This window comes from Nothoprocta perdicaria, unplaced genomic scaffold, assembly GCF_003342845.1.
Source record: "Nothoprocta perdicaria isolate Ctin4 unplaced genomic scaffold, notPer1 scaffold_10, whole genome shotgun sequence".
Lineage (NCBI taxonomy): Eukaryota > Metazoa > Chordata > Aves > Tinamiformes > Tinamidae > Nothoprocta > Nothoprocta perdicaria.
In genome coordinates, this window is record NW_020454094.1 from 8,622,385 (window position 1) to 8,691,236 (window position 68,852).

General features: G+C 51.4%; 3 protein-coding genes across 6 annotated transcripts in view; 2 read left to right on the plus strand and 1 right to left on the minus strand.

Annotated features, from left to right (window-relative positions):
* Positions 1-6,249: 6,249 nt before the first annotated feature.
* Positions 6,250-52,805, plus strand: RUSC2 (RUN and SH3 domain containing 2). Of its 4 annotated transcripts, none has more exons than XM_026039814.1 (13): positions 6,250-6,387; positions 19,725-19,850; positions 36,624-38,702; positions 41,378-42,148; positions 42,634-42,834; positions 43,997-44,140; positions 44,826-44,902; positions 46,971-47,145; positions 47,613-47,718; positions 48,792-48,838; positions 50,339-51,305; positions 51,742-51,915; positions 52,258-52,805. In XM_026039814.1, the coding sequence occupies exons 3-13, from the start codon at positions 36,731-36,733 to the stop codon at positions 52,436-52,438; spliced, it is 4,815 nt and encodes a 1,604-aa protein (XP_025895599.1). In that variant the 5' UTR covers positions 6,250-6,387; positions 19,725-19,850; positions 36,624-36,730; the 3' UTR covers positions 52,439-52,805. The 4 variants fall into 4 exon arrangements, with proteins under 4 accessions (XP_025895599.1, XP_025895605.1, XP_025895613.1 ...); XM_026039828.1 differs by having other exon boundaries at positions 6,251-6,387; positions 36,624-38,600; XM_026039820.1 differs by lacking the exon at positions 19,725-19,850.
* A 1,874-nt stretch (positions 52,806-54,679) lies between these two features.
* On the minus strand, positions 54,680-58,231 carry FAM166B (family with sequence similarity 166 member B). The gene is made up of 6 exons (XM_026039157.1): positions 58,164-58,231; positions 56,846-57,075; positions 56,255-56,479; positions 55,836-55,949; positions 55,402-55,611; positions 54,680-54,768 (listed from the first exon to the last, which is right to left on the minus strand). The coding sequence occupies exons 1-6, from the start codon at positions 58,229-58,231 to the stop codon at positions 54,680-54,682; spliced, it is 936 nt and encodes a 311-aa protein (XP_025894942.1).
* Positions 58,232-62,759: 4,528 nt separating this feature from the next.
* LOC112947148 (receptor-type tyrosine-protein phosphatase epsilon-like) overlaps positions 62,760-68,852 on the plus strand; it is a 24,281-nt gene continuing 18,188 nt past the window's right edge. Inside the window, exon 1 of the mRNA XM_026039165.1 lies at positions 62,760-62,928. Coding sequence (XP_025894950.1) covers positions 62,826-62,928 — 103 coding nt within the window. The 5' untranslated portion in view covers positions 62,760-62,825. The remainder of the gene's footprint in view (positions 62,929-68,852) is intronic.

A 68,852-nucleotide genomic window follows, 5' to 3' on the forward strand; every position in this document is an offset into this window, starting at 1 on the left:
AGCCTGGTTTGAGGACAGCTCTGTGCCCCGGGGAGGGCCTTGCTGAGCTCCTGCTTGCACAGGGAGAGGTTTTCCCTAGGCTTGGATGCAGAGCCCTGGAGCCCTGTAGGCTCTACCCAGTGCCTGGCCCCACACACAGCACCACAAACAAGGCCCCGCTTGATCTGAGGGTTGTGTCTCAAGGGAAGGCTGATGTTTTCTTGCCACTGGCTGCATCCTGCTTCCACATCCATGTACGCACTTTATGGAAGAAGCCTGGCTTCTTGACAGAGCGACTGACCCCGTCTGCTCTCATTTCTTTGCAATTTATGGCATAGACCCTGGAGTCTTTTAAACCGTGTGTATTTCCACTCTGTGGAGGGGCAAGGAGGATCAGTGTGTGTGTATGGAGCTGGAGTGTGCAGGCCAAGATGACTCAGGGACTCAATAGCTGCTCTGAATGAAACTAATGTCTTCTGTGCCTTCCTGAGCAGGCACTCAGGCCGTTCATTCCACGTAGAGTACAGGTCTGTATTTAGAAAATTAATTTGTACCTTCATGTTTTAAAAATCATAGTCTGGAAGTCTCCTGGGCCCAGTGCTTCACTGGCGCTGGTAGGCCAGGTCACAGTGTGGTGTCCTGTCATTGACAGCCGTGGGTTGGGCATCCGTAGGGCTTAGATGGCAACACCTAGAGCTTGGGAGGCTTCCTTGCCTGCTGGCGATGAAGTCTCTCAAGAAACTTCAGGCTATGGATGGAGGAACGTGGACTGTTTGAAAGATGTTGACCTGCCTTCTGTTGCTCTGTCTTCTGCCTGCAGTTCTGCTGCTGCTTCAGTGCCTCTCGTGGCCACAGACACTGCCGGCCACTCTAGTCCTGGGAGAGAAGCCTGCCCTGAGCTTGCTCTGCTGCACCCGCTGGGCTCTGCTGCGTATTTTAGATGGTGCTGGAGGTGCAGCCTGGCTGGCCGGGCAGCGTGGGCAGTGTGACTGTGAGCTGCACTTTGTACTATCCCACACGGTTCATCGGGGTTGTGGTGTGCGAAAATGCCCTTTTTACCTCTCTGCTGTGACCGTAGGCATTTGGCATAGATGAGATGAGGAATGGGTGTAGTATCACCCCTGCAGCAAGCTGCTGTCTGGTAAGGGTAACTTTGAGCTCCTGGAAGAAATGAAATGGAGAAATTGTGGAGCTGTCTGTCACACTGTCCTGTGGTTAGCTCTGCTGAAGCTGGGCCAGATCCTCTTGCTTTGCCAGCTCAGCTTGGAGTGCTCCAGAGTAAATTTGGCTGGGAAGAGTTTTCCGGCTTGCTGTGTCCTTCCCAAACGTTCAGGGAAGCTGGTTCCCTCAAGTCTACGTGGCCTCACACAACCTGCCTTCTGCTGAATGCCTGATCCCTGGTTCTTCACCAAAGGCCGGGGTGCTCAACAGGGTCTTCTCAGGGCTTTGATGGGCCGAAGTCTCAGGCTCTGTTCCTCTGGTTCTGGAAAGTGCAGTCTCGTTGGGAGTTTTCCTGTTGGTAGCTGCTGCTCATTGCAACCCGTAGCTTCCTCCTCTTCCCATTCTCTTGTGTGCTTGCCTTGACTGGGAATATTGCTTTACACACCTTGTGTTGTGCTTGGGATTGGTGTTTGCTGGGCCTCTGCAGGCTGTACTTGCTCTCGGGTCCGGTGACGCTTGGGACAGGAGCGTGTCCCCTCCTCGGGACTGCTCGGTTGGTCTGTCTGAACTGCCTTCCCTAGCGAGCAGATCTCGGGCTGCTCTTCCAGTGCTCTGCTGGCCCTGGTATCTCAGAATCACAGAATGGTTGAGGTTGGAAGGGATCTCTAGAGATCATCTAGTCCAACCCCCCTGCTCCAGCAGGGACACCTAGAGACTCATGCAAGACATCAAGGCTGTTGTGGTTGTTGTCATCTTGGGCCACATTCCACTTGCCTGCTACCTCCGTTGCCTTGAGACTTGAGAGGTTCTGCAGAGCGTGAACCAGCGGCGAAGTGTCAGTGCTCAGCGCTGGCCGTGTGAGCACCCACCCACAGGTCCTTGTGTCAGGAAGCAATGGGATGTCCCGCAGACAGGGCTGCTCGGGCTCTTCAGCGCTACTGTCAGACAAACAACTTGACTGTCTTGAGCTGCATCTTGATGAGGAAGGGGACAGAGAGGCCAGGCTGCACGGGGTGTATGGAGGTGTTGGTGTAGAGGTCTGCTCAGGGAAGATCAGAAGCACCTTTCCTGTCTAGTGCAAGCTGCTGCATTCCACACTGTCCCCCTGTCAGGCCGTGCAGAAGGGAGCCAGCCCACCCTGCCCCACTGCAGGCTCAGTTCAGCACAAGGGCAGTGCCTGGCTGAGCCCCTTCCTCATGCTCTTCTGTCACCACTCCAAAGCCAAGGCAGGGGCAAGTGATGCAAGTGTGTGAGGAGAGTTTCCTCTCTGGGGTGGTAGAGGTGGGTCTAGGGCTTGTGGTTTGGGGGTGGCCGCAGCGCAGGCAGCCTTGGCCTGGGCCCCCGCCTGGGTGCTGCTTTCCTTGCAGTGCAGCTGCAGGGAGCTTGGAGAACAGGCTGTGGTGTTTGCACAGCTCTGCCAGGCTGGGCTGCCCGCCCCAGCTGGTGGTTCTCACAGGACGTGGCACAATGAGGTCTCAGCAGTGGGTGCTACCCTGCTGTGTCCCTGTCTCGGCTCCCTCTCCTCTTCCTGCTCCCAGGCAACTTCGTGCTCTTATCTCTGGCCGCCATAGCTCTGTATCCTCTGTCCTGCCCAGCCTGATACTTGGCTTATCCCCCCCTATCTCCTCCCGAGTGCTGGTGGCTCTCCGTGTCCCAGCCCTGTCTTGTTTTGTTGCTTTGCTGGTCATCCACCCTGGAAGTTAGCTGCATTCCCCTTCATACTTCCATCCCCTCACTGCTCCTGTTCTTTTGTTTCTAGTTAAGCCAGTCTTTGCTAAGCATCAAAGCTCTGGTGCCTGCAGTGCCCAAGACTCCCAGGGCTCTGCGTGGAACATCTTCAGCCCATTTATCTATGATTTGGAAGAAAGAGTGGAGACTGCAATGACTTCACTTCCTGATGATTCTAAACGAATTGGTATAGTCTAAATTAATATGTATAATCTGTTTGGAAACTGCGGTGGTACAGAAAGATCTTGCTAAGCTGCTAGCCTAATAAAATTCCATGCTGAGAAATGGAACAACTTTGTGCATATAAAGATAAATTGTGAATGATTTATGAGTGCCCACAGGAGGCACTGGGGATGCTTATCTGAACATCAGCTCAATGTTCAGTTGTAGCCACAAATCGTGATGTGTCTGCATCTTGGGTACCACGTGTGGTTCGGGTGGTATAGATCAGTACAGGACACAGAAGATGGCAAAGAGGATGATTAAAGGAACAGCTTCTGCAGAGGAGAGATTAAACAAGGACTTCACCTGGATAAAGAGATGGTGGTTTGGACTAGTAAAGGCCTATTAAAAAGGTGAGAGGGCAGATAAGGAACGAGCACTTGCTGTTTCTCCCAGCACATGCAACTAGATTATTTATTAAGTGGCAAGTGAAGGAATTCCTTTTACGAAACAGCTGAATTACAGAGCCTGTTGCTACAAGATGGTGCCAAGACCGAAAATGTACACAGATTCCAAAAGGAACTGGATACCTACATAGCAGATACATGTTTCAGTGGTTGCTAAAAATGGTGATAAGTTTGCAGCCTCCAGCTCTGGAGGTTCCTTGCCTGCTGATCGCTGCAAGCTGAATGAGCATGGCCTTGGGAAAGACCACTCTGTACTCTGCTATATTCTGTTTTTTAAAGCATGTACCAGTGCCAAAATGTCTGGAGTGTGATAGCAGATGAGCAGAACTTTTGGTGTGATCCCAGTATGGTGTTTCCTGTGATCAGAACATGCTGAAACAATGGGGAAAGAATAAATTGAATTGGTTTTCAGCACTTCTAATGGGATCTGTGGAAGTTATGCCCAGGATCATATCTTGGACCTCACACCACCTTTTTATTTTTATATATTTTTTGCATCCTTTATTAGCAAATCTGCAAGCACTTGCAGGAGAAACTGGTGCACACACAGCGCACTGATGTGTGCACACACAGCGCACTGGTGCACACACAGCGCACTGATCGACCTGGATGAAGGGCTGGAGTGCTCCCTCAGCAAGTTTGCCGATGATACCAAACTGGGTGGAGTAGCTGATAGCCCTGAGGGCTGTGCTGCCATCCAGAGGGACCTGGACAGACTGGAGGACTGGGCGGCGAGAAACCTCATGAGGTTCAACAAGGGCAAGTGCAAGGTCCTGCACTTGGGGAGGAATAACCCTGGACACCAGTACAGATTAGGGGTGGACCTGCTGGAGAGCAGCCCTGCAGAGAGGGACCTGGGTGTCATGGTGGACGACAAGTTGACCATGAGGCAGCAGTGTGCCCTGGTGGCCAAGAAGGCCAACGGGATCCTGGGGTGCATTAAGAAAAGCGTCTCCAGCAGGTCGAGGGAAGTGATCATCCCCCTCTACTCAGCCCTGGTGAGGCCACATCTGGAGTACTGCGTCCAGTTCTGGGCTCCCCAGTACAAGAGGGATGTGGAGCTGCTGGAGAGAGTCCAGCGCAGGGCTACCAGGATGATCAGGGGCCTGGAACATCTACCATATGAACAAAGGCTGAGAGAGCTGGGTCTGTTCAGCCTGGAGAAGAGGAGGCTGAGGGGGGACCTGATCAGCGTGTATAAATACCTCAAGGGAGGCAGTGAGGAGGAGGGGGGCGGCCTCTTTTCAGTGGTGAGCAGGGATAGGACTAGAGGAAATGGCTTCAAACTGAAGCATCGGAAGTTCCACAGGAACTTAAGGAAGCATTTCTTCACTGTGAGGGTGACAAAGCACTGGAACAGGCTGCCCAGAGAGGTTGTGGAGTCTCCTTCCTTGGAGATCTTTAAAACCCGCTTGGATGCAGCCCTGTGCCACGTGCTCTAGGTGACCCTGCGTGAGCAGGGGGGTTGGACTCGATGACCTCTGAGGTCCCTTCCAACCTTCRGCATTCTATGATTCTATGATTCTATGATCCAGTGCATCAGACACTGTTGTGGCTGTTGCAGGAATTAAATAGCTTCAACCGGTGCAGTGCAGCCTTGAAGGTGGGATGCTTGGGTCTAGTTGTCTGCTCCCATCATTGCTTCTCTGTGGCTCCTGATTAGGGCTTGATTTACGTCTTGATGGAATAAGATTTGGATTCTTAGAACGTCTTCTTGTAACTGTGGGTGTTCTTGTTATCTGTCCAAGTGCCTAGTTTATAGGACAGAGGGAAGAGTAGATTCCTATTATGAATTCTTCTGTCTCTTCCCAATTCTCTATTGTAATTTCCATTGTAATCTAAGCAGTAAATGTCTCATTCTCCCTCCACTGAGGATTGGGGAGGGCTGTAATTGCACTGTTTTGAAAAGTCATTTTGCTGATGGCAGAGTGCCTGGGATGCTGATTTTAGGAGCAAAAGCAAGATCCAGAGCAAGTTATTTGCTGCTAACCCCATTGTAAACTTAACCCAACCAGTGCTGGTGGTGGCTTTTTTTGCTTGTTTGTTTTTCTTGAAGCTGACTGAGGCTAAGGCAAAAGCAACCAGAGAATAGTGATCACTTGTGCCTGCCATTCAACCTGCTACTGGTGGATTCTTCACTGCTTAAATCCAAGTCTGGTGTTACGGCAAAACTGAGATTTTGGGGAGAACTGTACAGAGTACAGCTATAGCTTTACGTCTGGATTTGCTGTGAAGAGCTGAACTCAAATCGAGACACTCATGAGCTGTAATGTTTGCAGGCCAGCTAAAGAGTTTAAAGGCCCTGTCTTGCTCCTCGGTTCTCTTCTGTCTGCTAGAGGGGAAAAAAGAAAAAAAGCCTGGCAGCCTCGAGCTGTTTTTAAACTAGACAAATGCCTGGGGTGTCTGTCTGCCAGAGCCTCCAGCCTGTACATGGAGTCCCTTTTTAGCCCGCTGCTCCGTGCGTTTCTGCGTGGCTCCAATTCCTCACTCCGGGAACGTGACCTCATCGTTGTTTTGGTATTTCCAGTGATTCAGCCGGGGCTGGGGAAGGGAGGAGTCATTCCTGGAACATGCTGATGGGGTGTTTATGCATTGCTGGAATGCCAGAGCGCTGCAGCCCCAGCCCTCCCAGCGCGGTGACAGCTCGCGCTGCGGCCCCGCGGTGCCACTGCCCTGCCTTGCTGCTCGCCAGGGCTCTGCACACAGCTGGGAGAGCCACCGAAACCGGGGCGTTCGAGGCCAACGGGAATCCCTGTCTTTGCAGAGTGCCTGTGCCCATGAGGAAGAAGAAAGCTGAGTGCATCTCCAGGAAAGCCACAAGGAGTTAGGAGCTTTAGAGAGGGTCTGCGTCCCGCGGTGGACTTCTCCTCACAGCATCTGCAGAAACTTGGTAAGTGTTACGGTCCTATTTCACAAGGGGGAAACTGAGGCACGGAACAGGGAGCTGGGCTGCTTGAGAACAGGTGCCTGTTCTCCCCTACAACAGCTGAATTCCTCCAGGAAAGACGAGTGTGACTGGTGGGTCAGATGGGAATGGAGCAGCGCTTCATGGAAAGGACAGCTTCCCAAGTGAGATGGGGCCAGGCTGTAGAGACTTCTATACCACTTTTTCTGTGGACGTCACTGTCCTCCATCTCTCCAAGTGTGGCAGAGAACAGAGGAGAAAATGTGGGCTTTTCAGCCACAGTCGGTGCTCTTGCTTGCGGCAGGCTGTGGATGCAGCAGGGCTAGGACTTGCCCTTTGGCAGAGCTGCTGTTGCTGCAGATGCAATAAGCTTTACTGCAGCTTGGTCCAGACATCCTCAAGTGCCTTGTTTGAGTCTAGGCTACTGGGAGGGGATTTCAAACACTTTAGACTAGTGGTTGAGGCCAGTTTTGCTGCAGAAGTTTAGTTGAGGATGTGGATTTGGTGTTGTCCTGCTCAGCAGGGAACCAACCTGTCAATGTAGGGTAGCTTCACCCCAGGAGAGTCCTGTGCCAGTTTGTCACTGTGCAGGAATAAGTCGTGAAGGGTCATCATGTTTGAAGAAGCAGCCTCACACATGGAGCCCTCTTGCCCATCGTGATGGATATGTGCTCTGAGCCTGCAGCCTGGCAGCATCTGTCTCCCTCCAGCAGATGTGGGTGCCATGTGCCAGGCCTGGGAAGCTTTCCCTTGCTCTCGGGTAGCCAAGAGACAAGAAGGTATCTTATCAGCTGGGCTCAGCCACACTGTGCTGTGCTGGAGGATGTCTGCAACACAGAGGGGGAAAGCAGCCGGTACCGTCCTCCCTGCAGACACCAGCAGCCCAGGGGATGGATAGCATGTGTAGGGAGAGAGTGCCAGCTGCAATAACCTGCCCTTTCCAAGCTGTGTGAAGGGCAAGTGACTGTACCAGCAGGTTGCTGGAGGGAGGAGACAGCAGACAGTGCAGCCTGGCTGCTCTCCCTAGTAAGGAGCACATCAGGCTGGACTAATACCTGGCTTGCTTGACCCTTCTTACAGGTATCACCAGGACATACATCTGCTCCCCCTGCAGCTTACTCGGGCATCCTTGTGCCCTTCTCAGTCAAGGTCTTCCATGGCATACACTGATGTGACTGACCAAAAGGAACTGTTTTCAGCCTCCTTTTGAGGGTGTGCAGGGTTTCTGTTTGAAGGAGATGCTCCCGGCCCTTGGGAAGTGGGCAGCCCTTGCTGCAGAGCTGTACAGACCCCCTCTTTTTCGCTCTGGTTTCACTTGGAGGTGACTTTGGTGCAATGCTGGTCTGGCATTAGGGGCTGAGCGAGAACAGGCCATGCCCACTGTGGTGTGCACCGTGGCACAGCTCCTTCCCAGCCCCTTGGTGAGATCTTACAGTGCTAGTTTAAGTAGCTGGCGTTGAAACCTGCTAAACCCATCTAGTGTTGGTTCTAGCTACAGGCTCAGCAGTGAAAGCTCACCAATGCTATGGCACATTGCTGCGTTGCTGACCCAGGTTCTGTTTCCCCATCATCCTTGTTTGGTGTAAATCTAGGTCCAGAAAGGTTTGTAGATGATCTGAAAATGTAAAGAAAAGAGCCTTGGTAATAGGTGCCAAATGCAGTTAACTGGAAAGAGTGCGGTTAACTGGAAAGAGTTGCAGTGAGTGCAGTGCCCTGGGTGTGAGGAGGTGGCCTGGACAGGCAGGTGACTGTTGCACCGTGGGTCAGTCCTGCCCAGTGACAGATGCTCAGACCAGCCTTCCTCTCCACACGTGCTGGGCAGCTGTAGGACCTGCACCAGGGACATTGTGGGGCTGGGTCTATCTCCAGGTGGTGGGAAAGGGTCACAGCTTGTCTGGACTGAGATATGGGACTGAAAATTGCGTAGGTCTGCATTACTGCTAGCAGTTGCTGTGCACGGAGTGGTAGGAGTAGCTACAGCGTGGAGTTGGGCATCTTGCTAGCAGTCACCTCACCCCGTGGCCTCCTCTTGCCTCTCCGCACAGCCTCTCTGCACAGCCCCACCACACTCGCTTCTCCCTGAGCTTGCTCCAAATGCCTCTCTGAAACACGAGCTGCATTTCTGCCATAGTCCTCCCCAGGGCGCATCTGTACCGAGCCCGGCGCCTGCATTCGCTGCCCGGCCCGTGCTTTGCGGGCAGCCTTTGCCTTCCCCTCCCGCCCGCCAGCTCTGCGATGCCGCTGCTGCCCAGGCCAGGCAGGTGACGGGCAGCGAGAGCAGCCCGGGAGGCAGCTGTGGGAGAAGCGCCTTGTCGTGGCACCCAGCACCCTGCAGCAGCTGCCTGCAGCCTCCCTGCTCGCCCGGCCCTGGGCTGGCGCTGGCAAAGCTGGTTTGGGGGCATCGCTGGCTGCGCAGGCTGAGCTCAGGCTGCCCGGGCAGTTGCTGCTGGCCCTGATTCACAGCTGCACAGAGCCGAGCCCACCGCCTGGGGGGATTACACTTGGCAAGGTAAGAGCTGAATCCTTCTGTTTGTACTGCTAAAAGTAATGGGACTGGTCCTGCCACCACCTGAATGTGTCGGAATGAGTAGCATATATGTGTTCTTACTCAGTATTTTTCTGTAGCTCTGAGCAGCCAGTGTGCTGCTTGGACTGTGACTTAGGTGACGTGGAAGGGCAATGGGTACATCCCTTTTGTTGTTAGCAGGCCAATCTCTGCCTCTCTTTCTAGTCCAGTTTGGTGCTCTGATGCTCCACAGCTTCTCCGCTCTTGTTGTGCAGCTTTCTGTGCAGTTTGTGGCAATTTTGTTGCCTACTTTTCCAGGAGGTAGGGGCACTCTGCAGGTAGAGAACTGTCTGCGCGTGCTTCTGGAGAATAAATTTAAGGAAATCAAAAATCAAGGAAGCTTAGCAGGCACCAAAATCACTCAAGATGAAGTATTCTTATGTCAGAAAATTAGACAAGGAAGGAGCTTTGTTTCTCAGTATAATCTCAAAAAGATACATATATATATATATATTTTCTTACAGTCCTTTAGGACTAGCCATTTTCATACAGAAAGACCTACAGCTGTTATCCTCTCTGGGGGTAGAGGAGAGTCACTCTTGCCAAGCCAATGGCTTCCTTCTCAGCTAACCCCTCACTGGGCAGTGTTTAGTGCTTCACCTTCTGCTGGCTCCACATGCCCTAACTGGAGCTGAACAAAAGCAGGAGACGACGACCAAGGGCCACTAGTCCTGCCGTGTGTTCCTGCTGCAGCCAAGGCCAGATAAAATGAGAGGGCAGCTGCATTTTCTTCTGACACAGCTCGTGTTTAGACACAGCTTTTCCTTCCCCAGCAGTTGGGTATAGCTGCCTGTGCATATACATGGCCATTCATCTTCCTTGAGCTTGTTGTAACTGGGCTTTCCTCCCATGGGGAAGGGAAATCTGCTGGACAGGACAGACAAGGAGATCAGGCCCGCTGCAAGGGATGGTTTTGTTCTGAGGACTGACTTAGAAATCCACATCCTCCCTATATCCTTAATTCCTAAGTTCTGAGGAAGGGAAAGGTGCTCTAACTCTTCAGCATGCCCTGCTCTGCTGCCAGTGGGTGTATAAATAGTGCCCACAGGATACTATTTTGGTGACGAGCTCTTCCCAGGATTCATCTGAAGAGTTATGTGAGCGAGTGTTAAAAATAACGCTAAGCCCTACCCAAACGCTGGCGTCGTTTCAGCCCGAGTGTTGGGGCATCTTCCTCAGCGAGCACCCTCGGGTGGGGAAGCAGGACGGGGCCCAGGACAGCCCTGGTGTTTTCTGCTCCTTGTGCCCTGCTGACCACAGAGGCCGCTGACGTTGAGGTTCAGCAGATCTGCTCTTCACCGTGAGCATGTAAGACTTTCGCTTCCAATGAGGTTATTTGCGCCTGAGCTTTCCCTACAAGTTCAAAGTATTATCTTTAATGACAGGAAATGCTAAGAGGGGTTAACCTGAGCTTTATCCAGCCTGCCACTACGTGCCTGACAGCAGCCAGATCTACCTCTCCGCTTCTGCAGAACATCCTGGGCCCTCCAGCCCTGTTGCATGTAGAGATTTTGCCCCTACATGAGATTTATCCTTAGGACTGGTAGCTGAGGGCTGGTTTAATTGCTGAAAGAATATTAAAGTTATATGTTGAATTAATAGCTATAGCTCTGTACATTTTTGCTATCCACATAAACACAAAAGTAATTCCAAAATCCTACTCTCTTCCTGGCATGGTCAAGGCCTGGATCTGAAACCTGGCCTGCCCTGGGGTCCTGGCGAGGAGCCTTCCTTGGTGCTTGCAGCCCGTGCAGCTGGGGCTGTGTGTGTCAGGAGACCCCCCTGACCACTTGTGCTCAGAGAAGCACCTGAGGATGGAGATGCCTCTCCTTGCAGGCAGGAGCTGAGGCTTCACTCTTGCCTGGTCTAGCAGGGGATGTGGGAGAAGCCACCCCGTCCTAGTGCCCAGGGTGGCAGGGCAGACCATTGCTGTCACGTGAGGTCTTGCACACAGGAGGGGAGAGCTGAGAAACATATATATCCTTGTGGCTGTGAGCTCGTAGGCAGTGCTTGAGCTCACCTGTTTGTTTTGGATTGATGATAGCAGTGCTGGATACGGTGGAGACTGTGCTTCTGTTTGAAATATTGAGGTTCTGAACGGCAGCATTAATGCCTCTGTGTAGCTCCTTGGCCTTTGCATTTGGCATAAGTTTGTGCCAGTGTCTGGCTTTCTGGAGAAAGGGTGAGATGCGTCCGAGTACTTCACTTTCTGATGGACCAGACTTATCTTAAGCTGATACAGACACTAGCTGTGAAAGCAGCAGCCCTTGAAAATGCCAAAAAGGCCACAATTGCTGTCTAGTGCTCCATGCTTCACCCCCTTTAATATGGGGATACTAATTCTGGCAGAAGTCCTCAGGGATGGTGGGCAGATCCCATTAGAACATTGTGACTGAGAGTTTTCTCCAGCGATTGCCCTGGGAATTAGGGCGTAGCAGTTGTGCACGTTCAGTCTTTGGCTGTCTTGCTCAGCCCTGGGTAGCCTTCCTCCTTTTGAAGCTTCTCTTCCTTGCTGCTGAGGAAAGGCACTGGCTGGGTTTCTCCACAGGTTGGGGTGCTTTCTTGCAGGTCTGTTTGAAGTACAGATTTTTGGGATCATCCAAAGATGAAAATATATCACAGAAGTGAAAAGCATATTTCTTTAGGTGTTCTTTAAGGCAGTATAACTTGTTCTGGATGATTAGTTCCTCACTAGGGGCTTCTGCTCCTCTGTAAATATTCAGCCAGCATATGATGTGCCCTGAGCCGTCGTCGTTCCTGTTTGTTATTACCTCAGAGCCAAGGTTCTCTATCATGGCATGTTTTAAGGCTCCCGAGGGCTCTCTTGAGGCTCTTTCCACACTGGTATGCCCTTGTTCATGGAGCATACCTGGAATACTTAACCTTGTTCATCCTCTGTAAGGGCTTGGCTGGCATCATCCGCCTTCTGTGGTGTGGGACTCTGGCACCTCGTTCCCAGAGTTTCCCAAAGTACTAAGGTGGCTCCACAGGGAGCCCTGTAGAGCGGAGAGCATCATTTCTTTCACCTGCCTTACGTGAGGTTTGAGCCCTATTTCAGTCTCTTCAATGCAGTCCCATCCTGACATGTCAGGAGTCTCCCCTGAGCTGCTTTGCCTCCTCAGTGATGCCAGATCATGGACATTACTCATTGACTCAGACCCTGCTGTTCCTTGTGTTTCTTTGCTTCACCTGTCTCTGGAAACTTCCAGTGATGGTGTCATTAGCTGCTGCATCCCACCAGTGCCCCCTTCCATTGGTTTCTGCTGATGCTGTGGCACGTGGGGCTGGGCAAGGCATTTGATGGGCATTTCTTCGTGGTCCTAGGCTGTTTCCAATTTATAGCCCTGTGGATTTGTGTGAATTAATGAGAATGTTTGCCTCTGCTATGTGAAAGAGCTTCGGAGATGGAACCTGTTGCAGATTATACAAAACACTTAAACACGAGAACCCCATACACAGAACTCATCTCCTGACCACTGTGCTTTTTTACTGCAGCAATAAACTGTTCATTTTATCTGTCACACCTGGTGCCTGGACTAACCTTCCCTGGCTGTCCGTGAGGCAGCCTGTTCCTGTTATCAGGGGAGAACAGTCCATTCCCTTGCTCCGGCCTGTTTCTTTTTTTAATTGCTCTCTTTGGACTCTAAGCAGTTTGTCCAAGCCTTTGCAGGGCTGGTAGTAACTGAGGCCTTTCCCAGTGCTGCATAGAGCAGGATTGCTCCATGCCTTGCATATGCTAGGCTTATTCACACAGCCCTACATACCGTGTGCCTGCTTCCAAGCCAAATGCCACGATGAGTCACGTTTGCTCAGCCTGTGATCTAACCACAGCTCCCTTCCAAGGGAGCAGGTCCTGCACAGGGATTATGGGTGGGGATGTTCAACCTGTGCTGCTGGAGATGGCATGATAATGACTTGGATTTATGTCTGTTTACTGCCTATATGTTGGCCTTGTGTGTTTGGCTGACAGTATCAGTACTGGAGGTGGCACAGATGGAAGTAAGTGACTATCACGTCCTCTAAGAGCAGGTTAAAAGCATAAGAGGTGGATGGGACCACCAGGTTTTAGTTACATGCCTCTATTGCATAGGCTTTTTTTGGAAATTTTTCAACAATTCTTGGCAAATTAAGCTTCTTGCCCTGTTTGTAGTGTTTGTAAGGGCTTGCTCGGGTGCCCGTGGGGACAGGCAGTGCCCTTTGGTGGCCCTGTCTTGAGTGTGCCCATGCTGTGCCATGGGATTGCTGCTGGTGGATGGGTTTTGAGGGTATCCTCAGCAGCCCCTTTTCTCACAGAGGGCTTTGCAGAAGCGCACGCTAGCTGGGATTGCTTTATTTGCCACTAAAGTGACCACCCAGGAGGGGAGAGAGCGCACTGCAGAGCAGCAAGGCTGGCCAGTTTGGGTGGTCAGCGAGGAAACGGAGCAAAAGCAGGAGAAATAAGAGTATCCCTAAATCAGCTGGCACTTACATGCTCCCTGGGGTTTGCTGTGAAGTTGGGAGTGTGTTTGAAAGCTGGGAGGTCTTTTGGGAAAGCTCAGCCTTGAGCTGCCAGGTATCATTACTTCACTGCTGAGAGCAGGGACAGAAGTTATGGCAAAAAAGGCTTAGACATTTGCAGAGGAAGGTGAGAGCAGGTTTTCTACTACTACAAGTAGTTTCCTTACTTACTATTTCCTTGGAAAAAAATCGATGTTTATGACCCGAATGCTTTTGACAGGAGGGCAGGAAGCTTTCTCCGTTCTTGAACGTCTCCTCTCTCGTGTCCAACAGATAATTTTCTTCTTTGTTTTGCCCCTTTGCAGTTTGCACCCCCGTTATGGTCTGTGCTTGTTTGCAGTGCAGTTACGCTCTGCTGCCAGGAGATGCCTCTGCAGCAGGAGAGCCGTGTCCCTTGGGGCACCTCTTGGGCACCCTGAGCAGTCACCTTTCCTGAGCAGTGCTCTCTACCCACACCGTGATCTCTGCTTGTCTTTCATATGCGGACAGTGATGTGGCTCATGTTCCACTCAGCTCTGGAGCTTCTGCACCATCTCCTTGCAAATAAGCATAAAATAAAATTTTAAATAAAAGTTTGAAATAAAGCAGCTTTTTTTTTTTTTTTTTTTTTTTTAATTTCAGGTCAGAATACAAACCAGTCAGCAGAGACGTGGCTGCCAAATCATCAGATCTCTGTGATCTAATGTGGCAACTTGAGGCTTTCCCCGTGACAGTGGGGAACTAACTGTTAGCTCACAGCAGAAGTGCACTAATAGTTGAGGTAAATTTGTGCTGTAGCGGCAGCACTCATCACGTTTTTGAAAGCTAATGTTCATATAAGTGAAGCCAATAACCCCTTAATATCTGCTGTTACTGTGGTCTGCACAGAACCAGTCGCAGCAAAGTAGAAATCATGTCTTTCTGTAATAATACTCTTTCTGTGCTTTTTGCCAGTGCTCTGCTTGTTGAAAAAGGTGATACCAGCAATGTCTGAGTGAGTGCGTGAACAAACAGGGCTTCTGTTTCACAGGGCTCCTGCTTCAGCCTCTCTGAAATTATAGACTGCATCAGTTATGTCCAAACTTTGCTTTAATTCAAGGTTTTCTGTACGACTTTATGAGCTTTCTTTATCAGATGCAAGCTGAGACTTCAGACAGCGATTCAGAGGCTGTTCTATCTATCCTGATTTCCCTCTGTCTCAACAGCTAATGTATTTCTTGGTGCTCCTGCTTTAGCAAGTACAGAGTATCAGGGCTGAATTAAGGACCTTGGGGTCCTAGGATCTCCTAGGATCCTGCTTTTCCCCCAGGCTTCCAGTGTAGTAGCACATGATGCATATCTCCATATTGCCTTAGTCTGTTATGTATAAAATACAGATATCAGTGCTTTACTTGGAAAACAAGATGACCATACTAGGATCCTGGGCTGGAAGGGCCTAGCAAGGGGCAGCTGGGCGTAACTTTGGTTTGGTTTTCCCATAGATGTCTCCGTATTATGGAGGTATGTGGAGCTGAGCCCAGTTCTGTAGGGATCCATGCCAGAACTAGCCCTCTCTGGTAGCTGTGACTTTTTATGGAGCTTGTAAAAGGCTCTGGGCCCTGGGTGACAGCTGCTAGCAATGGGAAGGATCGGACCTTAATACAGGCACACAGAAACCACCCGTAGTGGTGGTGCTCATGTAATATTATTTTTCCAAAGGGGTTGCAAGTGGTCAGCGAGGGAAGAGGAGGAAAAAAGGCAAGATATGATACCTTAATATTCCATCAGCCTCTGACCACTTTCAGTCCAGAGGATTTCCTGAGTCTATTGTATTTTGATGGCTTAGTAACCTGAAGTGGGTCTCCCAAGCGTTTGTCCTGCCTTCTATTATAGAACAGGAGTGAAATTCTTCCCTCTACCCATGGTGAGAAGTAAGGAGCTGCAAGCTGACTAAAGGGAGATGAGAGGATGGTTGAAAGAGAAAATGCTGATTTTGAGAATAAGAAGGAAGTAGAAATTAGCCTTGGAATGTAACTTATTCAATACATGAAATCTCTGAGTGTTAAAAGTGAGAGTTCGCTAATAATGTTTCCTGAAGACAGAGACCTGCAGAGTGTCGTCAATTGAGGGGCAGATTAGGGATAGTGAAAAGGAAGAGCTTGGATAACTTCAGGAATAATACAAATAGGACCGGGGTAGTTCAAAATTGCATTGTCAAGTCCATTATGAATAAGCTAAAAGTTCAACTTCACCTGGCAGGTCCATGGGGAAAATGAAGGGAACAGGGGAAAATCCAAGCTCTATCAGTCAAGCACAAGATAACAAGATTCTGATATGATGCAGCCATGAAAAAGATAAATGTAATCAAAAATGGCATCTTAGACACAATTATTTTTAGCAGATATGTGGAAATTTTAGTGCTATTTTCTTAGTGTGATGAGCTCTCCCTTGAAAGATTGTCGCAGAAGGCTGGATTCACACTGGATCAAGCCCAGAGAAGGGTCATTGCTGTGATCAAAGAAGTGGAGAGGCTGCCTTCTGAAAAGCAATTGCAGAACTTGGATGATTTAACTAAGATAAGCGTTCGAGCTAATGGACATTTTTGGAACAGGAGTGAATAGGGGTGAGCTAGCTATGAATAAAGGTAAGCTGGAAAATGTTTAGGTGCTTAAACATCAGAGGAGTGAATTTATTATTTTATTTTTTATATTTTAATTTTCAGTGCTTCCTGCTTACCTGCAGTGTTTTGACCCCCATGCTGCAGATAAGCAGCACGGTGCAGATTCGTAGCCCTGGGCAGATGCCTTTTGCTGGTGATTTTGCTATACGGTTGTGGTGAGAGTGGGAAGGTCTCTTCCTTCTTGGCTGCAGGGATGTGCTGTCCTTTGTAGCTCATTTCCACACAGTATGTGAAAGCAGATGAATATTCCACTGTGGAGGCAGAAAAAACACTGAACTTTTCCCCCCCTAGATGATGAGGGGTTGCCTTGAAGTTCATGTCCTGGTGATAGTCTGCAGGAAAATAGAGCCTTCCACCTACATATGGCCTGTGCCCAGCCCACGTGCAGCACACAGGGCTGCTCCTGAAATGTCGAGCTGTGCTGCAACCCGGCACCGGGAACAGGATGCCTGTGCTTCCTTACTGGAACATGTGGGTTGGGGAACCTCTTGTGCCTCAGTTCTCCTGCCCTTGGAGCGAGAAGATGGCAAAACCCCTGTGCTGCATCTGAGAGGCCTGCGAGTGCTGAGACTAATGTTTGCTGGGCATTTCTCCCCGCCAGGCTGCACCCTGCAGTGCCGGGGATGTGTGGGAAGCTTTAGCCACGGAGCAGGGAGTGGAGGCGGGTTAGAGTTGGGATGGTGGGGTCTGGACCCTGCAACTCCCCGTCTCGCATCTCGAAGGAGCAGTTCCCCCTCTTCAATATTCCTGCTGCCCGAGTCCGTGGAGACAGCCATCCTCCCCTTCCCACTGACTCATCCTTGTGATCAAAGAGAAGACATCCAGAAGTCAGCCCCCAAAACGAGCTTTCCTATTCCTTCTGTATTGCCTGTAATCTCTTATTGCCTAAGGAGCTCTGAGAAATCAGTTTTTTCTTGCAGAGAGGGGCAGCAGATGGGAACTTGCAGTAGGGGTGCAAGGCAAGGGTGAGGGGGAAGGCACTAAACTTGAATAATTGTTTGGGTGAGGAGGACATGAGTGTCTGCAGTGGGAAGCACGTGTAAACAGCCAGTGTTTCTAAAGGAGCCCCTTATCTTGCTACGTTGCTCTGCCTTGGAGTGCTCGTGTGCTGCATGAAGGAGAGGTTATGGTCAGTGCATGGGTTAACCCCAGCGTCCCCCGGCAGGGCCAGGGGTGCAGGCAAACTTGCAGCCTGCCAGCACTTAAACCTCCCAGCGTCAGTGCTGGCAAAGCTCGCGGAGGGCTGGGGAGGGCACCGGAATAGTTTCCATTCTCCTCTCTGCTATGGGAACAAGTCTCCCGGGTAACAAATGCTCCTTGTTCTGCTCGGAGCGCCACAGTTGAGGCTCTGTCTCCTTTCTTGCTGCTGCTGTCCCAGCTGAACGGGCCCGAGATGTCTAGTTGAGCCTGCCTTAATTAACGGTGACAATACAATGACACTGGCCTTATTGGGGTCTGCAGGCTGCACTCCATGGGAATACGTAACTGAAAGAGCTGACAGTCTCATGTAGTGCAGTTTGGGTGGAATGGGGCTCTCTGGGACTAGTTTTCCACTTGCTGCAGTCCCCAGGTGTGGACGTGCATCCTCCTCCCTCACTGCAGTGTCCCTCAGCCTTGTCCCTGCCACTTGAGCGGGATCAAACGGGAGCGCAGGACCCAAGCGGAGATGAGCAGCGAGCTCAGGAGCATGGAGGGCTGCAGGTGAGTCACGTTCATCACCTGCGGGAAGGGCCTGCTGAGCCTGAGCTTGGGCACGGGCAGACAGGTTGCTCCTACTGTTCGGGAGGTGAGTGGCAGAGATGTCCCTGTGATGTTGGCTCCAACACGTTGTGAATGGACTGGCCAGCCCACGAAGGTCCACGGTCCTTCCTTGTGTCTTCCCACAAAGGTCTCTCTGTGCACTTATACCCACAGCACTGGGGAAGCCCCAAACCCCTGTCTTTGAAGCCCTTGGTAACCACTTGGTGGAAACAGCCCCTGTGGTTTGGGTCAGAAATCTGATTTGAACGTTAGTCAAAGAGGTGCTTTAAGGGTTGATAGTGATGTGGCATCCAGGATGATTAGCAACCACTTCTAATGATAAATCTAATTGCTGGTATAGCTTTTTCTGCAGAGGCAGAAGCCCCTACAAAGCATTGTGCGGTCTAGGCTGTTGTTTTGCATGGCCGTTGCTTTGGGTGTATCACAGCAGAGAGTATTAAGATATGTGTTGGTTCTTAATTTCTTTGAACAATTTGCCTGTGTGGCATTTCAGTCCTGTTTTCTGAATTGAAGAGAAGGTGATGGAGGGCAGATGCTTCATGGAGAGGAGATTTCATTCAGACTTGCAGGCCTCGACCATGTAGATGGACAGCAATGACAAGTTAGCCTCTGAGGTGGGTTAGGCAGCAAAACGAAAACATGTGAGTTGTCCATCTAGGATAGTTGTCTCAGGGGAGCTGGTTCTCTGCCAGACTCATCCCCGCTGGAGCGGCCTTTGGGGCCAGCACGTGGTTTCTGAGGGGTGCAGCTGTGCCCGGGCTGTGACGGGGTGACAGGCCGCCGCGTCAGGGCGGAGGCAGAGGGCTCAGTGCTCGGAAAAGAAATCCTAACATAGCAGCGCGTGTGCCTTGGCCAGGCTGCCTGTGCCCTTCCAGGAGCGGCACTGACTTGCCAGGGGAGCAGGCTGCAGCAGCCTCTGGTGAAAGTGGGATTTTTTGACCCAAAAAATCCTTACAGGTGGCCCAAGGATGATGAGAGAGCCTGGCTTTTTGCAGGTAGTCATCTCCATGCATCTTGTCTTAGGAAGGAGAGGCTGTTATGAATTGCCGTGCAGGGATGCCAGGATGTACCCTAGCCTATTGGCAGCACTTTAATCCTAAGCTTTAATTAGTAGCTGCTGTGATCTTGATGTAAGATTTCCTGCGATAGCTTGAACTTTGTGCATCCTGTTCCTGCGAGGTGTGTGACACTGCTCCAACTGCTTGTGCTTGCAGCACCCTTCAGGGCAGCAGCCTTTCTGGGATGCTCCGTGGATACTGTTGGTAAAGCTGTTTAGGAAAAGGCATTACAGAAATAGAAGCTTCAAGAAGCTTCTTACAGTATTCCTGATCTTTCAGTTTGAGTGCTGCCCATCCTCCTCCTGTGTGTTGCTTTGCAGGCAGGCGTTTTATCTCCGAGGGCTCTGGCTGCCATTGTGAGCAGTAGGAATGCAGCGCTCCAGCTCCCTTTGCTTTCCAAAGCCAGGAGAAGAGACCTGCCAGCCTGCAACCACACAGCATCTGAAGCTCAGCATGGGATGAGACGCTGCAGCTCCATCTCACAGCATTTTACAGGCTCTGCCTTTCCGTGCTTTCTCCTGCTCTCTTCCTGATTCCACAGTTACTGTAAGAATCAGCCATCCAACCTCCATCGCAGCCTGCTCCCTGCCCTCCCCTCCGCCCCTGCGCCCTCCGTCATTGCCCGCCTGCTCCGAGCTCCCGCAGGGCCGGGCTGTGCTGTGGGCGCCCTCGCTGCTCCCCGCGCAGCAACGTCACAGCAGCAGCAGCAGCAGCAGCACTGGAGATGTGATTGCGCAGACCCTCTGCAATGCCAGGGATGCAGCTGGGGGGGAAAAAACCATTGACTCTCTGTTTCCCACAGCATCCTGGGGAGGCAACGCGGAGCCCGCTGGAATCAGAGTGCCCAGCGCTAGCCGGTGCTGCTGGAGCAGAGGGTGCTAGAGGGTGCTCAGTGAAAGGAGCCGGGGAGCAGAGGATCCGTGGAAAGGTGAGATGGGGAAGTGATGGGGCGGATATTTTTCTTGGTGATATTTTTCCGGCCGTTGTCATGCATGCCGGTTTGTTCTTTGTAGCGATTGCCAGTTACCCGATGGGGCTAAAAGATTTGGAGGTTGCTTTGTCTCTTCGGAGGCTGCGTAACCTTGGAGCTGTTGTGATTGCAATAACTGCAGCTATTGCTGTGCCGAATGTGCTTGTTCATTGTAGCTGTGAAACAGCGGCCGTGCTCTCCAGGGCTGCCTGTGCAGAGGCGAGCCATGTTTCCCTCCACAATGCCCTTTTTGGGGCCCTTGCACAGCTCGCCATTGTGCGTGCCACGGCAGGCGAGCCCACTCGGGTGCTTTTGGGCTCGAGCCGCGCTGCTCGCTCTGCATCCGCGGCCGCTGGCGGGCAGCGCTGCCCTGGAGAGCCCCAGACAAAGGACGCGGGCAGAGACAAGGTGCCGTCTGGGTGGCCTTGGGCTCTTTGTGTTATTCTAATAGCAGTAAATCGGTTGCGTGAAAAGGTATTAGCAGAAAGGAGAGTGGCAAGGAAAATCCTGCTCTTCTGCGAGGAAATCGGTGCTGGTGGGAGTCCTTTGTGTTGCGTAGGGTGTGTCTGTGATGCTCGTGAATTGAATGCTTTCTCCTTGCCACTTTGCACAGATGAGAGGAGAAAGGTTATCTAAGATGGGAAGAATTATTATTTTTAATTACTGAGATGAGTGGTCCAGCCTGGGTACCAGTTACTAGAGCTTAATTACATGGTCTCGTTATAACCAAATCCCTCCTTTCCCTTCCTGCCTTTCTTCTTCCCTCCCCCACTGCCGCACAAATCCTTCCATCAAATTGCTGCCACAAATGCAAAAGGAGAAGCGCTCAAACAAAGAGATGGATGCATGTGGGAAAGGGATCTAGATGCCCAGGAGGCAATATTCAGGATGGCAGTCGGAAGAAAAAGGCAAAAATATAAGAGAAAAAGATTTTGGTATATATGGCAGAAGGATGTTGCTATAGAGGAAGGTAAACATGGGAATGTAGTAACATAAGGAAATGTGTAAATAGGAGATGCAGTCTTTTGTGGTTATGGAAAATGCTGAGCATATGGGGTTGCAGTTGCAGGTGTTTGGGGGCAACGTGTGGTTATGGGGTGACAGTAGCCCAGGCTCTTTGTGGACTGGATTGGTGGGTGTTGTAAGGGATGTATGGAGGAGGAAGAGTTCTGCTTTTTACCTCTGGACACAGGGAGCATCATATGCTGTTATTACTAATGAGCTCGTTTGGCAGCTCTAACCTATTCACAAACCCTTCTGCAATTTGCCATGCATGGCAGAGTGCCTGGGGATAGACAAGTATTGGAATGACCAGCAAATATTTCAGTTAAAGCATCTTTAAGCCTGTCAGGAGCCCTGGCATAGTAGGAATAATGTAGGTAGAATGCAAATTGTTTTGGCAGAGCAGTGGAGGAACCTTGGAGCCAAAAAGGCCATAGACAGCGAGAGGGACATTGCAGAGCTAGAAGAGTAGGTGCTTGTGGGCCAGAGATGAGTAGCAGAGGGCACGGGGGAGGAAATCCAGCGCTGTCATCGTTAGGGTTTGGCTGTATGTCACTCCTGCTGTCATTCTCCAGCCTCTCCTACTCTGTTCCCCAAGGTGGTCACTGTTGTGTGAAGACCAAACAGGTCTGTTGAAATGGGAGTGACTCTCAGGATATTCTTTTCTGCAGTTTTCTGAGGGAACCATTTTATGTCTGCAGGTTTTTGGGCAGTTGTTGCCTTTTCGTGACTGTAATATGATAGTGCTCTTTACTGTTTATGCTGTATGAAGGAGAAAGACTCCAAGGAGGGTAACAAACAGGGAATACGGAGACAAGCCCCTGCCAAGGGCAGAGCGAGTTCCACCTGCAGCTCTGTGACAACATAGTGGAAGCTCCTGAGAGCTTCCTGAGCTGTGGCCCCTTTTCATCCCAAACCTGAAACCTCTCCCTGGGGCCTAAGAACCCTCTTTGTGTCTCCAGGTCTCCATCCCACTCAGCCTAGTGGGCCTGGGTGGCAGGATGTGCTCCTGCAGGGATGGGAAGGGGGATTTGCACTGTGAGGGACTCGCTCCCCGGTGCATTTGTGCTGGCTACAGAGCAGGCTTCTGCAGGAGGCAGCTAGGGAGTAAGAGGAGCATGTATGTGCTGCTCTGATGGAAGCAAACTGAACTGATTGGCAGGAAGGGGATAAAATTGCTCTTCTGTGTTGTCTTTGCTGCCTTGATCCGAAATGCCGAGGGAAAGGATCCCTGGGATGGGCCTGGACCTGCTCTGCAGAAAGTGCAGGTGCCCAGGGGCGTATGGAGTGGGCTCACAGCTGGCCTGCACTTGGCTTGATTATTGCTCATCAGGGCACCTGAGGCTGTAGCAGGAACAAAGACAAAATACCCTGTGCCAAAGATCTTAATTTGCTTTAAGTTTGGTAGTCCTGGTGAGTCAGGATCTCACTCTGGAACCGGTCCTGGCAGCCAGGCAGTAACCCAACTTTGGCCAACCCATGTTGTGTGTTACCTCTTTTTTCATTTATTTCCCTGGCTCATTATTCTTATGTAGCCTTTCATAGTATTAAGGGCAGGCCAGTAAATCTATTCTAGCATGGGTCGCTGCCCTCTCTTTCAGTACAGGTACTGGCTTTACCCCTATTATTCACCACTCACATGCCTTTCCCCCTTCCTCCCATTTTCCTCATGGATATTTTTATCAAAAACCCTGATGCCAGCTGTGATCATGCAACAATTCCCTCATTGCTTCTTGGATCAAGAATGTCTTGTCCTTCCAACTTGAGTTCATCCGTGTTCTTGAATATTCTTACTTCCATTTCAAATAATCCTTTTCTGTATCCTTTTTTCCTTACATTGCCTGTCATTGTCCCAGCTTCCATATTTTTATTCTTGATGAAACATCATCAAAGAGCTTAGCTGTTTGCGTCATATCTAGATCTGTCTTTTTGTTCTACCTTTCCTCACTGAACAGTTGGCCCAATTCCTCCCTCCTTGTTTTCTTTTTGTTTATGTGGCGGGAGAACTTGTTTAGCAAAATTTAACAGTGCTTGACCTTTGCAGTCTTTTCTGTATCCCTTCCCATGATGTCATAAGGTGGAATTTTTTGGATGAAAAACTTCTTTTTCCAGTGTTTCTTAACTGCTCTACTTACCCCTATTATTCTTCCTGGTGTGGTCTTTCAGGTTATTCAGGATCCCTACTCTCCAAATTTTCTCACTTCCCTTGGCATATGGATTCCAGATTACTTATGGTGTTACATTCAAAACGTCTTCTGTATTTTTTTCTCAAGCTCTTCATTTTCTTTGGCTTTATCACTGTTTTCTTTATAACTGCTCTTTTAAAATAAAAAAAGGCTTCATTAGAGCTGCTCTCTTTCTTTTTTTTAATCCTTCTGTTTAATGTAAACTGGATTAGCTTGAGATCATTCAGTCCAAGTCACTTCTGCATCAGTGAAGCTGGCGGATATCTCTGTAGGCAAAGTTCTCATGGACCTGAGCGGTGACGTGACCTGACAAAAACAAATAAGAAGTGAGAGGTGCTGGGGGCTTGGAGACACTGAGGAGCTCAGATGGAGATGTGCCCCTGTCAGCTGTGGAACTGAATGGCAGTCCTGACTGAAAAGATTTGGGGGGATAAAGTGATTCTGGCAGATTGAGCAGAGACTCCCCATCCAGTCTGTAGGTCCAAAAGATCTAGAAGTTTAACCCAATTCCAAGTCTATGCAAGAGGCTGTGAGATAAGGCTTCAAGGAGCTGGGGACATATATGTGTCCGCTCCATGTTTTTTCTCTTCATGGAAATTATTTTAGTGTTTCTTTTCTGAAAGATGAGGGTCAAAGCAGGGCCATACCTCTAAAGATGAGAGTAAGGGCAGGTTTGTCCACAAACCTTTCCTCTCTCCAACAGGGCTGTGATTTAGCAATGGGAATTTGTAAGTAATGGAATTTTCTATCCATCAAATGCATGTGAATATTTCTAACTGGGCAAGCCTGCTGCTGGTTGTTCAGGTGCAATGTGCTGCTGGGAGTTTTGTGCATGATATATTAATATCATGATAGATTAATATCAAGCAGGAAAGGTCAAGGCTTTAGTCAGTGGTTCAGGTCCTACCCAGAGCAATGTAAGAAACAGCCTTGGCTCAAAACATTGTCTACATTGGAAATCTGAGAGGCAAAGCAGCTACTGAGGGGAGCTTAACGGAGCACAAAGAGGCAGAGGCCAAGTTTAAGTGACTGTTTAGACAGAGAAGGGAAAGACTGTGGTCATTTTAAGTCTAGTAAATGGGAGTGTTTGGCTCAGTGGCAAAGATTGGGGTTGATTGGATTATGTCACAGGTGAAGTGACACAGGATACTGCCAGCCAGGTGGCACTAACAGGAGGCAGAGCCACCCTGGTAATGTGATTGCACTCAGGCTCACACTCTGAGTTTGAGCCGCTGGGAGAGAGACCATGCATATATACATACATATACATTATACATGCTGCATAGATACAGCAGACCACCTGAAACTCCTCCTGGAACCAAGGTTACCTCCGACTTGACTGTCCTCTCCTGAGGAAGAGTGGGGGGCACTGGGGCAGCCTGCGTTCCCCTGGGTTCCCGAATGTGCAAAGGGCTGAACTCTGGGTCTGTGATCCTGTCCAGCAAGTCCACTCAATACTAGTGCCAGAAAAATGGGCATACAGCTGCAGGAAAATGAGTTCTGCGTGAGAATTCCAGTAATTCAGTGGTGTTTGGAATTAATGAGACTGATGCAGTCCACCCTGGGGAATATTTTGTGCTGCTGAGTGGTGGCTAACACAGGCTCTGCTCGTGCCAATTACAGCCTCTCCCTTGGCCCTCTCCAACCCTCAGGGATTGGGATCTTCAGGTGTTACCCTTGAAGGGAAAAGGGAGTCCTTGCTCTTGCAAACTTGGGCTCATCACATTAGTGAGGGCTCATCACATATTAGCTTGTTTTAAGTCCAGATCTGCGCTCGATTCTTTGTAAACTGGTGCCAGCTGCAATTGCTTCTGGAAAAGTGTGACCTAAATGCTCTCAGTGGGCAGGCTTTTCTGCTCTGCTCTGTCTGCATTGGTGCAGGAGTAACCACATGATTTCTTAACCTCGTTTTTTGCCTAGCAATTCCAATCCTGCCTAAATTGTTTAGAGGCCACCTTCTTTTCCCCCCTCCCTGGGTTTCCCCCGGCAAAGAGCATCACGCTGCCCTGCCAGTGTGTTCCGGGCAGCTCAGGCAGCAGCAGCAGTGCTCAGCATAGCTGTCCTTACAGATGTCCTTCTCCAAACAGGCGAGTGGCCTGTTTCGAGCGTGGTGCTGCTGCAAGTTGCTGTTCTTTGTAGTCAGGCGACTTCCAGTGCCTGCTTGCACTGCATTTGTGCATGTAGTGCAGCCCTCAGACCCTTCCCAGTAACTCAGGTGGTAAAATCCTAAGCCCAAACATGGAAAGATCCAATAGACATGGAAATAATTCATATTTGTGGTCCCAAGATATTACTAGCCCATGCAGAAGAAGTCTGGGTTTGCTTAGATACATCTGGTGATCCTTGCCTGGAACGACCCCATCTACCCTGGATTGTGGCTGTCCACTCCTTCAGCGCTTGTTAGCATGAGAATATTTGTAATCACTTTTAAGGGAGTTATAGGTTGAATGTGGCTTAATGTGAACAGTATTTCTCGCTTGGCTCTTTGGAAGAACAGCAAGTGGATTTCAGCACACATCTAAGCTTAACTCTTCTTTATTGCCAACAAACTATTCTCTTTCTTTCCCCTGGCGTCTAACTTGACCCACCAGGAGGGCTTGTGCTCCTGCTGCAGGTCACAGTGCTTGAAATGGCCGCTGAAGAGCTCATCCTCCTTACCCAGATCTCTTCTGCTCGCCTCATGCTCCATGCCCTGTGTCTCATTTTTATTTCTGCAGGCATTTTCTATTTATAATTATTATATTTATAAAGTGCTATGAAGGTGGTGAGTGCATCTTATTACAGTAAGCATCAGAGCATTTTTTTCCCGTGTGCTTTCCCTTCCTATTTTCTTTTACGTTAGCTGCCTGTCAGGGAGGGTTGGAGGCAAAGGAAACATAAGACTCTGCAGAGGGGCCTCAGATGTTTGTAAAGGTCTCTAGACCTTAGTGAGGTAGGACTACATCCTTGGTAAAAGGCATGCAGAGGAAGAACTGTCTGAGGAAGGTGTGAAGGGTGGTTGAAGTGCTATGGTGGCACCACAGTAATTGTGTGTCTTTCAGGTTAGGCCTTGATGTGCCTCATTGAGGAACCGATACTACTAGTCAGTGATTTATTGGGGTTTCTCTTTCACATGCTGCTGACTTGCATAAGCTTTAACCACATCAAAGAACACTTCCTTCCCCATAACGCTGACCTCTGCTAGGGTTTTTGCTGCTGATACTGATGGGGCATTACAGGATGGAGAAACACTCCTAACCGAAGCAGTGCATTTGTTTCGGTCCTGAAGATGCTGAGAAGTGACTTGTCTCTTTGCCACAAGGTATTGCACAGGCAGAGTTTAGACTCCTGGCATGTTGCATGCTCCCACCGAGGACAAGTTGAGGTTGAGAGGGGAGGAAAAAAAAAAAAAAAGAAAAACAAACCCACACACCAAAAAAAAAAAAAAAAAATTAAAAATTAAAAATTAAAAAAAAAAAAAAATCTATTGATCTTCTCAACTGAAAGAGAGGGGAAGCTTCTTTCTTTCCTTCCTTCTCTTGTGGAGTCAGGTCACCAGACCCCACTCATTTAATGAGGTAAGTTCGTATCTTTCAGCCCAGACCTTAGTCATTGACCTTCCTATCTTTTGGGTGGTCCACAAAGATATTGCCTGAGGACAGGGAAGCCTCTTCTCCTTTTCCTGCCTGAAGACTCAGTGCAAGCTGACAGGGCAAAACCCCCACAAGCCTCACACTGCACAAACAGTGAAAAGAAACTCTTCTCCCCAGAGGACAGATACATAAGAAAAATCATCTCGTTTCATTCCAGGCTAATCTTCTTGTAAAGACTGTGAGGCTTAGGAGCTTAATCTTACACTAAGAAAACAACTGACTAACGAAGTTAGGGAGGATATTCACACAAGGACACCTTGCTATCAGCTGCCATTAAGCTCCGAAGAATACCTGGATGTGTGTCTTGCCATCTCCATGAGGACTTTTCTTGGTGAATGTCTGAATTTGGGTGTTTGGCTACATAAGAAATTAAACGGAAAATGGTGTCACTGAGTCTTCTAATGTCAATACATAAAAGTGGGAACCTCCCACTTTTCATTGGGAGAGTGTGTGCCATTAGTTATCCCAGCTCAGAAGGATGGCTGCAGAGTGGGAGAAAATTAAGAAACTATCCAAGAAACTGCATGAGATCCTGGAAAACTCTTGTAAGAGGGAACACAGAAGAAAATGGAATTATTTGTGTTAAAGGGGAAACTTAGGAATCATAATGTGAAATAATGAATGTTCAAGAGAGAGGACAATGATTTATGCACTGCTTAGTTTATAACATGGAAATTTTCTAGGAAATTAAGGAGGATTATTTGAAACTCATATGGGAATAATTTTCACATACTGCAATTAATTGGTTCATGGATGTCGAAGTCCAGCCATATTTTCCAAAGTCTTGATTACAAGTCTATTGAATAGACAAGATTACAAGTCTATCTGATGTATTTATTGTACCTATTCAGAACAAAAATTGTAAAATTTTGAAATCTCATGGTTGAGTCGAAGGCAATCTCTGTGTAAGGGCTTGGGAAAGACAGTCTTCCTGCGCCTCTGTTGTACATCCTTGTTCTTTTCTCTTAAACATCCACTACAAAAAGGACACAGTGTGCCCTAATGTGGGTGTTTCCTTGTCAGGAGGGACTGGGAATCTCCATTCTTGAGGTACCTTCCTGAATCCTCACTAACATTCTTGAAGGGATTAGGAGCAGAGCAGTCATCTCTCTAGTAGTAGCAGCGTGTCTCCAGGGTCCCTGAACTGCTCCTGCAGTACAGAGCCAAGGGCCATCCCAGTTTGCCACTCTACTTTCTCCTGTAGATGAGGTCTGTGCCCACTCGGCAGCACAGCAAGACTTTCCACAGCAGAAGACCTTGGTTAATCCAGTGTTATCAGATTTAGTTAGTTAGACCCTTAATATTCAGTTGAGCCTGGTTATTCCAAGCCTAATTAGCACATAAGCCATCTTCTAGAGTGTATCCTAAAATAAAGGTCTCATCTGCAGCTGATCACTGTCCTTACTAAAGCTTTTACAGAAAGGCTTTGTTTGGGGTTGCCATCCCCAGTGAGGGCTGCTTCTACTCAGAAGTATGTGTAATCATTAGTTGTGTCTGCTTGGCTTTACAGGCCTTTTACTAGTTGTGTTACATGGAAAAATATTCTGTTATGTAAATTAATGCTGCAGATTTATGCAGGTCCTCTGAGTTCTGCTGAGTTGTCCACTTTCCACCTGCCACATGTGTCCATGTTGCACACACACAAGCAGATGCATGTTAAGAAGCTTGTCAGAGGTGGATGGCAGGACCAAGGACCAGGGGAAGCTCCAAACAGAACAGAATAAGAAGCCTGGGGCTGGTTAGTAGGGATGCAAATATAGTACAGAAAATAATATTTTCGCTGCCTTAACGCAAGGACAAACAACGACACCAAAAGTTGACGTGTTCAAAAGACCTGACAGAAAGCTGCCCCTTTGGCATGAGATTTGCTGTGAACTTACTGGCTTGGGAAGTTGCAAGACCCTAGAGCTGTGAGAATTCAGACAAAAAATGGACTCCGTAAGGGATGTCAAGAATATAGAACACTGGAATTTTCTAGGTACCAAGCTTCATATGGAAGGGTTATAAAATCTGCTTCTAGATGTAAACTGTCCTGCTGGGGAGGAAGGTGCTTGTGAGAGGGGAGAATGGAGCAGCCAGTCACTCATTTGCCCAGGTAGGCCCGTCTGATGCAGAACATCTGAGCTCTCTTCTGGCAAAGACGAAGGACTGGGCTTCATTGACCATCTGATCCAATCCAGACTTCTGTGCTTCTCTGTGGCTATCAAAACTTCACTATAGCTATTAATCCACAAAAGCTAAATATGCCCTTCTGGCCATGACTTCCTCCTTCTTCTGAACTAGTTGGGCAACAGTTGCCCAAGATTTTCTTTCTTGAAAACGCCTTTCTCAACAGATTTGTTTTGGCCAGAGAGATCACATCAAGTGTTGCCATGTAGTGCAAACAGCCATTTCTGCTCTTAGGCAGTCTCACCCTAAGGCTGGTCCCAGGATTTGTTCCCAAATCAGAAGCTTCTAGTCCCTTTATATTGGGAATCATTTTCCCTTTCTTTTTCCCATCCTGAACTCTTACTGAAATGCCAGACAGCATTTAGACGTGGTTGATGACACAAGGCCTGATTGTTCAAGTACTTGCTCCAGAATAGAGTCAAAATTAGCCCATCTCAACAATCAGACAAACTATTTCCCTCCTTGAACCTGAACGTTCCAGCCAACTGCTGGAAAGGCTCCAATGCAGCCTGTGAACCAAGAGCAGTTGGGTGTCAGCCACAAAAATATGTATTGTCCTGAAATTCTTCTCAGGATGGGCTGGATGTGATGCATCAGTCTCTGATGTTGCTCTTATTGGACTGTTACTTGGCCATCCTGATTGCCATCCTGTCATTGCAGCATCAGGGTTCTGCTTTCTTCCAGACCATTGAATTGTTTATTGCAAAATCCCTACTTTGCAGAGAGAAAAAAAAGTTCTTCCTGTGTATCCTGTTATTGCTTCTGATCTTGGCAGAGCTTCTTAGATATGGGAAAGGTCAAAGTTTTCTGCAGTCTTGGCAAAAAGATGTAGCTGCTGTTTGAAAAGCCATTTAGATGAGCATTGTAAAGAGGAACATCTAGTAAAACCAACCTATCTGCTGGGCATTTTTCCATTTGTGTTTGTTTTTGGGGCTCCTGATCTTGTTATGCCCAATATATATTAAATTTCATGTAGGATTGTGTCATTTAAAAATCAACATAGCTCTATGAATGCAGGTAATCTGGCTGTCTGGCAGAGCTGATGTTCATCCCTTCTAAGTTATGCCCCGTTTGTGTTGCTGCTCCCAGCAACACACTAGCTAGGACATGACTACCTAGTCCTGGTCTGAAAATTATCATACTCGGGTGTTTTTATGGCCATGGTTTGGCTGGGGAGAGGGTTGATTTGTTTCTTAAAATCCATTCCAATCCATGGATTCATCCATCTAAAGGTTCTGTGTGGTTATTTACAGTGTTATTGCGGGGTCGGATGGTTCCTTAATTATTTTAATAGTTTGGTCCTCCTAAGCTTTTCCTTTACTCTTAGCTGAAAGTAGCATTCACCTTTACTGCCTGTCCTATCCTTGTACACGTTGCTACATCAGGTGATGTATTTGTAACCTGCCTTCCCCGAAATGGCTCTTTTTCACTTGGTAATGAGTGAATATTTGAATATTGTGTATGTGAAGCTTTGGTCTGGAAAAGAAAAGAAAAAAGTAGGCGTGATTTTAAGATCTCCATATCCCAGTTATTTTAACACTGAGTTGTTTATTTCTAGAGCTTTCTTCAGTGATCCTCTGAACTTTTCCCCTTGCAGTGAGGCTTGAAGATGGTTTTGCAGCCATGGTTCTTGCAAGGCGTGGGCTGGATAGGGACGACTTGCCGGCTCTAATCTGGGTATAGAGCAAGCGGCAGTAAACACAGGCAGCAGGAAATAGAGGCAGCTCAGGAGTGGCTGAGGTTTCTGTGGGTGCGCTGGCCTGTGCTGGGGTATGATCTTGTTTACTTCAAAGACAGGCCTTGTTTGTTCCCTTTAGGGTTTAGCTCACGCTCTTCAAGTCGTGAAGGTGTCAGAGGATCTAAAACTATCTGAGATGAACCAGCTCATTTGTTCTGTTTCATGCAGGTGAAACCTGGTTCTGAAATTCTCCTCACCTAAGCCTCAGATGAGCAGGAGCTCTCTTTTGGCAGGGTCAGGGCAGCGCCAAGTTGGCTGGAGCTGGCTTGCAGGAAATGTTTTGGGGGAAGTCCTCATGGCCCCAGCAGGAGTCATCTGTGACCCTTCATTGAGAGATTTGGCCTGTATGTCCCCTGGTATTACGAAGTGTCACTGAAAAGGGGGCAGGGGAGTTAGGTGGCAGGGCCCTGTTCCCTTTAGGCTCCATGTTGCAGATAATGAAGTCCTGTGGTAAAGAGGAGTAAGACTTGGCATCTTAGCTGGATCCTGACCAGCTGTTTCATTTTCTTACTGGACTTTTCTTATCTACATGGGGTCCATAGGTGCTCTGGGAATCATAGAGCAGCTGGACTCCAGCATTAAGACAGGTCAGTGTTTCAGAAAAGAAGTGATTCCTGTTCCTATGAAATTTCTAGCTTGCTTTCAAAGCACTCAGACAGAAAGGTGCTATAGAAACGCAGTTCATCCTATAGCAGCTGCTGCTGCCGCTACTACTCAAGTGTCTGTGATAAGAAAGGATTCACTGAATTTGCAGTTTAGTTCAGCAGTAATCTAAGTGTGATATTAGCAGCTGGAAACATCAAAGTCCTTTTCTTCTCTTTGGATTTGCATATGGTCACTGGGAGCGTATAAGATGGGGGTTGGGACAGAGGCTTGATGGAGAGAAGGAGCAGAGCTCAAGCCCAGCCTATCTTGGCGGATGCCTGTGAGTCACAGCCTATAACCGGCTGCTGCCGAGTGCCACGTGCCAGGTGGTGAATCATGGAGCAGGAGAGCACAGAAACGGGAGAAGCTGCTCAGGCCACTGTCCAACCAGCAAGGTAGCTGGCATGGGTTTGCTCCTTGAGCACGTGCCTCCAATGTCTCTGTAAATCAAAACACTGAAGCAACTTGGGCTTCTGCACTTCAGATTGGGAGGCAGACCGGTGTTTTTGTCAGGAATCCACAGTCCAGCTTTTCTTTACTTGCTGCCCAGATCATTACTGTTGGCAAGGCTCTCACCCCTGGCCTGAGCAGCTCCTTGCTGCCATGTGCGCCGAGGCTGTGATGGATTGTCACGTACTGAAGTTTCCATTTTGAACGCTTTGTAATCCGATATAATTCTAGGATGTAATGATACATTTTGGCAGGGCTTCTTGTCAAGCTGCCCTGGAAACCTCTGGAAAATCATCTGGCTTAGGAAGCACGTAGCTATGGAAAGAAAAGGGAAATGATCTTTTCAGGAATTGTGGCGTGCTCAGGACCACCAGAGGGACAGAGCTGAGTTGAGGCAGAAATTTAGGAAATATTTAGCCTGCCTTGCAGCAGCTCCCTGTTAAAATTAGGTGCTTGCATGTTCTCTCTGGGAATCAGAAGACCAACCTCACTAGGCTTCATGTTCCCAGAGGCAGGGCTGGAAGCTTGGGAAGAAACAAATCACTAGTATTTCTTTTCAAACCTTTTCTTTCCCTAAATGTACTGGATGATTTAATGATGAATTTGTATGAACTTGGCAATGTTAGCTGGCTAGAAAGAAATAAATACCAAAGCAAATACCGCTGATTAATTCTACCCAGCAAAAGCATGGGCTTCCCAAATCCTCACATCGACCCTGTTTTTGTTGCTCAGATAGTTCAGTCGTGTGCCCGAGTCACTCATTCCATGCCCCTTTGCTGTTCATTTGGACTGTTCTCTGAATGCCCTCCAGCTCACTGGAATTATCCTGTTAATGGTTTTAAACCATTCAGTGCTTTCTGGCAGCCTTGGGATAGCAAAGCTGTAGCAGGGACTAACAGCATTACTGGAATCCTAAAAACTGGTGTCTGTGTCGGTGCGATCTGGGTCCTGCAATCCCCACAAACGGGTGTCCGGGGGAAGGCCTCAAGATTAGACTTTCAGTTTGGATTCTTCTCCCAAACTTCTAGCCTTGAGATAAACTAGAATGAGTAAACTAGATCTATTTCTCCTCATGGAGCAAAAAGATAAGCTTTTTTTTTTCCAGCCTTTCTGCTGGTCCCTGTACAGTAGGGCCGTGTTGGATTCTTTGGATATGTTGATGCAAATGCCTTCTAGGAGTGAGGGATTCCCATGGAACAACATTCAATAGAGTGTTCAGCTCCAATGCAAAAGAATTTTTGCCAGTTCATTGATGAGACTGAATCCTCATCCATTAGCAAGAACTGTCATGGTGAAAGGTTCAGGTTGGGCACTCAGTTTCACGGGTGAAGCGGCTGGGGTTTGCAGAAACTGCAGTCCGCTCAGAAAAGGCAGCCTCCAGAAAGGCAGTTTCTCCTCCAGTTGACATTCCTGATGGTCACACCCTGGCAGTGCATCCTCTATGCCATGTAGAGTATCCTTTTGCATTTAAATCATATTTATCTCTTAAATGGCTGCATGGCTATTGCATTATATCTTAGGAGGAACTTGCTTCACTGTCTCCTGAGCGTGGTCATATCATGCGTGCAGCTGACATAGTACTGAGCAGAGGGGGGTATTAAGCCATCGATGATGGAGATCCAAAAGTGTCATGAGGGCAGTAATGGATAGCAGGGTATGACAGGAGGTATGTGGCTGCTGCACCTAATGCATCAGCACTCACAGGCCTGCCTGATATTTGCACCAACCATGTCCTAATTGAAGCAGAGCCGTGCAGGCTGCTCTGGAGCCAGCTCGGAGAGCTCCTGCAGCTTCCCTGCAAAGCTGCAGGGGCAGGAGGTAAAGGATGATGCTGTTTGCAGTTGAAGAGGCTGCTGTGCTGAGGTGTTTGGAGTCGTGGTGCTCCCTGCCTGCCTGCAGCCATGTGCCAGCTCCTGCCCCGTGCTGCCGGGACACGCTTTCCTAAGCAGGGATCATCGCTGGCTTTACGCTTGCTCTTGTGTGTGGAGGACTGGGGAGGATGCAGCACTTACATTGCAAGGGGCTTGTGGTATCCAGGACTTCTCATATTACAAGGGATAACTGAGAAGACTGAAGTGATTTGGCAAAAATCAGACTGCCCGCTCCCATTCCTGAGCATCATTCCTCGCAAAGGGATGCGAGGGCTTTACAGAGGGCTCATCAAAGCCTGCAGAATCTGACACTGTTCTGCCTGGTGCATGTTAAGCCCCAGTGTCAATCCCAGCCTTCCAAACTATGAATAGGAGAGGGAGGATCTTTTTACAGTCATTCTGGTTGGGGAAAACCAAGGAAGGGTATGGCCAGAGATGTATGGAATGGAGGTTGGAGATCCCTTAGTAGTAATGTTAACTGCCTGCCTTCCCTGCAGTCACTGAGACAGCAGGAAGCCAGGAGAGGGATTCCAAAGGAGGAGCAGATAGGTTGGACACAAAAGGAGTCGTGCATGTCCCTAGGGCAGCTGTTAGAGTGACTCCCATCCGGAGCTGGCCGCGTGTTTCCTGCAGCATTGGCCCCCGGAGCCCTGTGCTGGGAGCAGCGCAGGCAGAGCGGGCATCCGAGTCAGAGCGCAGCCGGGGAGCCCGCGCTGCCACGGAACCGGGCAGAGCCGCGCGGTGCGGCCGGGGATCCGGAGACACAGCTGGGAAAGGGCTGCGTGTCAGCCCTGACATTTTGCTGCCAAATGTCAACGTGTGCCCGCGTGAGCCGTGTCCTCCCACAGCAACATCTGCCCCAGACAGAGCCGGCGTGGCTCAGCGAGGCTTGCCAGCGTTTCGGTGCTGCTGCTGCAGATCTGTTCCCAGCAATCGCGTGCAGAGAGACGTGGGCTGAACCTTACAACCAGCCATGAAGGGAGCTGCAAAAGCAGGTGCTGGGGGAGCACCTTCCCTTCCTGCTGGGGAGGAATAGGATAAATAGGGGCTGTGTGTGCTAGGTGCAGAGCCAGGAGCTGCTGGTGGTTCTTGAGCAGTGTGAGCCTGGGAATCCCACATGTAAAAGATCTCCTGGGAATCAGAGCAGGCAACTGGCTGGTTCCTTTCAGCTGTGGCAGCGGAGGATGCAGGAAGGTAGCCAGAGGCTTGTCAGAGGAGTCACTGAAGGGACTGAAGGGTTATATGGGCATTAAGGAATCTATAGTTGGTGGGAGCTTAGGATCACACGATAATCTAGCTGGACGTGCTCCAAGTGTCCTCTCCACCTCAGAGCCTTATTCCAAGTGAAACATCCCAGCAGGAGGAGGAGTGAGGATGTGGGACCCCCATGCGGCTCTCATGCTGATCTCTGGTAGAGTCTAGCCTGATCCACAGGCTTGTCTTCTTGCTAACACCAGTATTAGCATTAACTCTTTCATCAGTGAGTAAATGTAAACACCAGGCCCATTTCCACCTTTCAGTTTTTTTCCTGCCAACGCATCATATGTTTCTGAGATGCACTGTTATGCGTGGGAGGAAAGTGCTTTTGATCAACTTTATTTTAGCTTCTTTCAGTTGCTGTGAGCTGGAAGAGTTGAAGCTCCTGATCTTCCCGCTCTAGAGCTGTCACATTGTTTACACTGCTCTGACTTCCCTTATCCTACTTTTCTCGGTTTCTCTTGTGCGCTTTCATGTGCCCTTGTAGCTCTTCTCCAAATTCAATATCTTTCCATAGTCACAAATGCTGAGATAAGGTAGGTGAAGGCCTGGATATTCTGGATGGTACATCCCGAGGTCTGGAGGTTGGTAATGGCAGCAGATGCAGGGGACCTGGTGTCCAGAGCAGAATCACAGCATGGTGCTGTGAGCACTGAGGATGCTTAGGTGAGACATGGATTGTGGATTGCTGACGAGCAGAGCCAGAGTTTGGAGGAGAGCATGATCTTTAAGAGCTGTAGTCATTCTCAAATCCCTCAAGACCATCCTGGTTTAACACTGTCTTTTGTGGTTTCTCCCTCTTCTTTCTGCCTTAGCTGCTCTTCCTTGCACTCTTCTGCTCTGGCTTCTCTGAAGTGTGGAAGGAGATGCAAAAGGGAAAACACCTGGCAGGTTTTCTGGGGAGCACTTGCTCTTTGGCCTCCGGGGCAGCTGGGCAAGGAGGGGTGAACATGTTCCCTGCTTGCCAGTGTCAAATTCTGGTACACCACTTTCTCAGCTGTTTACTGACCGCTGATGGAGCTGAGCTCCTAGTGCCCTTTCTGCATGGCTGCTGGGACTGTGGACTTCTGCACTGATGCTTCTGTGAAGTACAGTAGATAAGTACTACATATAATCTGACAAAATGGCAGGAAACTGTGAGCCAGGCACCCTAAGACTGTCATCCACAAAGGGTTAGTAGGTGCTGTATGGGGTCTCTTTAACCTTCAGTAGCTCCTCAAGGGCTCGCTAAAGTTATCCGCTCCCCATAACATGAGAGGCACTTGCGTGCTAAGTTTCTCTGGGACTTCTGTATCTCTAATGCTGCAAGATCTTCCAACAGAGTCAAGTGTTTTATTCTTAAAGGAAAGTTCATGATGTTGAGAGGCAGGGAAAAATGCTGAATCCAGTGCAAGAAGATAGACTGCCCTTTTCAGAGGCAGGTATGTGTTGCCTGCTTGCTTTCCTGAGAGTTTTCAGCACCACCAGCGCTGCAGAGCAGTGTCCTGAACGGGACCTGTGCAGCACTTGGGTCACTTGACTGAAATCAGTTTATTGTCTTTGAAGAGGTTTGAGAGGGATTGGAAGCACAAGTGTTGTGCCAGGAGTCTGGAGATGGACGTGTTGGCCTTGCATTGCAATGCTTTCCCTGAAGACAGTGAGCTGAGGACCTTAGTAATTGTGCAGAGAGAACCTAGTCTGCTCATGACATGCAATCTTCAGTGAAACCAAGGATACTTTAAACTGTTACTGCCTTTCCTGAGAGGTGACTTCCTCTGTTTTTATTTTTTTCCTCTTTTTAGGTGTCCGAATTCCCTCATGAGAAGTGTCCTCGCAGCTTCCCATGCACAGCCTAACCTGTCCATGGGTCGTGCCAGCTTAACTGATGTCCTGAAGAGCTTTCCTCACCATGGATAGTCCACCCAAGCTGACTGGCGAGACGCTGATTGTCCATCACATTCCCCTGGTGCATTGCCAGGTCCCTGACAGACAGTGCTGCTCTGTGAACAAAAGGACCAACCCCTTCTGCCAGCCAGAGATAGGCATCACACGGACCTCTGTCCTTCCAGACAGAGACCTGTCACAGACTGACTCCTTGGTGTATAGCAGTTTTCTCCAGACCTCGGAAACCTCAGCAGAGGCCTCAGACAAGAAAGAAGGCAAAGCAAGGGACTTGATTGTGCCTGGTGTCAGTAAGAGGCACAACCCTTTCCTGCTAAATGAGGGTGAAGACCTCAGCATCTTTGGGGATGACTTGGGTCAAAAATCTTTCCACCTTCACAATTCCCTTGTGTCTGGCAAACCTCCCTTTCACCTGCACGAGTTGTCCTTGCCCCCTTTCCACCTCCACGACTCCAACCATATTGTGAAACAGTGGAACATGGCCAGTCGATCTGGTGTGGTGGATGGGCAAGAGGACAAAATGAGCAGTGATGATGTCCAGAAGAGGAACAACGTCAACCGGTGCCGCCAGGCCTCAGAACACATGGAGCTGGATGAATGCAGCTGCCGTCGTGGGAGCTCTTCCAGCTTCTCGCTTGATGGTGGTGACCAGGAATGGAACCAGAACGCAGGTGATGCGCTGAGGAATCAGGATGCTCTGCACGGCCGGACATGCAGCTGTTCCAACTCCGAGCTCCAGCACTGTCGCTGCTATAGTTCCTCGAGTCAGTCAGAAGTGGCTGACCAGCAGATGGGCTACATCAGTGACTCTTCCTGCAACAGCTCTGATGGAGTGCTGGTAAACTTCAGTGCTCTCTACAACAAAATGAATGACCATTCTCGGTCTAACTTGAATTCAGCCAACCTGTCCTGTGACTCCTCCTTCTGCAGCCACTCAGACACGGGAGCTTTTTACCTGGATTTGCATTCGTCACCCACAGAATCCAAGATGTCCTGTGAATCGCATCATCCAGAGAGTGCAGAGAAGGTGTGTGGATGTCACCACTCCTCCTCACCTGTCCTTGATGCTAACTGCAACTCCTACCACCTCCACTGTGAGCCTTGCACTTCAGAGAGCTCAGATCTCACTGCCTGCTTCCAGAGCCAAGCACGGCTCGTTGTGGCCACACAGAATTATTATAAATTAGTCACATGTGACCTGTCTTCCCAGTCATCCCCCAGCCCAGCAGGGTCTTCCATAACTAGCTGCTCAGAAGACCACACCAAAGGTAGCCCAGCTCAACCCAATGAATACTACCTGTTTAGAAGGCCTGACTTGAGACAAGAAGAAACCAATGCAGAATGCAGTGAAGTGGAGACAAAGGGAGAAACCACACAGAATATGATTGAGGGTCAGGTCTACGTGAACGTGTCGCCACCTAACCTCAACACAGGCCGGCAGCGCTCCAGGAGCTATGATCAGAACCTGGACAGGAGTCCCAGCAGCCGCCTGGGCTCTCTGGAGCGCATGGTGAGCTGCCCCGTTAAGTTGAGTGAGAGTCCAGCAATACCCATCCAGAGTTCTCCTCCAAGGCGAGTGACATCTTTTGCTGAGCTGGCTAAAGGCAGGAAAAAGAATGGGTCTTCTCCACCCCTCCGGCCCAGTGGCGATTCCTCCTTGGAGTTCTCTCCTATTCCTGAGACACAGCGGGATTGTCCAGCCTTCCTCGAAGAAAGAGCTCGCCGCAGCCAGAGTCTTCCACCCATGCCCTTCATCCATGGCCTGAACCAGAGCTGTGAGAGCTTCTGCTTGGATCCCACCTTTGGAGATGGCCAGGCTTTGTGTTCCACCAAAGACTTGGGCTCGAATGAGACCATCCCTGGTGGGCATGGGGCAGGTGAGCAAGCCTCTCTCTCCCTGCTCACGGAGGCCAGTGCTGGCTGCTCACGTAGCTCTGCCAGTGGCCGAGGACAAAGAGATACTAGAGTCCGAGCAGATGGTAAGGAGCCAAAATAGAGAGAATGGAGACTTTAGAAAAAAAAAAATTTAAAAAAGGTCCCTTTGGGACATGAGGGGAGCAACAAAGGAACCTGCGTGGCAATGGCAAACCATAGCCTATCCGTCTGTGGGGTAAAACCCTGTGCTTATTTCAGATGCAGATCAGTGCAAGTGTTTTGCCCTTGTATTTCTAGCGCCTTTTGAGATCCTTACAGTCCTCCTATCCCATGTAAGGGAGGACGTGGCATTAGCGCTTAGAATCTGTGCAGCTTCTTGGAGAACTGTCATATTCTGACTCTGTTTCCTGGAAATGATCTCCCGCCGTACCTAGGGGACTGCCTTTGGCTCCCAAGACAGGGACTTGAGGTGCTCAGCACAATCAGGTTCTTAGCAGAGGCAGGGAAAGGAATAATTAGTTATTATTTAGCTCTTCTTATTTGGAGCCATGTAAAGGGGAGGAGAAAGTGTAGCCTACATCTGCTTCTCAATGCAGGCTCCAGGAAGCTCACACAATATCTGTCATGGTTGACAATATGAGCCAGGATGTCCCATTAGCCTGGAATGTCCTGGCTGTATCCTCAACAGTGCATGGCATTACAACAAGGATTCCTATGGAGAAGTGCTTGCCCGTCACCAGAATAATTATTGCAGTTCCCTCTGCAGCAAAGCCCTTTACATGAAGTGCTTCCCACACTGGTGGAAATTGCTAGTAGGTGTCCTGGAGAGGGAGCTGTGAGCCAGCCCTAGAGGTGGCTCAGGAATGGCCCTTCCTCTAACATAGCAGGAGATCACCATCTGCCTCAGACGGTGCTTGTACCTGCACCACGGGAAAGAAATGAGCTGCTGAGCACACTCTGACCAGACTGCTATGTTAGACAGCCCCTGCTGTGCCTGAACCTGGACTATTTCCATTTAATGACATGAACATTTCCAGCAAGAGATGGAAAGAACAGTTCTTTCGCTGCTAGGGCAGTGTTTTGCACTACAAGCGTGGGAGAGATTTTAGCCTTTGGAGCAAGAGTTGCGTTTTGACCTCTTTGTTTACTGAGCCTTGAACCTGTGCTTGCTGCAGGACAGCTTGGAATGACTAGGTCTCTGCTGGGAGAAGGCAGCAGTGGGAGCAGCCCTGGGTTTGCAAAGGAATAAGGGACTGGAACATCTCTCCTATGAGGAGAGACTGAGTGAGTTGAGCCTGTTTAGCTTGGAGAAGAGAAGTCTTAGAGGGCATATGATTAACATGTATAAGTACCTGAAGGGGGAATATAGGGAGGAAGGAGCCAAGCTCTTCTCAGTGGTGCCCAATGGCAGGATAAGGGGTAATGGGTGTAAGTTGAAACACAGTTCCATCTCCATATGAGAAGGAACTTCTTTACTGTAAGGGTGACAGAGCCTGGAACAGGCTGCCCAGAGTCCTGCCCAAAGTCCCTGCCTGCAGCAGAGAGAGACAGAGCGGAGAGCAGCCTGAAGCCTGGAACATCTGAGAAGGGACTAGATGGACAGACCATGGAGCTGCCCTGCCAAGTGCTGGCTGTAGGGAAGGGGATCTGACACCCGCCATGTAGCCCTGCAGCTCTGTTGGAGCAGGTCCTGAAGGCCCTCAGCTCCTCTGTGTGCCCGGGTTTATGCTGTAGACCTGCCTTTGTTTTTAGGGCAGGTCCCTGCCCAAAAGCGGTTTTGGAGGAAGGGCAGAGGACGCAGGCCAGAGCCTGCTGTGCCACGCAGGGACACCATGTCCCAGCCAGTCCTGTGTGTGCATTCAGTGCTCTGTGTGTGCACTGTGCAGTGTGCCACGCTTCAGCGGTGTCCCCATGGCTGTAATGGCCCCACCAGGAGCTGCAGGCACGTGCTGGCAGGGGACAACCCAGCCCAGCCTCTCGGACATCTGTGTTTGTCATTTGCTAGAGCAGACTTGGCTTTTCCAGGGTTGAAAATTCCTCTGTTTCTGAGGGGAGTCTTGATTTTCCCTGGGGAATTCCCTTCCTGCCACCGCTGGTGCTTGGAACATCCTCCTTGGGTTCTCCTCCAGGCAGAGGGAGGAAGGAAACTGTGTGCTCGGAAAGGGAACTGTTAAAGAGGAAAGAGGAGTGAGGCAGAAGGGAAAGATCTGGCCGGGGAGCCACGGGCCTTTCCAGCAGCGCTGAGTGTGAGGTGGGTGCTGTTACTTGGGACACTTGTGCCGGGTTGGGTGAGTCCTCAGCATGTGTGGGAGGGAATAGTCCTTTGGGATATTAAATACACTGTGCTGAGTGCTGGACCACGGTGTGTTGACCCTGTACGGAGGCAGGGCAAGGATGGGTGCGTGGGGCTGTGGCTTCTGGGCGCAGAGCTGCACTGAGGTTTTGTTGCCTGCGCTCTCATGGGGAATTGGGTAGAGACGAGCAAGGAGGAGCACAGTGTGTGGAGCTGGTGACTCTGCAAGGAGAGAAGTCCCAGTGCAGCCACCTGCTCTCCCAGGCAGCTGGGCACGCCACGTGTGGGTCCCCTGTCTCTGCCTTGCTAGTTCATGGTGTATGTGGCTGGTTCCAAAATGAACCACTCTGCTTACTCTTCTGGTCCATCCTCTTCCTCCCACAGCTGAGAGCACATTCCATGCTTGTCCAGGCTCCATCTGCCTGGCTCGTGGTGATTGTTCCTCTGCCCACCCTCACACTTGGTCCCCTTTTTCTCTCCCCAAAGGTGGTGGCACAGACAGCAAACCTGTGGTGCGCTACAGCAAGGACCAGCGTCCCACGACCCTGCCCATCCAGCCCTTTGTTTTCCAGCACCATTTCAACAAGCCACCCAAGGCACGTGCCCTGCACAGCCATTTTGCCTCTAGCCTTTCTCAGCTCTACACTTTGGCTAGCAACCGGCCTTCCAGCCAGCAGGCCTCCAATTCCCAGGCCTCGTCGGAGCAGACGGGAGCGGTGGGAAGCCAAGCTCCCAGCGCGCTCCTGACCCAGCGCTCAGCGGATGGAGCTGCATCTCTCAGCGATGGCTGCATTAAGAAGCCTGCCCCTGAGACAACCCGGCCATCCCCCTTGGGGAGCTACTCTCCTGTGCGATGCAACGTGCCTTTCTTCCAGAGTGTGGACTCCTCTTCCTCGCCCGGTGCAGAGAGAGCTGGAGAGAGCCAGCCTCCCAGGAGCAGGTCCTGTCCCATCTCTGCCAGCCTGCTTCCCACGAGGTCTTCCCCAGCTGTCAGTGCCAGGAAATCCACCCAAGCCACCAAAGGTGATGCCCTGAGGCAAAAGGAGAAGCCCAAGCCAGTTCCCAAGAAGGAGGCACCCCTGGAGCCAAGCCTGCCACTCTCTGAGTACCGACTGCACAGCGGATCCCTCCTGCCCCTCTCGGCAGGCGGTATGGCCATGAGCAGAGGGGGAGGCCATGCAGAGCCCCACTGGAGGAGTGGCAGCGAGACCAGCAGTTCTAGTTCCCTGAGCAGCATGGGCATGCGAGCCCTCAATGGTAGGTACCCATCCACCAGGCCATGCCAGGCTGGGAGAGCTCCCGCACCCTGTCTGTGGGGCTTTTCTGTAGTACCCCCCTCCTACGTAGCCACAGCCTAGGGTGAAGTTGCCTCTGGGACTGCAGTGCTCTACAGTCCTATCATCATTCTGCCTGCAAAAGGAGGTCACATGCCGAGAGCATGACCCTCCAATCCTGATTTTTGTGCTGTCTCTCTGGAGAAGGCAGCATGGGGCTGCCACTCCCACAGCTCCCTATACCAGGTGCTTGCAGCCCAAAGCGTGCTCCTTCTGTGCCCACAGCTATGAGGCCACTCAGCTGCGGCCTCCCTTTGTCTGTCACATATACATGTTAACATCCTAAAATGCTGCTGGACTGTAACTAACTTGGTGTCTCTTTCTCTGTCCTTTCTCCTCGTCCTGTCTCCGTTTCCCCTCGGCTGTTCCCGTCTTCCCGCGTGGTGCGCGCTGCCTGTGCTGTTCTAGCCAACCACCTGTCCCCTCAAGCGCTGAAGTGGCGGGAGTACAGGCGGAGGAACCCCCTGGGCCTGGACCGTGTTTCAGGGCTGCCTGGCTTAGCGGGCAGCCTAGACAAGAGGCAGCAGGAGCCCCGGCTGAACCGGGGCAACCCCATCTTTGAGTTCCCTGGCGCTCTCAACACCAGCCAGTTCCACTGCAGGCTGAACGGTGGGCACCACCTCTTTGCTGGGGCTATCTGGGGGTTGCCTTGGGACTCAGGTTCAACATCCCAGGCCTCATGTTTGCTCTGTCTGCTCAGAGAAGGATGTTGTGACTGGTGACAGCGGGGGCTGAGGAGTAAAAGAAGAGAGTGAAGATTGGGCTCGTTGATGGGTGCAGGCTGTGTGAGCTGAAAGTAGTCAGATTGAAGGTCATGGGGAAAAGGAATGTCCCAAGAGCCAACTCAGACCTCAGCAAGTGGTCCTGGACTGTGTCCAGCTTGTAGCCCATTTTTCAGCCCTTGGAGATGTAATGTCCGAGTGTCCCAGGGTGTCAGTCCACCTGCCCCAACCCTGGCAGCATGCTGTGTGCTGAGCTTGAGCTCTCATGGGGTGGCTGGCAGTAGTGTGGGGTTCTGTCCTCTCCTTCATGCTCTGCCATTAAGGTTTTCCCCATCCTCCAAAAACTCTGCAGGAGGGGTTGTGAGGAGCAAAATGCTTCTGAATGAACCTTTGTGAGTTCTCTGGGAAGAGCCCTGTGGTCTGGCTGTGGAAGGGAGTGTTCTTGAGGTCAGCTCTACATGGTGAAGCGAGTTCCCTAAAACTCAACAACTCGCACTGCCACCCCAGCAGTTCCTCCATGTCTCCTTCATCAGGAATCATCCAGATGGAAATCTAGCATATGAAAGTGCTCCTGCAAAGTCTGCCTTTGGAGACGGAGAGAGACGATCCCAAAGGATAGGCAGAAGGCACATTGCTTACTGTCTGTGGCTGCCTGCATGTGATGAATAGAGATACTCCTTGTGCTCTGCTTTTGACCCAGTTCCATCTTGTTGAGACTGTCTGTACAGCTGTCCTGCGAGTCTGGTGCAGTGAGGTTTTCATCATCAGCAGCCAATGACTGTAAACCTTCCACAGCATCTTCCAGTGAAGCTGTCCCCTGCCAAACTGAACGCAGGTGTTGGGGCTGAACTGTAGAGCTTGTTTTGAAAAACACTCCTGGGGCAGTTACAAACCTGCAGCCTTGCAGAGGAGTCTCGGGCTGGGGCAGGCTAATGTGAGGGCTCCTGTTGACACGGGTGCAGGTGCCACTGAGAAAAGCACCAGTGTAGGAGAGCCTTTGGCATAAGGGCTTAGGGCTGATCTTTCTCCTCCCTCTCTTGGCTCTGCAGGACAGTCTATGAGGCAACTCCAGCTCACCTACACTGACTTCTTCCCTGACTACTTCTCACTAGCAGAAAAGCCCCCTGCTGAGTTCTGCCTGTCCCCAGATGGCAACACAGAGTCTATCTCCATCGACTTGCTGCAGAAGAAGGGTGAGTCCGTGCCTCTTGTTTGGGAGTGGAGGAGTCCAGGGTGGCAGAGCAGTGCTCATCTCTGCCTTATCTCATCTCTGAATAGACATGATGGTTTATTTTCTTGTTCTTTGCTCTTGGTGTCATACTGGGTGTAGAGGCAGCTTTGGGTATGAAATTATTGCCATATACCTCTGTGTCATATCAGAGAGAAGGGAGGTACAGAAGGGTTCCTATGCTTTTACCAAATCTGTTGGCAACCACTCATATCAGCCTTGCCCCCTATTCGATTCTGTTCTTGTATCGTGTTGATTCAGCTGTCAGATGACCCACTGTTGGCTTATTCCTGAAAGTTATTGCATAGCTTGCCAAATGCATGGCTCCTGCTTTGTCTCCATGCAGGATCAAAGCACTGAAGGACACCGTGCCTTGGACTTGTCTCTGCTCCTACAAGGGATGGTGCATGGGAAATGATTTCTCATTCCCTTGGAAATCTCGACGGTGTCTTATGTTTCAGATACTTTTAAAAGTCATCTCTACTATCAATCTAGTTTTGGAGTTAGGAGAGGCTCTGCATGTTTTTGGACAAGAGGAGACATAAGCTGATCTTGGAAATGCTCCTGCTTGATTTCTTCATGAAGTGTCTGGCTTGGGTCCATCCTAGAGGCCTCCCAGGCAGCTTTCTGACCATGCCTTTGTATTCTAGGTTTGGTGAAGGCAATCAACACTGCCGTTGACCTGATTGTGGCTCACTTTGGAACCAGCAGAGATCCAGGGGTGAAGGTAAATGCTGCTTTCTCTACAGCTTCTCACTGTCATGAGTGACAGGGAGGGTGAATAGAGATTGGCTTTCCATTCTCTTCCAGCACAAAATCTATGGGGCATCAAATGACTCTAGTAGCACTAAGTGTAGAACAAACAAAGGTGGTGGTACATCATGCAGATAGTAAATCTGTGCTGATATTTGTAGCATGATGCTGGAGGTGCTACATGGGTTTAAGGGAACACTGGACCAATACAGGAAAGAGAAATTCAGTAGGTCTGCTAAACACATAGGAACCATGTCCAGCTTAACAGTCTCTGAGCTGAAAGCAGTTGTAGACTGGGGCAGTGTTAAAGAGAAATCTTTTATTTGTTGCTCTGGTTTGGCTTTTTCTTACATACTTGTATGAGGCCCTTAATGAGAGGACACCAGGCCATCTGGACCTCTGGTCTGAGGCAATACAGCTACTCTTGTAAAATGTACTTCTGTCCTTGTTTATTGGTGTCCTTCTTTGACACCTTTCCTGGGAAAATCTGTGTTGGTTCTGTGAGAGAACCCTTGAGATGCCTTCAGCAGACAGGTGCCGCAGTAGCTGAGTTTGCCACAGTCTTTGCTCTACCTCTGTATCAGAATTTCTTTTGTTATGGGGCCGGGATAGAATGGAGCAACACTCCGTGCTAGTCATGGGACATCTGGAACAGGAGGGTGTCCCCTGTGGCCCTTGCCACAAGATCTCTAGCTTCAGAGTGCATCTAGACTGCCTGTGAGCCAGGCTGTCCCTGGTTTGTGCTCCCTTTGTCTCCCGTTTCTGGAATAACACAAGCAGAACAACCTCACTTCTGCCTGTACCAGCCATTCTTTTTCAGTCCTGTGACAGGCAGCGTGGCTGTAGTGCCTCCTTTCAAAGACGAATATTCTGCTTCACTCACAGGGACTCTTAAGACAGCAATGTTAAACTGTTTAGATGTGACAGCTGCCCTGGAGTGCCATCTCCCAAGGAGAAACTTGACAGGGATAGATTCCAAACCCCTTCAATGTTATCTCAGAAGCCACCTATTGACAATCATCTCTGTTGCAGAGATTGTTGTGTAGCAAAACTGAAGCTGTTTGGATTTTCTGACTGTATTTCCACAGTTTCTTACAACTTCACTGTGAATATCCTAGGCTTGCAGTGTTGATCTGAGGAAGAATTGCACCGTTTTTCTATTACTTTATTGGCAGACAGTGATGTACTTCCAGCCTCCACATGTTTTCATACGGGGTCTCATTATGCCCCAGTGTGCCAAGGCCTGAGCATTCATCTGTCAGAAGGCAGCACCCATGCCTGATGTTCTCATACACAATGAATTTCGCAGGATTATTCCTGACCCAGAAGTTCAGCCTCAGTTCAGGGCCTCTGTGGACCTGTGCCAGCCTGACGGTGTAATTCCAGCTCAGCTGGTAAAACCTGTGCTCTCAGCCCAACTGAATGATGTGCAAGGCCTGGGGCTGACCCTTTTTGATGGACCCCTTGACCACTTGAGGACTGCATGCAGCAGATTGTGTCCCTGTTCTGCTGATGCTGGCCTCTTAGATGCTTCCTCACCTCAGCCTAGGCCCTGTCCAGTCATTTTGCCTCCACCCTGTTTATTTATAGTAATCCCTATGAATTATAGCTTGGCATGTCACTGAGTCAAGTGTTCCTTAACTCCTCAGTGCTGGAAGTTCCACTTGCTGCTTCCTGCTTCTAAAATAGTATCAAGAAAAGCTTTTACAGCAACACAGCTCCTGCAGAACAGCCTTGCTGTATTTTCCTGCTCTATATGCTATAGTGAGAACTAAAGACATCCTTTCTAACCAGGATATCCTCTTACCAAGCTGTTGTCTTATCTCAGACTGGAGTAGACACTGCAGGGAAAGGTCCAGAAGAGGGCTGTATGTGTGTGAGGCAGCAGAAGTGAAGGGGAAGAGCCAGCTTCTTAGTTTCATTGTGGCCTACATATTGGCCTGTTGAGTGTCTGTAGTAGGCAAATGGGGCTAGACTGTTTGCATATGTCAGTACTCCACAGTACAGTTACCATCATTTCCCTCTTCCATCTTTTCCCTTAGGCCAAGCTTGGGAACAGCTCTGTGAGCCCCAACGTGGGGCATCTCATCTTGAAATATCTATGTCCTGCTGTCCGGGACATCCTGAGTGATGGGCTCAAGGCTTATGTCCTGGACATGATCATTGGCCAGAGGAGGAACATCCCCTGGAGCGTGGTGGAGGCATCTACTCAGCTGGGTATGGAGACAGGGCGACGATTCCCATTGCTCCTCAGCGCTGCTGTGCTGAACTTGAGGAGTTACTGGGGAAACTTTACTGTAGGGGCAAGGGTGCAAAGTGGTCAAAAAAGTGGCACTCCAAATTATAACTACACACAGCACAGTTCTGCGTACTTGCTGATTCTGAGCCAAGAGTTGTGGTCCTCTCTGGAGTGTGAGACACGTCCATGGGGTGGCTGCATGCACTGAAATGTCTCAGTGTTTTGAAGTGACACTCTGTGACAGACTGTGATGCATCTCCCTTGTGGAGTCCAGCTGTTGGAATAGGGTGAATTTGCCCTGCTCATCAGCAGCGGGGAATGCATGAGGCAGCAGGGGCACCCAACCCCTTTCTCCCTTTCTCCCTTTCCCTGAATGCTTCTTCCTGTGGTTCCATTTCGACTTTACTGATCAAAACTAATCCCAACATTGCGCTTATGTCCATAGGCCCCTCCACCAAGCTGCTCCACAGCCTCTACAGCAAGATCAGCCAGTACACGGAGCTGACCAACCACACCATGAGATTCAATGCGTTCATCTTTGGCCTTCTCAAGTAAGGAGACTCCTATGACTGCAAGTCATTCTCCAAGGCTGATAAGGCTGGCAGTAAGCATTACACCTCACTCCCACACAAGTGCAATTGCCAGGGAAAATATTTGAAAAGAATTGGAAATGGATCCCCAACTGTGTGTGGAAGAATGAAGAGGCCCTGAGTCTGAGGGAACTCTACAGGGATCAAAACCTACCCTCCCTGCACCAGGACAGGACTGAGAGGGGCTGGCTGCAGACCACTGAAAAACACTCTCAACTTGTTTTAGCCCCAAAGCATTAGATGGGAGAGATCTTTTTGTCTGGTTTCATGTAGGTGTGGAGATGATGTGTACAATTTAAATTACTCACAAAAATCCTTGTATTGCTGGTTCCCAGGGTTGCAGTGAATCCCAGTATGTGAGACTGAAACAGAAATTTCCCTGGTCAAGGGTCAGGGCTGATCCTTTCAGTCTGGAGAGAAGTGGACATACTCAGTGCTAAACAGCAAGTTGACAGTGATGTTCCCTGTTGGGTTGAGTGATATTAGGATACTATTTCCTTGCTCCGCTCCAGTGGTCAGCAGGAGCTGACACTGGCAATGGGGTTGCCAAGATTCCCAAATCTTGGGCAACCCCCCAAGCCAGTTATGCTCTGCTCACCATCTGAAGGGTGGCCCAGCTCTTCTCTGTAGACACTGAGTGCCAGCATTTTGCAGGCCAAACCTGAAGCAGTGGTTTCATGTTCGTAGATAATTTATCTTTTCCATACAAGCCCCCCTCAGCAAAGCTAAGTTCCGCCAAGGACAAAGACACTAAATGATGAGGAAACTTGCTGGAAATGTGTCTAGGGCCCATTGCACAATGCCTCTTTTTAAAGCAGAAAGGCAGGGATGGCTTTTTGACGTATTAGGTGGCTGTGGTCAAAGCATGCTGATCAGTGTAAGCCACTGTCTTTTCCTGGGTCTTGAGGCTCCTGGTTCACAGGGCTGTGTTATGTAAATGCCCTTTTCCAGCCACGCTTCTTGTAGAACAGCAAGGATGAAGAGGATGACGGGATTTTTTCTGCTGCTTACTTGCTTATTTTTCCTTCCTGCAGCATTCGGTCCTTGGAGTTCTGGTTCAACCACCTCTACAACCATGAAGGTAAGAGCCTGAGTCCTGTGTGGGCTGGAGTGGACACCCTATTCTGCATGACGTGAGCTCAGATCTAAGCTCTAGGGCTCCTTTTTTTCCCCTGGTGTTTCCATATTGTTCTCCTCTGCTCTGAGCTGAAGGAATAGACTGTGCCCAACTCCTGTGTACAGGTGGTTGGAGGGCTATTCAGCTACAGGGAGGGAGGTGGAAGCTGTGGCCTCATGCAGGTCCATGGACTTGAGTCTGGTCAACTATGTCCTTCTTAGTTGCAGCCAGTAGCCACCCAGTACCACCTCCAATGCAGACGTCCAGTCCGCCCTCGTGGGATCTGGTGCCTGTGTACAGACCTTGCCAGTCTTCAAGCATGGGAATGGAAAGGAACAGAGGAACAAAGAACAGATTTTACCAGTTGTGTGGTTTTTGTTGTTGTTTTTTTGCTGTTTTTTTTAACTAGAAATGCATCTAAAGTGTGCAGACACCCATCAGCTCTGACCAAGCTGCCTGAATCTAGAAGCAGCATGAGTTAATTGCTAAGTGCGTAGTGAGTCAGAGACACCCTTAACGTGCTTTGATGCACTGTGAGTATTGAAGGCTCAAGTCTAGAGCCCCTTGAACTGCAAAGAAGAGCCCAGCCTGATGTCTTCTGGCAGGCTTAGGGGCTGCTCACATTGCCAGCTGAAAGTAAGAGGCAGCACTTCTCTCTGGAAGAGCCAGGGGAGCAGACATGACTTTGTAATCAAAAAAGGGGCAAGAGACACCACTCTGTTTTTCTGAAGCAGAGAGGAACCCTTACAGATCCTTTTGTTCAGTCTTTTTTTGAGGCAAAATTAAGAGTGGAAAGGGAGAGCAATAGGTAAGGGTCTCTGGAGACTGAAGGTTGAGCAGAGGAGTAGGAGACAAGGTGCAAGTCGTGTCTGTGGTGCAAGTTCGTTATCCCATTGGGGCCAAATGACCACAAACCCTGTTCAATTCTGTGGTGGAGAGGTAGTTGATGGTAGTACAGATATGGCCAAATAAGGTGCAAAATGAATACTTCAGGTGGGAAGATGTAATTAATTTTCTGTTAGGACCCACAATTCAACCCAGTCAGTTCCTGACATTTTCCTACTGTTGGGAACTGGTATTGGTTTGGTTGTGCAGCTCCCTATTCATATCTGGGAGGTGTAACAAGAGAATCTTAACATATGTCAGCCCTTTTTGATGTTCTTTATTCGCACCCATGCCCATGGCATTTGTGATAGAGGTTTTCCTGGTGGTTAATCTGACAGGCAGATCCCATCAGAGTTCAGGCTGCAAGCAGAACTGGAAGCAGCACCTGGCCCCTTGGTCTGCTCGCAGAAAATTTGATGTTCCTTGATGAGTGCTGCAGTGCTCATGCTGCAACCACAGCTGTGACCAGAGGCTGGTGTTCAGGCTGGTTTCTCCATAGTTTCAGCAGCTTTGTGGTAGCCTGGCAATGTGCAAAAGTGGTGAGGGCCTCTGATCTAATCTCTGCCTCCTGTCCTGCAGATATCATCCTGGCACACTACCAGCCAGTGGGCTTCTTGTGCCTGTCACACAGTGTGTGTCAGCCCCTTTTCGAGGAGCTTCTGCTACTGCTCCAGCCTCTCTCTCTGCTGCCCTTCAACCTCGACCTCCTCTTTGAGCACCACCTGATGCAGATGGGCAAAGAGCAGCAGCAGCAAAAGGAGCTGCTGCGTGTGAAACAGGACCTGCTGCTTTCGGCACACTCCACCCTGCAGCTGATGCGGACGCGGGGCAGCAGTGAGCATCCCGACGGCTGCAGCACTGCCCCCGCGGCGCGCAAAGCAGCTGCCACAGAGCTGTCACCAGGCCACAGCCCCGACCAAGTGGCAAGCGAGAGAGTCAAGGGGGTGGGAGCCTCCTGCGGAGATGGCGACAGGGAGGAAGAGAGGAGGACGGAGCGAGACAGCAGCTGGGAGGGCAAGAAAGACAAGCAGGCGGGCTGGTGGTACCAGCTCATGCAGAGCTCCCAGGTTTACATTGAGGGCTCAGCCGAAGGCTCCAAGCTGGTTCGCTATGAAAAGAAGAAGAAGGCCTCGAGTGCTGTGCCCAGGTCAGCTGAGACTCACAAGGCCCCCCCGCCCCGTGAAGGGGTGGTGGAGGGTGCGGAGGCCTGCCCCATCGCTGAGGGCACCTTGGAGGAGAGGCCCAAGGCTGCCAGCAGGCCAAGCCCCGAGGCTGGGGTGGAGCCCCCAGAGAAGCCCCAGCAAGCACCAGCCAGTGAAGAGGCCAAGGAACGAGGCTGGCCCTTCTGGATGGGCAGCCCTCCAGATTCGGTGCTCACAGAGCTGAAGCGCAGCAAGGAGAAGGAGGCCGGGACTCAGCAAAGACTGGGGGCAGCAGCCCCTCAGGAGGAGAGCAGCACCAGTGCATCGGAAGGCAGCCAGCCCATCAAGTGGGGATACTTGTTTGGGTCCAGGAAGGTGCAAAAGGAGCCTAGACAGCCCAACAGGTAAGGGAGACATGAAAGGCTTGGGGCCAAGGAGGGCTAGTTAACCTGGGATTGCTGCAGTGCAGGTGGGAGTCAGGCCACAGCCTTGTCCCTTGCTGCACTGCAGCAGTACATCAGCCCTGCGTGCTTTCATTCCACCTACACCACTGCTCCCTGCTCTCACCCTTTGTCTCTCCAACTCTTCATGACCTTGACCGCTGCCTACACTCCTAAGCCCCACTCTGGGGCGAGGTGGAAAGAGGCCTTTTGCAGGGGTGCTCCATCCCCATCATCACCTTATCCCTCCCAAAAGCAGACACTGCACATGAACGGGAGGTATGAAGTTGCCCGGTGTAGCTGGGGTGTGCACTCAGGGCATGAGCTTACCGTGGAGCAGCTGGCCCCTTTCTGTGGGCACAGTTCCCTGCCACTGCCTGTTTCTGTCTCCCTCTCACAGGTTGCCCTCTGGCTGGCTGAGCTTGGACAGGTCTGTGTTCCAGCTGGTGGCGCAGACGGTCGGGGCAAGTATGTGGCGAGAAGCAGCCCCTGAGCCGGAGCCCCAACGGACAGAGCCACCAGAAACGACACCTGAGCAGCAGCCACCTCAGGGGCTGCCTTCCAACCCTCCCTGGTGAGCGGTGCCACGTGGCCATCCTGCAGGGACCAGGGATGCAGTGCGTTGGGATTGGTGCTGCTTTGCGTGTTGAGATGTGTCTGGTCTCTTTTGCACTCCTGGACATGGGACAGTTCAGCAGTTTGCTCCTGTCCACCCCAACTCTGCAACCTGCAGACCAGGGGGCAAGGGGAGGGCTTTGTAGGCCCTGGGACAAAGCAGCCCTGGTCTGCTGGGTCTGATGGGGAGGAGGCAGAAGGATGGCTTTGCTTGCTGCTCTGTCACTGCAGAGGCTCTGGGCTGCAATGGGGGGAGTGCCCTGTCCCTGGCTAACCCTTTCTTCCCTCCCTCTGCCTGCAGCGAAGTGAAAGCTCTGTGCCACCACATTGCCACCGAGGCAGGACAGCTGAGCTTCAGCAAAGGGGACATCCTGCAGGTCATTTCCAAGGTGGATGGTGACTGGCTGCAGTGCAGCCTCGGCTCCGAGAGGGGACTGGTGCCCGTCATGTATGTCACCCACCCAGAGGACAAGGACTATTGACGTGGCTGGGAGGCTGAGCACAGTACCATGAGCTGCTGAGGCTCCTCTGGGGGAAGCCCAGCCTGCCAGAGGAACAGACACAGCTTCTTGCTAGTTTCTTACCCTTCTTGCCATTACAGAATACAGTAACCGTAGGTGGTTCCTTCCTGCTCCTCGTCGTGCAGCTGCCAAAGGCCTCCTCAGCCCGCGGGGCCTCCTGCCAGCTGCATCCCGTGTTGCCAGGCGTCGCCGTGCATGCAGCCACACCAGGGACCGTCCGAGCCCCCTACACCTCACGCCATCTCCAGCATCCATAGGCCGTGAACTTGTACATAGCAGGAATTCAAGCAGTCCCTGCCGGACTGCCCGGCACTGCGCCACGCTGAAGGGTGCAGGGTGCTGGCTGTCCCCTCCCTGGGGGTGGCAGTGCAGCCTGCAGCCTTCAGCACATGTGGCATCATCAGCTGCAGAGGTGGGAGCGCTGTGTCTTGGCAAGGTCTCTGCAAGGCTCTCCCGTGGTGACAGGCTGCGCTGCGGATTGAGGGGACCATAAGGTAGGCTCCCCCGCTCTAGAACCTGTCCTAAGCGATAATAATGACGTGTCCCGTGTCGTACCACATGGAGAGCTCGTGTCACACGGCTCAGGCATGGCTAGGTGGCTGCCTGGGGGCCTGCCCCAGTGCAGGGCTTTGTGCCTGGCCATGGCTCGGGGAGGGGGAAGGGGTATGTGTGTGTGTTTGGGGCAGGCGTTGTGTGGGGCTGTGAGGAAGGCGCGTGAATGTTGGGGATTGTGTAGGTCCTGGGCGGAGATGGGTGTCCCCCATGTCCTCCATGCTGGTCAGGGAGCCAGTGCCCAGGATGTCCTGGGATGCTCAGTGGAGAGCAGGGGATTTGGAGGGGAGGGGGTGAAGAGGGGGTCCCTGACAGGGCTAGGGATGCTCTTTGGAGAAGGGGGCAGTGCTCCCGGTAAGTAGAGCAGGGAGGGTGCTCCCAGAGGGAGCAGGGGAGAGCGGGTGGGAGGGATGGTGTTCCCCATGGCGTAGGGTCTTGCCCAGCAGCGCTGTGGGGKGGGGTGGGGGGTGAATGGGCCCATAATCGTGCACAAGCACAAGGGGCTGCTGGGGGGGCCCGGGGTCCTTGGCAGAGCCAATGCCAGCCAACCCCTTCCTTGCCATGTCCATGCTGCCCGCTGGTGGGGAACAGTGTTAGTGAAAGGCCGTGCCAGTATTCGGTGCCTTGGCCGGGGTGGCGCTGCTCGTGGTGTCAGGCCTGGGCTGGCTTCCCCGTGGCAAGGGACCCTGGTCTTGCAAGGTTACCTCCTGCTTGTACATCGCTTAGCGGACGTTGCACCATACTTAATTTGTATTCCCCAGTTAGAACAAGGTGTCTCGCCTTTATTTATTTCTTATTTATGATGCATATTAATAAAAAAGGTGCTGATTGAGCTCCCAGCTGGTATGCAGCCTTGTGATTTCAGCCTGTCCCTGGGGAGGGACCGAGGGGGACCTGTGCTGGGTCACCGCTTTGGAGGTTTCATCCTGTCTCCAACCACAGCCAACACCAGACCTGGAGAGACCCAGATTGCCCCCAGCTGTCCTTGGCTCGCCACAGACCATGTGAGAGGGAGGCTTTGGTCCCCAGCCATCCAAGATAACAGATCCAGTCCCTGTATTATCCAGTTGAAGTGCAGAAGCAGAGATTCTTTCCCCACTCTTGTGGTCTCTTCACAGACCCCATCAGGATGTGGCTGCCCCTTTCCTTTCTCTGCTGCCCTGAATAACCCTGTGTGTTTTTGTCTTCTTCCAGCTCTGGCAGTGTTAGCCCAGTGGTGCTGTACAGAGCTGGAGACCCTGTCAGCTCTCAGGGCAAGGAAGAGGGAACTGGCCCAAAGGGGCACCGCTCCTGATCTTTTACCATAAACCTGTCACCATCTGGGATAGTTTGTTCATGCTGAAAATGAATTGCTTTGACTTGTTGGTTCAGCCTGAGCTGCTGACTGTGCTGCCTCTCACTGGGTAGGACTGGGGTGACCCACCCTGGAGACTGCAGCATCCCCTCAAGGGAGGTTCCTGCTGCACGGTGAAGCATTAGTGCACCAGGACACAGCCCTGTGTAAAGCAAGAAGGGCTGCAAACACCTTTCCATCCTGCATCACGCATCAGGCAGCGTCGTTTGGGGTTGCTCATTTTTATTCCCTTTGCACGCTTAGGGGGAACCCAAGCAGGTTTAGGAAGAAGTTGAAACTATGTCCTACCAGGATTATTAGTCTGGCAGCTGCTTCTCCAGGGTGCTCAGTCCCAGGGCGTTGTGAGTAAGGTGACCGTAAGTATGACCAAACTGGAACTTGTAACCTGTGGCAATAAGGAGGAAATCCTGAGTAGTATTGGATGGGAGGCAGTGGGGAGAATGTGCTGAGCATGGGCCATGGGGCTGAGAGCCAGAGCCTGGGACAACCTGGCTGTGAGACTTGCTGGCTGTGACCCACCGCACACATAAGAGCTCTGGGACATCTGAAATTAGACCAGCTACAGCACAGGATCTGCGCATCCTGCAGGAATGAGCCCTGGGAACCCTTTCATTTTTGTTTGCACACAGTTAGCTCCAGTAGAAGCTCCAGCTGCTACTGGAGGGAATGCTGAGTCAGGCGTGTGGCAGGACGCACAATGTCCATCAGCCTGTGCACTACTACCAGGCACACCAAGAGGCAGCGTCCATCGGCCTGTACGCTGCCACCAGGCACACCTAGTGCCAACTTTGCCCACGCTTACAACGATGGGGTGTTTGCTGCTGAGGGTGCTTCATGTCTGCTGGGCCACAGCTGAACGGTTAGAGCATGAGAGACTGGTTTGGGGGTTGCAGCTAGACCCTTGTGGTCCTTCCATGCCTGAACACTCTAGCTAGATTTAGAGGAGCCTACTAGGGTGGAAACCAAATTCTCCGGAGGGAAGGTGTGTGTCCATGGCCGTTTGCTGTTGGACACTCACCTGGGACGTAGCCTGCGTAGCGAGGTAGCAGGCCCGTCTCCGTGGGGTAGGTTTTTCCCAGGGGTGGGAGGATGGTGCTGCCTTCCTTGGTCTCGCTCCTGCCACCTCTCTTCAGGGCCATCTGGCTGAACTCCAGCAGGGCCCGGTTGGTGGTGACGGGGTAGCTTTTCCCGATCAGGAACCGGGCACGGGGCACGAAGCCCGTGAAGCCTGCAGAGTGACAGGACATGTCCCGTAACAAGGCCAGCACTGGCTGCGAGCAGCCCTCAGGTGTCCCCAAACCACCCAGGGGGCACCTGGGGGTTGTCCTGGACCCTTCCCATGCCCACCTAGCACCCCCTCCAAACACGCAATCCTAGGGGATACCCAGAGCCCATCCAGAAGGACAGCATCCCTTTCCCACCTCCCCGGCGGCCCAGGCCTTGCAGCCTCACCTGAGATGAAGTATTTCTGGGGGTCGTCATCCTCCATGGAGTAGGCACGCGGGCCAGGGGCTGCCACCGCTGCTGCTGCTGCTGGGGCTGGGTGGCCCTGGTGGCAGCCCGGTCCTGAGGGCTCCTCTGAGGGATCCTGCAGGGACATGGGGCTGGAATTACCACGGGGGCAGGCTCGGCTGGGCAGGGAGCCGCTGGTGCTGCCGTGCCCTGGAGCAGGCCCTGTTCTGGGGAAGGTGCCTGAGCTGGCACAGGGGGCTCAGCATCCCTCAGCACCCCCTCAGCAGGGACCTGGTGGCAGAAAGGTGGGCGCTGTGACGCGCAGGTGGAGATATCAGGAGGGATGGGTGCTGGCTGCTGACCCCAGCTCACGTGCCCACTCCTCGCTGTGGCCATGAAGTGCTGTGTGCCAGGGGTGCGGAGCAAGGTGGGGGACAGCCCTAGAGCCACGGTGAGATACCCACGCGCTCCAGCCCGTCTCACATCACGTTCCTGTGCAGGGCCCTGCGGCAACGGCTGCGTCTTCAGCCAGGCCTGCTCCGTGCCAGCAGCTCTCAGCCTTTGCTTAGCAAAGTCGCTCTTGGCCTCCTTGTAGATCTCGGAGAAGGTCTTGGCAAAGAAGTGCTGGCTTCTGGGGATGAATCCTGGGAGCAGAACATCTGACATGTAGGAAGCAATGAAGAGCACACCGGCATGGTATGGGGCCTGTCCAAGGCAGTGGGCAGGGCTGTGGTACCCAGAGGTGGGGGAGGTAAAGGCATGGGGTGAGAACATGGCTTTGAGGGTGCCAAGAGTGCATGGCACATGCCAGAAGAACACAAGCCAGCTCAGAGAGGAAGGTCTGCTAGTGACCAGGGTCCTGAGGGATCTTCTCTGCAAACCTTTGGGTCTGCCCTGGGAAACCATCTCGTGGTTCCTGCTGTGCTTCACAAGGACAAGCAGCTGGGGTGCTACTACAGGTAGGTGGGTGCCACAGATCATCTCCTGGTGCCACGACGGCCTCCTCGTACCTGTATACCCAGGGATGACGATGGAGCTCAGGGGCTGAGCCTCTGCCTCCGCGCAGGCTCCTGGCTCTCCCGGCAGGTCTGGGAGCTCAGTGCTTCGGCAGGACCAACGGGTCGGCAGCAGCACCAGCTGGCTGGGACGCGGGACCTCCAAGCTGCTCCGGAGCTGCCACGTCTGCTGCCCGTAAGTCTTGCCCATGCTGAACTTGTAGCGAGGGCAGTAACCAGTGTAGCTGCCGCGGCGAAGTGAAAGCGGGCCCAAGGTTGGGAGAGTTGCAGGGGCAGAGCTGAGGCCTGGCACTGTGGCATCGCCAGGCTCATGTGAGCTGCTGTGCTGCAGCTGCGGGGGGGTGTGCCCAGCTCACCCTTGGACAGGCAGGGAGAGCTGGGATGGGGAGGAATATGGAGAAGGACACGCGGGGAGAGCTGGGATGGGGGTGCACATTTGGACAGGGCAGGCACAGAGAGCTGGGATGGGGCTGTACATTTATGCAGGAGAAGCAGGGATGGATGAGATGGGGATGTACATGGGGCAGGACAGGCAGGGAGAGCTGGGATGCAGATGCACAGGGACACAGGATCCTCCCAAGCACAGGGGGATATCCACATCTCACTTCCGTGCACCAACCTCCCCATTTGGGGAGAAGCTGGAAGCCACGGGGTGCATCCCCATGTAGCTGGTCTCTCCCACCTGGAGCTAACGGGCCGTGGGACCCACACTGGGCAGCACAGAGCAGCCCCGCCAGGCACTGTGAGCACCTCTAACCCTGCCTGTCTTCCATGCGGGCCGCAGGGACCTGCCCAGCTGCTCCTGGGTGTCCCCAGGAGCCGGGGCGCCTCTCCCGGCTCACAGTGCCTGTGGGCAGGGGCAGCTCCGTGGGGCACTGGGGGGGCCTGGCAGCGGGCACAGCCTCCCCGCACCACCTCGCTCCCGGCCGCAGCTCTGGCTGTGCATATGGGCAGTATGGGTTGCTATGGAGGCCTCTGTACACAGCGGCGCTGAGAGCTGCCGGCTCGCGGGGCCCGGGAATGCTGCTGACGGCGTCTCCCTCCCTTCCCTCCATCAGGAGAAACAGGCACCCTGTGTGCCCGAGAGGCGGGCCAGGGCGGGGAGCCCAGCGGTGGCGGGACCAGCTGGCGGGGCCATGGAGGCGTGTGGGGCTGGAAGCGGGAGCAGCGTCCCGTGGTGCTGGGCAAGGGCAGCGGCAGCCGGCGGGAGCCTTGTGGGCCTCGGAGTGGAGCCCTCCGGCCAGGAAAGGGGCTCCTTGCACCGGGGCACAGCTGCCCCCCAGCCCTGCTCCCCTGGGGCCGCAGTGCTCACCCCGGGATGTAGTGGGGCTCCGGAGTCACCAGGACCTGGCTCCTCTTCGAAGCAAAGGCTGTGGCCATGGCTTGCAAGGCAGGACCCTGGCAGCTCCCTGGTCCAGAGCAAAGCAGTGTCGATAGTCAGGAATCACTGTGGGAGCCGGAGGGCAGGACGAGTGCCAGGAGCTTGAGACTGGGAAGGGAGGAGCTTCTTGAGCACCAACAAAGGCCATGCAGCCTTGGCAATAGTCTGGGAGGACCAGGATGCACGTGGGGCAGGGCAAGAGCTGGGATGGAGAGAGGCATGATCCGATGGGATAGACTGGGAATGCTGGCAGGGGGATGCACTCAGGGCAGGATGGCACCTTCAGGAGTGGCTGCAAGGCCAAGATGATGGAGCTGCCTCTGGAGGGGCTCTGTGTGGCTGGGCCAGGTGTGATAAACAGCATCAGAGGAGAGACCTGTGATTTTCCAGCACAGGTCATGGGAGAGCAGAGGTTGTCTCATCAATCACGACCCCACAGCAGCAAGCAGGACTGGCAGAGGACAGTAACACTGTCACATCACAGTGACTCAGAGGCATCCGGCTGAAAACAAAGCTGGTATCACATTGACACGGCACCTACTGAAGGCACTGCAACACTGGGGGAGCGTGATGAGAAACACAGGCTCATATCCTGCTGGATCAACTCCTGCAAGAGCTGCGGGCAGCGCTGAGCTTGGATGGCAACAGAGGACAGATGCCAGAGGAGTCACCTCCCCGGACCCTCATCAGCGTGACCCCACTCACAGCAGCAGCCTGGACGTGTTGAGGCAGGACACTACAGTCGGATACTCTGTCTGGGATGCACAGGACAGGATGGGGTGATGGTAATAACCAATCCAGCTTGGGACTCAGCTCTGAAATCAACTGCTGACACAGAGATTTCTAGTCTTTTTGCTGACTCCCTCTGCACTTCAGTTCCTGCAAATGCACAAAGAAACCCAGGGTGTTTTCTTTACACAAGCTTTAGCAGCAGCATTTCCACAATGCCCACAATTGGCTTTCGCAGTCCAGGGCCCCTCTGTCCCCTTGTCACCAAGCCCATGGGACACCCTCACTTCGGGGTAGGAGCCAGCCAGCACAGCAGCAGTGAAGCAAGAAAACCCAAGCAGCAGCCACCAGCACCGCAGGCACCGGTCTGCACATCAGCAACCCTGGTCCTTGGATGGCAGCGCAGGGGAGCCTTAAAGCTCCCTTAAAGAATCCTTCCTTAAAGAAATCCTTCCTTAAAGAAGGATTTGAAAGGCTCCAGCCCTTAGCGGAGCACATCGCACACTGCTGTGCATGGGAGCAATCGCAGAGCTCCAGCTGCAGGCAGGAGCCCCGTTTGCAGGGAGCAGAGGAGCCACATGGAGAGAACGGGTGAGCTGGTGATGTTTGGCTGGCACTGAGCTGTAGCCTTCACCTCACAGCTCACTCCAGGAGTCATTTGCTTCAGCTGCACACAGGCATTAATTATCTCAGCGCCAGCCCAGCCCAAACGGGGTGGTGGCCCAAGGATGTCCAAGGTGATGGGCTCTCCTGGGAACAGGCTGACTGATGGTGACAAGAGCAGGGTTTCTGATGACAGCTTCAGAGAGAGCACAGAGCAGCCCCAACACAGTGGAGGGAAGAGATGATGAGACCTTCAGACCAATTGCCCTTTCTCTAAAGTGTGATATAAGGTGAGCCCATTGAGGGGACCTCAGCTTTAGAAGAGGGAGGCTGACTCCTCTGAAGCACAGATACACTTTGGGAGAAGGAGATTCCAGCCAGAAGGACAAAGCAGGGTGTAGCACTAGTGCTCTCAGTCTTGAAGGAGCTACATAGCCGGTTTGTAGTATCAGAGCAAAGCAGAGTGTTAGCTGGTGGCTCTTCCACACGTGCCAGAAGTTCAGGGAGGAAGAGGATAGGGAACTGAGCATCATACAGGACTTGGATAAGCATGTTCTCACCAAAAAGCTGTCTGCTGATGACCATCACAATGTACTTTGTTTCTGTGGCTCTGTGCAAGTGCCAACGTCCAGTGCAGCCTTGTTCAGCTTCGGAAAGGGGAAATGCATGAAATGAGGAAGCTTGGATAAAAACAAGGCTAAACAAAGCAACGAGGTCATACGGTGTCCAGTAAGCCTGCAAAGATTCAAGGCAATTTTTCCGGGCTCCTGCTGCAGCCTGGTATCAAGTGGCAAAGGGGAGGCTGCAGGGCCAAAGAGGAGCAGAAGCAGAAGGGTCCCCTTCAAAGAGCTGAAGCCAAATCTGGATGAAATATATGGAGAGATATAGGAAATATATAAAGAGATTATATAGATATAAGTACACTAGCCTCAAGACTTGTGAACCTATGGTCATGCAGTGCCCATCCCCACTCAGAGCGGAGAAGTGACCTCCCATGGGTGGCTACAGCTCTGTGGAAACTGTCTCCAATGCCAACGTGCTGGCGAGGGAAGTGGTGAGCAGCTGTGCTGGAGGTGCCCTGCATTGCCCAGCTGCTCTTCACAGGTGCTGGGGGTGGCTGCTCTCCCCGCTCCTTGGAAAGCCCTGGCTGCTCCTCTCTGCAGCTCCTTGCACTGCAGCAAGTGCCAAAGCCATCTCGGGGCATGTCTTGGCCTGCAGAACTGTCTTGCAACAGCCCCCGTCCTTGTGCAGAGCCCGGGTTATAGTCAAGGCTGGATTTTCTGACGCACTGCGAGGGGAAGAGTCTGGATTATGGTCAGGGCTGGATTTTCTGATGTGCTGCAAGGGGAAGTATGAAGAGAAAGAATGAGCGAGCGCACGAGGTTCCCAACAGCTACTTGAGCCGAACTTCTGCTATGGGATTTGAGGTTTCGGATGGGGTAATGAAGGGCTTTTGACGATGTCACACTGTTTTCATGGGTCTGTCCTGGCAACCACTGCACTGGGAGTGTCACACAGAGCCACTGGGACTGTTTTTTTCAACCTTGTTTGGTTTATGGAACTCCTCTAGCTCTTTTCCAAAGACTCCCAAATGGGGAAACTCTTCCTCCTGGTGACGTTTGCTTTCCTAGCCCCTTGTGACCCGCTGTGCTGAAAATCCCCAGTGTAGACTTGCATCCCAGCACTCTGTGCTGCACCGTGCCACTGCTTGCAGGTCCAGAACGTACCCGGGGAGCCCCTGGCCCTTCTGCCAGGGCAGCATGTGCCGAGGAAAGGGAAACGCTGCCCACGTTAGCTCTGCGTCTGAGCAAAGGAAATCGAAAGGCAGGGCCCCATCCTGGGTAGCAGCTCTATTGCAAGAAGAGGTGAAATACTGCTGGGAAAAAGGAGACAGAAGTTGCACTTCTGAGTGTGTAGAGATGAGAAGGAGGTGTCCAGACAGACTCCAGCGCCATCCCTGAGAGGAGCTTGGCTGCTGGAGCTCCTGCCCCAAGCTGCATTGCTGAGGAAGTGCCCAGACTGGGCTTCTACAGTGCTTTTCTCAAGGTGGGACTTTGGGGGCTGCTGGGGACGAAGAGTCTCTGGAGAGGGGGGTCTTCCTGCCATAGTGTACCCTGCTTGAGCAGGAGGGTTGGACTAGAGGATCTCTAGAAGTCCCCTCCAACCTCAACCATTCTGTGATTCTGTGCAGGGCTTGTGGGTCAAGTGAAGGATGCGCCTCAGTACAAAGCCGAGCCCAGCACCAGGTTTGGGAGCACTGGACCCTCCCGGAAAGCACAGAAAAGAAGTCTATCACAAGGGGCTGCCGGCCCTTCTGGGAATGTGTGGGCAGGGTTTCAGGACTTGCTTTCTCCCCAGCTATGCACTTCAGCTGGGGCATGGACCAAGCAGCCCTGGCAAGAGCTACTAGGCAGCCTAGAGCACAATTTAATCAATTGCTGCCCTAGGCCATCTCAGATGGTTTGTTCACTGCTATGGTCAGATCCACCAGGCTCCACCACAGGGACAGCCTCAATGGCAGCCCCTTCCCTACTGCTCCGTTCCCAGCTCTTCCTGCCCTTTCTCCCTCTCAGGGTGTCCCTGTGACACATCCAGCATTTGTGCTCCCAGGCCTCAGGACATCTTTACCCTGAGCATCTGCCTTCAGCCCATTCTCAAGCACCCAGGTTTGGTTTTCTGCCAAAACCTTGGTGCCCTTAGGGATGACTAAGTCCTCCTGTGCACTTTAGGGACCCTTGCTTCACAATCCCTCCAAAGTTCTCAGGTAGTAACAGGGGGAAGGTTGTCCTGACAGCCTCACGTGGTTTCCACATGGCTTTTCCACACAAGCGTGCAAGTTGCATGTTCCTGCAAAAGCCCAGGTCTGGAGAACTATGAACCAGCAATGTTCATACGTCCTTCTCAGACCTCTGAGATCTGTGCAGAGAGCAAGCATGCCAGCTATTGCGGCTGGTGGTTGCTCCTGTGTAAAAGGCTGAAAAACAGGCACTTCCTTGAAGACGAGAGCTCCAAGAGATGTGAGATAGGCAGAAAAAAAGGAGAGTGAAGCTGCCTGTTGCCCCAGCACAATAGAGAGAAGACTGAAAGCAGCACTGACACTGGTGGAGGTTCCCTCTCCAATGAGGAAGCGTCTTGCACCACATGCAATTTCTCTGTGTGGCTGCTTCCTTTCCGTGCTTGCACCTCTCGCAATCAGACGGGTGAACTGAGAGGTTGCGAGGGGCCTGAGACCTCAGCCGTGCCCTGGGACTTTGGGCGAACATGGCCCCGATATGGGCCTTTCTCCTGGTTCTTGCACCTCTGCTGGCTGCCTGGGAGCAGGATGAGCCTGGAACTGACATCCTAGAAGAAGCCGAGGAAACAGGTAGGACTTGACTTGTTTTGTTGCTTTGGTAAAACATGAAGGGGTTTTACTGCTCCTCTTTCCATTGGTTTGCAATGAGTCTTTCCTACATTTAGCTCGGAGCAGCTGTGCTGGAGCTACAGTCCAAGTCCCAAGATAGTCCAGCATCAGTCGGATAGCGCTGGGGTGAAGCTGTGTTTGGGGGTGTAGAGCAGCAACCCTCAGCGGGCCAGGAAAGCCTCCAATAACGTGGAGGCCATAATGTTCTTCTGGAGAGCGGGCACTATCTCCATGAGCAGGAGTGCTTGGCTTTCCCCAAGACTGTCAGAGCAGCGTCCTCATCACAAGGGTGAGGGGTGATATTCCTCAGCAAAGCCCTCCGGAGCTGTGCCCCGAGTCTGTGTTGGTGGGGAAGTCTGCTCTCCACAGAGACCTGCGATGCAGCAGCAGCAGTTCAGGGGGACTGCTCCTCAAAAGGCTTCTGCAGACCCAGAGGGGCCAAGGGAACTTCCCAGGGCTCTTCCCATCTTCCTATGGAGACTGCATCTTGTCCCCTGTGCATCCATAGTGCTCCCTGTCCCAGGAGCTGGAAAGCCAGAGACGGACTCACATTCTCTGCGGAGAAACCTCAGGTACTTGCTGTGACAGTGGGCACATGAGTCGCCCTGCCCATTGCTGGTGGCTGGAAGGATGTTGCCCTCACAGCAAGGAGCAGCTCCGGGGAGACCTGGGGTAGGGACAGACCGACACGGTGAGCATGGAGCACGTGTCTCCCCAGGTGCAGGCACAGGTACCTTGCAGCCGGGCTTGCTTTCTTAGAGTGCGTCAAGGTTGTTTTGCCACTTCCAGCATCTATCAGCCACACTGGAGGAGGAGGCTGATATTCACATCCAAGCAGAGTCATTTAATGTGTTTCTGCAGGGCTGAGTGTTGTAGGACCTACCAGGAGGCCGGTGAGACAGTCCAGCTTGGCTCGGTGGGAGTGACGGGCTCAGCGCCTGGGGCTGTGACCCTGTGTTGTTCTGCATGTGCCTGAAGCCAAATCTTCCTCTAAACTAATCTTTATTAGGCTAGGTGACAAAATCATGACATTAGCAGCTGCTCACATTTTCCTGACTGGCTGTGGGGATGTCTCCGGGTTGACTCAAGTTTAAAAAAGGAGCTGATCAAAGGCCCTGGCTGCCACCGAGACCTAGGAACAGGACGGGGATATTTGCTTGCCGATTTGAAGCTGCAAATGTGTGCTGTGGGACATAGACCACGTGTCCTGTGGGACACAGACCACGAGCACCTCAAGCTCATTTTCAGATAGAGGTGCCCGGTGGCTGCAGCGACCACAAGTGCAGTGATTTGTCACTCGAAAACTGAGGGCTGGCCTGCAAGGCAGGATCCTGCCCATGGTGGCTTCCCCTCGCCCCTCTCCTCTGCAAGGAGACCTTGCAAGGCCAGCGAGTGCAGGTCATGCGTTGCTGGGCTCTGCAGCCCACAGGCACAGCACACAGGGGCTGGCACCTTTCTGCAGAGACGATGAGGAGCTGGGAACCCTCATCGGGCTCTTTGCAATCCTGTTCCTGGATGTCCTAGGAGGAGCCCGTGGCTGGTGCGGTAGAGACAGCACTGCTGAGCTGGCACCTCTGTGTGTAAGAAAAGAGGAACCGAGACACGCAGCAGCTGCAGCCAGCGGGGCAGGCAGCCCTGCCTGCGTCCTTGGCACGTGGGCTCGTGCCATGCTGGGCACGGGGCTCGGGCTTCATCTCGCTGAGGACAGACCTTTGGCAGTGGCCAGGAGGGTCTCAGGGTCCCCTGGGGCAGAAGAACTCTCCATGGGGCAGTGCAGCAGGGCCAGGCAATGGAGCTGGGAGGCAAGGAAGCAGGACATGGCCTAAGACCCCTTTCCCAAATGTCCTTTAGCATTTCCCATGACCCTGGCAGATGGGAGGGACGATGAGGGAGAGGGGACCATCCCTGTGCAGATGAGCTTCTCCCATTGCATGATGCTGCCCCATAGCAGAGCTCCCACATGCTGGGCCCTCCTGTCCCCCTGTGTGTCCCCATTGCCAGCGCCGGTTCCTGAAAAGCAGCAGACATCACTATAGTGTCAGGGGTGAGCACGGGGACGGGAACAGGGATCGAGGCAGTGCCACGGGCTGCGCGGGACCTGGAGCCCACAGTGTCTTGCCAGGGCAGGGCGAGAGTTGCCGGCAGCGTACGTGGTGCCAGTGGCGCGAGGAGCGGCAGGAAAGAGGCGAGCAGCTGCAGGGGAGGATGTGGTCGGCGCGTGTCGCGCAGGGCAGGCCGGGACAGCGCTGCTGTCACCCGGCAGCAGAGCCGCGGGAGGCGCTTTCAACAAGGCGCATTGTTCTGTGTTTCCTATTGTCTCGCAGCGTTTTCACCCCCTGGGTTTTCCCACTTGTATAAGATTGCATCCCCTTACAAACTGGCGAGCCTCAGAGGGAGGTGGAAAAGCTTCTGGGGAGCTTCTCTGCAGGGGCAGGGTCTACTACCCACGTTATGCCGGCTATCCTAGCCCCTTTCTCATCAGTCTTACTTGACATTTTGCAGGGATTCATTAGCACCTAGCAAGGAGTCCTAATGAGGATCACGGGTGATTGGCAGGTCCGTGGGTATTACCTAGAATAAGGTCACACTTGCACTGGAAGACCTTGTGTCCCACCCTGGCTGCGAACTGTGTGCTCCAGTTCTTTTTCTACCTGTCACCAGAGTACAGACTCAGGAAATGATTATCTCACTGGCTATTCTTAAGACTGTCAAATGTCCCTTTGTGTGGCAGTGTAGCAAATGTTAAAGTGCTGCTGCTCCCCTTGCCCTTCTGCAAAGCCTGGTCCAATGCCCTGCTCTATCATGCCTTCTCCTCGGTGTCTCTCGCATGTAGAGCAGCCCCAAGGTCTATCCCGCTGCCCATGGCACTTGAAGGCTCTTGCAGCAGCTTTGGATGCGTGAGCAGCCTGGCAATGGTCGAAGAGCCAATGCACATGTCCCTGGGCACTTACAGTACCGCTTTCCGCTAGGGATAACGGTGGTGGCTTTTCTTAGCTCGTGTCAGTAAACGTGTAGTATTAGATGCAGGGTAGACTCCAATGCCAGTAACACGCCAAGAATACTGCAGGAATCTGACCCAAATAACCAGAATAGCAATTTCTGCTTTCTTCTGATCTTCCATGACATCCTCTTCTAGGGCGTGCTGGGGCTTTGCTTTGCCTGCCAGACTCGCTGACTCCTTTGCAGCAAGCACAAACATTCTGGATGTCTTCTCTAAAATGCTTAGTGTATTCACAGGTTTTAAAGCATAATAATAAGAATATTCACTTGATAGTATCAAAGGAAGAAAAACATAATAGTTGTCTTTGGACTACATTGGGCAGATGCATTAACCTTTTATCACCACTCCCGGGTGTGGTGATATTTTCCGTTTTGCAATGAGCACATGTTTCACATTACGAGAGGTGTGTGTTTTGTCACATCTACCCCATATTTTCCACACTGAAATTTCACTCGTCTCAACCTCTTTCCTCTACTTGGGGGTAGAGAGGCCTGTGAGCAGCTGTTTCCATAATACAGTGCATATATTTAAAAAGAAAAAAAGGCTTTGGGTGGCTATTTCTTTGCTCCCTGGGATGGCATTAGTCCCTGTGATGCCGGAGGCCCTGCTGGGTGTTTCTTTCTGATCTCCCTTAAGCTGCAGTGCCCAGACCACCAGGCGAGGACACGCAGTGTTGCTCTGCTCTGCACACCGGGTGGAACTGGTGTGATCTGACTCTCCCCCACGCAACTTCCCATGGCTGACGGCTCTGCAAAAGAGTTCAAATATCTGCACTGGGATAGAGCCAAGGGTCCTCTGCTCCAAGGATCTCAAAAAAGTGCAAGGAGGAGGATGATTATAGCAGAACAACCACCCTTCAGAAACAGCCACAGGTAGCCGACATTGATGGGAGGTCTGAACCAACCCTGGGTGAAACCCCAGGCCCTTCCCGTGTGAGCAAAGGAAAGGGGAAAGTTGCTGACACCCCTGGTATAAGGTTAGGGTTGATAAGGGTCCTGAGTTAAGAGAAGTGATTGCCTGGAGTCTCAGCAAAGGGCTGGTCAGAAATGTGTCACCAGCTAATCCAGCCCAGGGAGTCCCTTCACATTCCCCCAAACCCAGAGAGATCTGCATAACAACTACTCTTAAATGAATAACAAAGAGTTGAATCAATCTATCGCCTCTTTGGCTGCTGAAGGCTAAGCAGCCTAGTGTGGACTACACCTACTTCTGGCCTATGGAAGTTCTGCCTTTTAATAAAGAGGAATAACAAACTTTAAATACAACATAGTTCTCCTTTGTGCCATGATAAGTTGGCACTGTGTTACATCCCTGAAACAACAATTGCAAGGAGAAATTTTAAAACACTTTAGAGCAATTTTAAAACAATTTAAAAAGTGTTTTTAAAGGCTGCAAAGGCTTGGGGAGCCTGTTGCAAAGGCTTGGGGAGGCCAGGGAGCAATGCTGCACTCTAGTATATGGTTTCAACCCCCCTGCCCAGCTGGAATAGCATCGATGTTGGTAGGAAGACACCTCTCAAAACCTGCGCTGTGTCAGCACCCTTTCCCTCCTGGCTTCCAGCCCAGCAGGTTGCCGTGTCCTGTGTTGCTTGCAGTGTTCATGCTGCTGTTGGGGTATATAAATCACACAGCATGTGCCATTACAAAAAGAAAAGTGAAGGGATCCCTTAGAGCTGAAGTTCAGGACTGGGGGCAGCCTGGTGTAGACCAGCTTAGCCACGAACTCTTGCACTCGCTTGGGCTCCCGCAGTTTGGTCAGGGATGATTCCACTGGCAGGATTTCCTTTCCTCAAATTGCTTGTTGCCAGAAGCCAGGTGCCGCGGACCTCTCCACAAGCAACGATGGTTCATGTTTATGCAGTGACACAAAACCAGGAGGATCCTCACGGCTGCACAAACCTCGAGCAGAAGCGATCTCAGCCCCTGAAATGCAAAACGGGAGACATTTTTGCAGCTGGCTCTCATCTGGATGAAAGCACGGCTGCTTGATTTACCATTTTGGTGGCATTTCCTCACATTTACTTGTTACAGATACAGGGCTTTTATTCTGGCTGAGGTTATGCAGATGTTGTGGTCTGCTGGCGCTTTGCACCAAGAGTGCAGAGCAGTTTAACTGTGAGCCTTAGTGGTGTTTATGTATATTATGAGGCAGGGCAAGATCACAGTCTGCACCTAGAAAACCTTTGCCTTGTTATAGACAGATCTATTAGACAAAGAATGCTCTTAGGTGAATTCCTTATCATTACATGAAAATTGATATGTCAGTAGAGAGACACAAATTAGTGTCATAAAGAGATAGCACCATTTCTGCGTAGAAACTAATAAGTAACTAATGAGAAACTAAAATGAGTATGAAAACCTACTTCCACCAGGTGCATAACCTGTATGCTGTAGAATGCAGCTGAACAGTCAGGTAGTTACATATAATTTTAAACTAAAGTTACCATGAAGCAATGGAGTTGCCAGTAGTTGTTCCCCGTCTGCTAAAGGTTTAAAGGATTTTATGATTTTTGATAAAATGTGCTTGAAAGGATCTTTAAATGTCTCTATTTAAATGAAGTTATTTTATTTCCTGGGCTAAGAAATGCCTATGAAGATTTCTAAAAGACTTATGGAAATAGGCACGATGGAGAGATTTTTTTTCCATGCCTGAAAAATGTGACTCACTTTTATTATGCTCAAAAAAAATGATACCATCCTTAAAGGTGAGCAGCTTTTCATATGTGGAAGTGTAACATAATGCGATAATCAGTAAATTAAAACAAATTTTTAATCATCTGTGAAATTATTATCTAATAACAAGAAGCAGAAAAAATCTGGGGAGATTTAACATGGTATGTTTTGTCTTAATCATTTGACTTCATATGTGGATTTCAATGCATGGA

Bases quoted from the DNA above. Each gene is read 5' to 3' on its own strand.
- RUSC2 (XM_026039814.1), top strand. From the start codon at position 36,731: ATGGATAGTCCACCCAAGCTGACTGGCGAGACGCTGATTGTCCATCAC. The intron at 38,703-41,377 runs GTAAGGAGCCAA...CTCTCCCCAAAG, and splicing joins TACTAGAGTCCGAGCAGATG to GTGGTGGCACAGACAGCAAA. The intron at 47,719-48,791 runs GTAAGGAGACTC...TCCTTCCTGCAG, and splicing joins TTCATCTTTGGCCTTCTCAA to CATTCGGTCCTTGGAGTTCT.
- FAM166B (XM_026039157.1), bottom strand. From the start codon at position 58,231: ATGGCCACAGCCTTTGCTTCGAAGAGGAGCCAGGTCCTGGTGACTCCG. The intron at 57,076-58,163 runs GTGAGCACTGCG...TCGCCGCGGCAG, and splicing joins GAGCCCCACTACATCCCGGG to CTACACTGGTTACTGCCCTC. The intron at 54,769-55,401 runs GTGAGTGTCCAA...TTATTGCCACAG, and splicing joins CTACGCAGGCTACGTCCCAG to GTTACAAGTTCCAGTTTGGT.